At 48.2% G+C, this 72,089-nt stretch overlaps 2 long non-coding RNA genes across 2 annotated transcripts; one reads left to right on the forward strand and one right to left on the reverse strand.

The window, feature by feature from the left end:
- Window positions 1-7,318: 7,318 nt before the first annotated feature.
- On the reverse strand, window positions 7,319-55,306 carry LOC119392817 (uncharacterized). The gene is made up of 3 exons (XR_005183712.2): window positions 55,237-55,306; window positions 54,106-54,152; window positions 7,319-7,378 (listed from the first exon to the last, which is right to left on the reverse strand). It is a non-coding gene; the product is annotated as an uncharacterized LOC119392817 (long non-coding RNA).
- Window positions 40,394-58,309, forward strand: LOC119392816 (uncharacterized). The gene is made up of 3 exons (XR_005183711.2): window positions 40,394-40,767; window positions 46,867-46,930; window positions 57,813-58,309. It is a non-coding gene; the product is annotated as an uncharacterized LOC119392816 (long non-coding RNA).
- Window positions 58,310-72,089: the final 13,780 nt, after the last annotated feature.

Raw genomic sequence — 72,089 nt, forward strand, 5'->3', positions numbered from 1 at the left:
GATGGATTTGCATCAGAGCTCGTGACACTGTATCACATGCGAACGTGCATCATTTGTTAGTTTCTCGCCTCTCCATCCGCAAGGAGTAGGCAGACGTTATGCTAGGTGGCAGTTGTCAGCCTGTTCTCTCCATATTCCCTCGGTGTCCTTGTGTAATTGCGTATGCATATCAAACACCAACAACAACAACAACGACAACGACGACAACAACAACAACAACAACAACAACAACAACAACAACAACAACAACAACAACAACAATAATAATAATAATAATAATAATAATAATAATAATAATAATAATATAATAATAATAATAATAATAATAATAATAATAATAATACCTTTGGAAGTGCACGGCACTGAAATGATTGATTCACAGCCTTATTCATCCTCCTTCTAGCTTTGAATTTCCGTAAGACAAAATAATTTTGACCCCGAAGAGTCGCTGGGATGAGTGATGGAAAGAATTCAATTGAGCAACATCAATATGAAGCAGTAATACCGTGTAAAAGTGTGAACAAATACCGACACGAATAATGAACAATATACGAACACTGCAGCTTCGGTTCGACTCGGAACTCAAGAACGTCTGTGAAACACTTCAATGATCGATCGCATCGCGCGGTGGCCAAGTTGGATGCTTGTCTCGACCGCGCCACTGCCGCCGCCGCGAGCGCGCAATTTTTACTTCTTACCACCGGTTTTTCCTTCTCGCGAAGCCCGAGCGTTGGGTCTCCCCGTGCAGCGAGCCTCCGGGTGCTGCCATCTAGTGGGAGAATCGCGAAACGCACGCCGGTGCTCTTCCCGAGGAAAACGAAAGAAGCGCGCGAAAAGATGCCACAATCACAGCGCTACAATGATGCGCGAAACAGCGACCAGTGTGGAAATTCAGTTCGCGGCTCAGGGAGTGAATATTTTCTTCTTTTCGCACGTCGTTATTCGTCCTTTTGCTCTCTAGTAGCTTTATTAAGCAAATTTGCTTGAGAGAGAGAGAGAGAGAGAGAGAGAGAGGGGGGGGGGGGACATCATTCAAGGGAGAAATGAAACGGGGATCTTGGAGCCGCTGTGAGTGGGGCACTTAGTCCAAGGCTCTACTGGCCTAGGCCACCCGCCGGACTTTGTTTTATGTTTAAAAGCCTAATCAAACAGTAGTTGCGAAGAGTCCACACGATCAATTACAGTTACCGATACGTTGCTACGGCTGAGCTCAATGTTACCCATTGCGTTTAAAGCTTCATGAGAAGTACATGGGACCAGGCGCATTGAACATCTCGCGTGTGAAATGCTACCATGGTGCCGTACGCTTCTTCAGATACACCGGCCCGTATGACCAGTGCTTCCGTATTTTCCTTGAAGTTGTACTGAAGACCAAATTATGGACGATGGACGCTCCTATGCGTGCGTGTGAGCGTTCAAATTGCCAGCTGATATCCTCCGCCTCATGCTTCAGACATTTTCACTTCGCTCAGAGCAGGGTAGTCAACCGGCCTAATCCTGCTCACCTTTCCTGCTTCTCCTTTGTGAGATCTTTCTCTTTCTTGCTCTGTCAAAAGCGTCCATCCAAACTACGGCTCCAGTGCTGCGTTTAGAGAGGTTTGCGCTCGGAAGCAGTCCGATGAAATGCCGTCGAAGCGCGCGTGACACTATCGTATCTGTCAAACTTATATATTGTTGCATGGAGGTTTATTTAAACGGATAGTTAAGCTATGTTTATTATTAATCGCGATAATACATAACGAAGCAATCACCCGGTAGCGGCAGCCTATTCATACCATGCAAAGCAACTAGGAGATGAAAACGATAATAAGAAACTAAAGAAGCATTTCGCATCGATAACCCTCGCATATATATAACATCGCGCGCGTGGGTCACAGGCTAGCTTGCACATTGTCGTTTATTAGTGCGACGCTTCAATACATCGTATGTCTTAAAAACGCGCAATTTCGAGCACAATACGACACGCTCTCGTACGCTCTACATAACCTGGTTTTTCTGTTATGTTTCCAAAGTAGAAAACTCCAGCTATAACATCGAAGTGGGATGTAGAAATCGCAAGCCTCGACACGGGGAAGCAAAAAGCTCTCATGCACCTGTTACGACGAGCGGCACGGAAGCGCTGAGCTATGAGCCCCGACCACAACGTACGCATTACCCATATAGTTTATCCAATTATCCATCCCCTAAGAAATGACTGAACGAGTGACTGAGCTGGTCTGCAAGGTTGGAATACCAACATGCTCAAACTTTTGCTGTAACGAAGTTTCTTGCTTTATTACTGCAACACCTCAGAATGCACAAAGAGAACGGACGAGGGAACCACTGACGGTTGGTCTTAACAAAACTGCGGTTCAAAGCACAATCACGTAACAAGACCACCGATGAACAACGAGAAAACATGTGTGATGCTTGTACGGCGTTCCCTACGGATGCCCCATTCGTAGCGGTGAGCGATGATAGATACTACAAGAGACAACCGAATAAACTAAACTAAATAGTGTCTTCAAGAACGTTACGCTTGACTTATATCGCAACGGCTAGGGCGTCAACACGCGGACCACGCAATCACGATCGAGCCAAGGTTGATAGTAGGGCTCACGCCGCTTTAATCCAGTAAAATGAGAGCGGCTGAACTCAGCGATTAGTTAGTTTGCTAATAAATGTCGCAAAGGCAGGAAGGGGCGAGAAGGCGCTTGAAGAAGAGAAATGGGCACGAGGGACCGCTGCGCGGCATGTCAGCCTGGAGATAGAGAGCGCCTACGCAAAGAGAAGAGAGAACACACGCGGGAAGAAGCGAGCAGGTGAACGCGACGGAATGACAAAACAAGCGAAGGAGTGCGCGCCCAAAGCGCGTATACCGAGGCAATCCTTTCACTTCGAGCAATCCAATTGCGCGCTACAGTCTATGAGCGCGCTCTTTACGACCCCATCAAACTGCGGGGGCGAGCGGAGACGGGCCTCTTCTTTCCTCCTCACTCATAAAAGTCTGATCTTTCCGTCTCGGTAGGTTATACCACTGCGCTCGAGCGGAATGCAAGGGAGGGTGTACTCGCAACCAAAGGAAACAAAATGCCGCGCACGAAGCCACAGAAACAATGCCAACGGCCGCTGAGCAGAACAAACTCTGAAAGAAGAAAAAAAGAAAGAAAATTACCCTTAAGAGAACCAAGAAGAAAAAGAGATGAAGAGATAAAGAGAGAAGTATTTACTGTACAATACGAAAAAAAAAAAGGAAACTCGTAATTAATCACGTCCACAAAAGAAGCACCGTTGTAGGCGAAAGCCCGGCCGGGAGGTGGGGGGGAGGGTCTGGGAGAATCGAAGCACAAACAGCCGATAAGACGACTTCAGTCTCGTCCCAGAAATATAGGAGAAAGAGAGAATGGGAGAGAGGCAACAGACACGGGAGGACGGCAACGAGAAGAAGCCAACGGCAGAAACCTGTTCCACGGAACCTCTCGCAAATGGAGTCGGCGTAGCGCATTAACACCCACCGAGGTGGACTTTTAGAGGCCTGCTCGCACACCAGGGCACATTGCACTGCATGGTGAGCGGAGAAGACGACGAGCGCGCCGCGTTCGCGCCACGAAGGCAGCCGGGCGGCTTGGCTTTCAGCGCTGAGCGTTTTCGGTACTTTATCACGGCCCCATAAACGTCAGGACAGGCTGTTCGCGCGCGCTTGACCCCGTGTCTCTGAACAGGCCCCGCCGTATCGAGAGCGCGTGAGAAAGCGAAGCCACATCAGAATGACAGCGAGGTCCCAGCGACACAGAGTAGTCCCACATAGTACACCACAGTGCCGCACGAGCACCAGAAAAACGGGCCAGGGTGAGGAAGGTGACAGAGAAGCCGCCAGGATGCTTTATTTCCAGGCTCTTATCCGAGCCACCTAGTAAGGGGCTGTCCGAGTCATCGTCATAGACATTAGCACCAACGAGGAAAGCCGCACGGTGGCGCGCATTAGGACGAAGGGAGAGGGCAAGGAAACAATAACAAGAAAGAAACAATGGCTCCAAGGGCGACCAGCGTAGGAAGGAAAGACCGATGAATGAATCTTCTCCACAAACCAGCCAACGACCGGGCGAACAAAAGGAGCGCCACTCCGCATGCAAGCAGCAGCGAGTGCGGCCCTCCCCGTGTGCGCCGGGTCTGTGCATATACATAACATGCAAGTGACGTAAGTTCCTGTCTTCCGTCCGCCATCACAGAGCACACACGTCTCAGTGACCGCGCCGTGTTTACGTTAGTGCGCGGACCGTTCGGCGTAGTGCGCGTGTTTTGGTCGTTTGCCTTGCGCTTATGACGAACGGGAACAGTTCAGGACATTATGGAGCCTGCAGTGTCGTAGTGCTGTCGCACGTAATGGTTGAAACAACTTCGCACGAGTGACCTACAGCGGCGCTCTTCGCCGCTTGCATTTTGCGGAGCTGAAACTGCACAGATTTCGTCGCTGATTGCTGCATAAAAACCATGGCCAAATAACATGTTTGGCGCCCAGTCGGGGTTCTTTTCACCGAAGAGCTAAGAGGGCCTCCCGAAAACCAAGGAGCGATCACTGTGTTCAATTTGGTGCTTCACGTTTCGACAAAAAGTGACCTCGCCCATAACTCTGTGGTGATAGACTCGGCGAAAAGGTGAGGAGATTCGGAAGCATAACTTGCCTGTTATAAGAGACACCCGTACACACAAACGTTGTGCAACGACTGAGGTCCTTCCTGTTTACGCGCGCATAAGCCATGTGCTCCGTTTCTCGGACAGCTCTTTCGTGCGGTTGCACGGGTTTGTGATGACGTTTGGCAAACAGTACGTCACCGCGTCTGGTCTTTTTTTTTTTGTTGTTATTGTTCATTTACACTTCTCGCGCAATAGCCAAATATCGCACATATCGCCGTTGCGATGTGCAGCGTTGACGGAAAATACGAGAGCCGCACAGCTTGAGTCGGTGTCGTCTGCTGCCATGTGCTCGGTAATAGCGGCGCATGCCGCGAAATCGTATCCCAGAGTTCAGCGGTGTGACGTATTGCAAGTTATGTGGACGTACCCACGCTGAGTGCATCCAAGAACAACACCATTTTTTCGGCGAAGTTCCTCGAAGTCCGGCTGTTTCACAGAGGCGATCCGTTTCTGGACTTTGTGAAGGTCGATCGCAGAAAAAACAGGTTCATCATCACGTGTCCAAAGATAGCACGTAATGTTGAGCGCCGCATGTGAAGTATCGAGTCCAGCACGCGATATTTCGTCGTTATAAACATGTGCAACGAAGGAAGGAACAAAATTAGCCCTAGCCGATTGCTGAACCGAAGTATGCTACCCACGAGCCGCACGATCCGTAGAAACAGTTCCCGTCAATGCAGTAACAGCTGCAGGCGGCATGAGGACTGTCACAATGGTTATTGATTGATATAGCCAAGTCTACTCAGGAGAATGTCAAGCACGCATAGGAATGAAGGAAAGACGATGACTTTTAAGGGCTCGTTTCTTAGTTAGACACAATATTAATGAGAACTAACAGACAATAATGCCAACGAAAGTATAGGGGATGTTATTCATTGTAATTAAGATAAACTGTGCAGGAAGTAAAGTGGATGAAAAGATAACTTGCCGCCGGCAGGGACCGAACCTGCAACCTTCGAATAACGCGTCCGATGCTCTACCACTGAGCTACGGCGGCGGTCATCCTCCCGTCCACTTTATGGGTTATATATGTTCATTTAAACCTAGGAGTGTTAGTCAGCGCCAGTCGAAGCCATCGAGGCGAGTGTGGAAGTTTTTTTTTCTGCCTATTGGCGTCACGTAGAACGTGATCTTTTTACGAGCTGGCAGCTGACCAATAATCCCTCGCATACTACCTGCAGGCATCAAGTCTGCCAGAACGAGACCCTCGCTACGAATGAAGGAAAGGCGATGGATTTAAGGGCTCGTTTTTCTTTGTTAGACACAATATTAATGAGAACTAACACGCAATAATGCCAAAGAAAGTATAGGGGATGTTATTCGTTGTAATTAGGATAACGTGTGAAGAAAGTAAAGTGGATGAAAAAATAACTTGCCGCCGGCAGGGACCGAACCTCTGACCTTCGAATAACGCGTCCGATGCTCTACCATTGAGCTACGGCGGCGGTCATCCTCCCGTCCACTTTATGGGGTACATATGTGCATTTAAACCTAGGAGTGTTAGTCAGCGCCAGTCGCAGCCATGGCGGCGAGTGTGGAACACTCTTTTTTCTGCCTGTTGGCGTCACGTAGACGTTCTCTCTCTCTCTCTCTCTCTTTTTTTTTTGCGAGCTGGCAGCTGACCAATAATCCCTCGCATACTATCTGAAGATAGATAGATAGATAGATAGATAGATAGATAGATAGATAGATAGATAGATAGATAGATAGATAGATAGATAGATAGATAGATAGATAGATAGATAGATAGATAGATAGATAGATAGATAGATAGATAGATAGATAGATAGATAGATAGATAGATAGATAGATAGATAGATAGATAGATAGATAGATAGATAGATAGATAGATAGATAGATAGATAGATAGATAGATAGATAGATAGATAGATAGATAGATAGATAGATAGATAGATAGATAGATAGATAGATAGATAGATAGATAGATAGATAGATAGATAGATAGATAGATAGATAGATAGATAGATAGATAGATAGATAGATAGATAGATAGATAGATAGATAGATAGATAGATAGATAGATAGATAGATAGATAGATAGATAGATAGATAGATAGATAGATAGATAGATAGATAGATAGATAGATAGATAGATAGATAGATAGATAGATAGATAGATAGATAGATAGATAGATAGATAGATAGATAGATAGATAGATAGATAGATAGATAGATAGATAGATAGATAGATAGATAGATAGATAGATAGATAGATAGATAGATAGATAGATAGATAGATAGATAGATAGATAGATAGATAGATAGATAGATAGATAGACAGACAGACAGACAGACAGACAGACAGACAGACAGACAGACCGACAGACCGACAGATAGATAGATAGATAGATAGATAGATAGATAGATAGATAGATAGATAGATAGATAGATAGATAGATAGATAGATAGATAGAAACGCTCAAAGTGCCATAGGTTCGGTAAGAAATGCTTTGAATTTAAAGAATGTTATTTGTGGCATCTACTGATGCACGACCGTAACCATGGACAACAGATCGCGCGAGTAGCGATTATAAGGCGCTAGACAATATTTCACAGCAGGCGCCAGTGCACTTAAGGGTTTTCCCGCCAGGCTTACCGACAGGCTGCAAGCCTGACTAATGCGTATCCAGAAGGCCACAAGTCAAGGGCCCCAGACATATCCAAGCACGTCGACCGGGCTTACCTGCGATAAGGTAAGCAAGAAGAGACAAAAAGAAAGCATCAGTAAAGCCCGCATTCCATAAGTTTCCAACACATCCATCAAATAGCTACGCATATCCGAGGCAAGTGTACAGGTTAACGAACACAGTGGTTGCTGTTTCAAAATAACGCGTGTATCTTATGCGTATGGAGCCATTTCTTGCTATTTTTTTCTTTTAAATGAAGACTAGAGTAAAACAAAGACACGCATACGTCACACTCCATGTACGCATATAATATGCAGAAACGGCGACTACCGCACTCACATATGAGACGGATGCAGCCGGTCCTCAGCAGCGCAGCGTGTGAGCGACCCCGAACATGCGCTACGCAGATCGCCCACGCATTTGTGCCTACACGCACCGGGCACGTATTCAAGCAACAGCTGCTGCAACCCTGCTCGCGTCTGCATATAGAAATTCGTAGCACGATGTCTCAATGCGGCCTTCCAAGAAATCACAATGAGGCAGCGCTTTGCGAAAGGGAGAACAAGCTGTCAGAAGCGACCTTGTTACGCAAATACATTTCTTTTTATTCTTTGTGCGCACACGAACTGCATACCCCCACCTTATTGCTCTCTCAACGCGATCACAGGCTGCTTATCGCTGTTTCGCATAGTCACGAAGGCAACACATAGCAAAACTGAATACGTGTTTATATTTTCAATTACGGAGAACGACCATTATACCGAACGTTACTGTAAAGCCACTTTTGTAATGATCACCGCTGTATTTCCTTCAGGACACTTTTGTGTAGGCGCGTTACATAAAAAGCGAAATTATGTACGTATAAAAAAAAAAATCGGCAAATTCCACGCCTTGAGGGAATCGGTTTCATGCGAAGCAGTCAGCGAGTACTTCTATGCTGTGTTTTATGGCGTTGAGCCAAGCGCTACGCGGTGGGTCGACGTGTTTTTGTAAGTGTAGTAGCTGTGTGCACATCATGGGCTTACCAGGCACGTCAACAACACTGGCGTTTAAAGGGTAAATGCCCGAACACACGCACGCGTTGCAGCGCGTCAACGCGTGACTTTTTGACGCGGCGCCACGCCCTCTCCCTATGCGGATAGAGGGCGCGCGGGTATGCGAAGCTGCGCGCCCTCGCTCTCCATAGGGAGAGGGTGCGGCGCCGCGTCAAAAAGTCACGCGTTGACGCGCTGCAACGCGTACATGTGTTCGGGCCTTAACTTATGGTGCGACGTCACATCAGCCCTCACGGTAGAGTACATACGTCAGTATTATCTAAACTTTCATGATGCAATCATGTGAATATCATATGTAAATTTCGTTAATGTATTCCCCCGGGGTCGGCCAATGCTTCAATACAGCTTGCTGAATCATAGGAATACAAATGTATGGTTTATTAGACTGCTATAACAGCGGAGCCAACACTACAACCACCGACGTTTATCTGATATGACGCCTGCATTGTAGGAGTACACATGTAATGTTTATTGCTTTCTTGTAAAATTAGATAGCTAGCAACCCAACCACAATCGACGTTGCACCGACATTACGCCTGCATAGGCTGTTTTTCCAAACCTGTTTAGAGACGTGGCGTGGCTCTGTGGTAGAATGCCTGATTGCCACGCAGGATGCCTGGGTTCGATTCCTGCTGGAATACTAATTTTTATTCTTTCCATTCGTCGGGTCAACGCTGCCGAGATGTCGGTTTTGCCTAAAGCTCTCGCATTTAAATTACCAATGTCTGTTCTCGCCGTTCCTGGGTTGATATAAACTGTCAATGACCTGTGGCGCATATCCGTACACCGCCGCCCGTGTAAAACGGGTATGTGCCACGTGTCTGGAGGAAAGGATTTGACGACGTACTCGACTGGATTTTCACGTTATTCATGTCATGACCCGACAGTCATATTCGCCAAGTCCTCTTACCCTCCCATGCAAATTTTGGTATAGTACACCAAGTTAGGAAGTGATCATGAGGGCACCCAGACGTAGGCAGATAGATAGATAGATAGATAGAAACGGTCAAAGTACCAAAGGTTCACAAAGAAATGCTTCGTATTTAACAGAAAAACACGAAAATGCACAGCAAGGAAATAGACCGATGCAAATATGAATGCAAAACACGCAGGTGTTAGCTCTGGATATTCTACGCAAAAAGCACCAGCGGTGCTCAGTACAAGACTCTGATCAAATCCAATTATGTAATAAAAAAGCTCCTTCCGAATCTATGTGACGATCAAAAATGGAGCGCTTGAGACGCGGTCATTCCCCGCGAACTTCTGATAGGCAAACATTAGAGCCATTAAGATCCTCAATTAAAGGGACCGACAACTGCCCAGAACATGAAATGAGATGACTGCACTGATGGAAAGATTGTCCGTCGCAGTGACTCAAATCAACCCTGTTTTTTCGTGAGAGGTGGATTTATATTTTTATTTCTTAACTGAAAGTCGCGAAAAAGGACCTGTGGCGAATCTGGCGGCAAAAACATGAACGATCCGATGAACCCGGCCACGTGACCATTGATTGCTGTACGCGGTCGACGATTTTTTTTTTTTTTGTTCTGTGGATGAAAGAATGTCCACTGAGGCAACGGACTCTTTCGGACTACCGGCCGTCTGCTTGGTCACTTGGCTGGTCGGTGATGAACAGATTGAAGGCGACACTTGGGCGCTTGGCGAGAGCGGGCACCGCGACAAAGCGTCAGCATCTTGGTGTTGCCGACCCGATCTATATGTGACACTGTAGTCATACTCTTGCAAACGCAGTACCCAACGGCCAAGGCGTCCCGACAAATTCTTGAGAGACGATAACCAACAGAGAGCATGATGGTCAGTGACGATTGTGAAATGCCGGCCTGTATAAATAAGGGCGAAACTTTTGTACGGACCACACGACGGCGAGGCATTCTTGTTCGGTGATGCTGTAATTTCGCTCAGCAGGAGAAAGAGTGCGGCTCGCGTAGGCCACGACTTGTTCTTCGGAAGCGTGGTTCCGCTGCAGCAGGACGGCACCGATGCCATGTCCACTTGCGTCAGTGTGTAGGACAGTAGACGCTGCAGGGTCGAAATGCCGAAGCACTGGCCGCGATGTGAGGCATCGCTTGAGAGTGTGAAAAGCGGCTGCGCATTCATCCGACCAGACAAAAGTTGCGCTCGCGGTCAAAAGCTTGTGCAAAGGAGCTGCAATAGTGGCGAAATCACGCACAAAGCGGCGGAAGTACGACGCTAAGCCGAGGAAGCTGCGCAGGTCTTTAGGTGTGGTCGGTGTAGGAAAGTGCAGTACTGCAGCAACCTTGTCGGGATCGGGCTCAATGCCGTGTCTGCTGACAACGTGACCTAATACCTTGATGCTGCGGCTGGCAAACCGACACTTCTTAGTGTTTAGCTGGAGACCGGCCTTAGCTAGACAGGTCAGAACTTCGTCTAGCCGTTCCAGTATTGAGATATTGTTCGTTTCTTTATATTAAAAAGTATTACTCTACAAAAATATACATATAGGCCTGCGTTAGTGGTAGGCATCAGAGTGGCGCTGCTTTCGAGTGACGTAATGATGCCATGCTCGTCAGCACATCTTGAGCAACTTTTTAGCGTGCTTATGCAACCGTGCACGCAGTTTCCAGGTCGCTAAGATTTCGGAGCGACATAGTTTTGCTGCCTACACTTGGGTCTCAGAAATGACGCGCAGTGCTACTCGGCACGGCTTCGCATACGCGTTGTGGCGTTTTCGGTTACTTGGCTTGGCTCCTGCATCGAGAGAGTAACGACGCCGGGACAAGCCACCCATGACACAGGCGCAGGCAACCTTGGACGCATGCGCACACAACGCGGTAGAGATACAGGGAAGGTGCGTAATGGCACATCATCTCATTGTACCAGCTTGTTATTTTCAAAAATAGTTGAAAAGCTATAATTAAAGGTGGTTAAGCATAGTTACAGGAACTCCTGCGAAAGCAGAGCAACGACAGCTTTCACAAATCGCGAGGGCTGGCGGCATCGCTATCAATTCGCAGCGTTGCTGGAGGAAAGATGCGTCCGTGTTTAGAGCCTTTCAGATTGAAAAAATACTGCTTGCAAAATAACTACGTGGTTTTGGGATTAACTACTGCAGCTACAAACACTGCGAAGGGTGTGTTTTCTGTCGTGCCGTAAAAAAATGGATCGAGAAAAATCAGTTGTCGGTCCCTTTAAGAAGGGTGCGAAATTCAACCAAACATTAGCAAAACTCACGACATCAGTAAAGCACCAATTTGGATTATAGTTAGTGGGAGTTCATGTTGATATGGTGGTTTTAGTGCGCTAGAAACGCGGACAACGGAAGACGAGAAGGCGGCACGTGCACAGTTCTCGTCTTTTGTTGTCTGCATTTATAGCGCAGTTAAAATGGAATCAAGATCATAACACTTGGGAGAGAAGGAAAGGAAAGGCAGACAGGCCAATCAGAAGCTCGACCGGTTTGCTACCCTGCGCTGGAGGGAAGGGACTAAGAAGGTTAAAAGAGAGGTAAGATGGAAGAGAGAGCCCTAACAGCACGTGCACTTAACAGCACGTGCACTTAAAGCAAAAAAGTTTAATCGACACTATATATATAGTCCTAATGATACGCAAGACTCTGTATAGTCGGTATATGAATAGTCTCATCAAGACTATCTAGTCTTGATGAGACTATATATAGACTTCCGCATTTACGCCGGGTAAACATAAATACGAATGTTAAATGTATTTCCACCGAAAGCACTGGACAATGATCTTCTAGAACTAATTACAGATGCTCTAACCGCCACACCACAGCCGCATGTTTCATCAGGCGGAATAGAATCTCCAACATGTTCAAGCAATCTCGACGCGTTTTGCAGAACGCAATGGTTTCCCCAATAATTACATTCGTGCAAGCCAGCGTGCGTTGAGATGCTTGACACTATTTCACAGCGCTAACGGAGAGTCGTCGTTATACTATCAGTACCGGAACTGACACCAGTCAATTTCTGCTGCCTCCCCCCCCCCCTCACCTTTCACCAGTCTACTGGCCGCTTGTAGTTGGTTGATTAAATAATTCTTATAACCTGAGCAAACCTCCAACCTTTCCGCTGTGCATTTTGAGTCTAAGGTTGCCACGGTGAATTCTCATTTGGAAAAGCCAGAGTGCGTGAATGAGAGAGAAACGCTTCCATTCTACTTTTCTTTGCGAATGCTGGGTTTGGTGAACTCGAGAACTGACACGCACACGCACACACACACACATACACGACTAAGCGCCCACCAACTGTCTTTCCTCTTTCTGAATGAACGACGCTGTGTTTTACATATACAAAAGGCATTATTCACGACACGCTCATATGCATATGCCGTAGTACAGGAACAATGAGGGTGTGTGTGTCCTTCCTGAATGTTCCGTCTTTTTTTTTTGCGCTGGTAAAACAATCTTAGCAATTAGGGTGTACACAGTTGGCCGCGAGATCGAATAGAGTCGGCGCCTAGCGGCGAACGGACGAAACCCCGAAGTGTGGATGCCGGTTAGCCGTGGCCGCTTCAGCAGCACTGTGTGCGGTGTTTGTACTTCGCCAACCTACAACGGAAGCTGACGATGACGGTTTGGTCGACGGTGAGTAATCTGTCAAAGTCTCATTCTTTGCTTGTTGCAACAGAAATTCGTAACGTGAATCGCCATATTTCGTAACTGCATCGACGCGAAAAGCATTTGCTTGATGCGACCGTACAATACGCTCTTGTTGCCTTTTAACGTGTTGCGAGTTTTTCGTTTCCAGTGCCCTTGCCTTTGAGCATCATTCGTAACCATGTTGGGGACAGTATCAGGTGTCTCGTTGACGGCAACGAGGTCTTTGCAGCAGGCCACATTATTCAGTGTAGTGCCATCGCGTCCACGTGATGCTCTGACGGTCCAGTACACATTATTGCATTCGTGCGGCAATCGTCCGGGCATATGAAGGATCCACATGGAGTCGACCTGAAGTTGGCCGGCGACGCGATAGCAGAATTGAACTGCACATGCCCTGCAGGCAAAGTAGTGCCAGTGTAACACGGCCACATTTATCGCGATAAGGGCCGATGCGGATCAGGTTCTGCTACACGTCACTCTTAACAGTGATCAAGCCCAAGAGAAATTCCGACGTTCACCGCCTACGTATCTCGGTCTGGCTGACGTATGTGCCAAACTTGATCCGGATAACTTTGGACCTTCCATCAGCGACCATTGTTGATCTATATCGAGAAATCCTATCCGTATCGGCCTGATCGCAATCAAAAAGTGCCCGTATAGTCCTCGAGTTGTTCGGATGTATTTGGTCGCGGCACGTATCGCGATTTGTTTACATCATGCTAAGATGGCTTTCGATAAGGGCTCTGCTAACCCTTTACTTCACATTGTTAAGGTGAAAGCCTTACCCCCGTATTCTCAAACGAGCCTCGACTTGAAGTTCGTCATTCACTCGACCGAGTTGATCACAGAGCCACCGCCCGACTAACAATGATGTCGCGATATTCAAGACTTGCTGCCGATTCTCGCTCATATGCAGCGACCGTTTCCACTTAGGGGCGGCGCTGCCCTGGTCATTTTCGAGTCAAGGTGGAGCGTTGAATGGAGGGACGTTCTAGAATACGGGGTATAGATGCCTCATCTAACTCGAAAATTGGCCGCCGGCGGCGTACGTGAACACGAGTGATGCAAAAAATCATCATTACATGATGACGTCACTACATGACGCCACAGATAGCCAACTTTTGTGACGTCATAGTGACGCCATCGTACAACATCGCCCCTAGGCACTGCCTTCGTGATCGGCGACCGATCGCGGAGGCAGTGCAAAACCAGGTGAGCTGCAGAAAACTTGCAATCACATGACGTCACACAGTGCCGAATTTTGTGACGTCAGACGATGACGCCATCACGACATCGCAGCTTTGCACTGCCTCCGTGATCGGCGGCAGTGCATAGGGGCGATATTGTATGATGGTGTCACTATGACGTCACGAAAGTTGGCTATCTGTGGCGCCATGTGGTGACGTCATCACGTAATGATGATTTTTTCCATCACTCGTGTTCACGTACGCCGGCGGCAGTCAGTTTTCGAGTTCGATGAGGCACCTAACCCCGGCATTCTGGTGAGGCGCGGAAAGCTTTCACGGGGTGAGGCGCGATGGTGGGTACGCGGGGTCGGATCCCGCCTCGCCAAGAAAATTTTCTCGCTAAGAATTCTTTCTGCTTCTCTTTCTTTCTATCTCCTTCTTTCTTTTTCTCTCACTGTACTTGTTGTCTCATTCTTTCGTCCATCAGGATTATTGCATCCCACGCTGGACGAATCAGCGCACGTGCTCTGGGAGCGAAGCAGAGGACGAAGAAGAGGACGAAGACAGCGCGTGCCGGTTCAAGATGATGATGGTCATTTCTCTTCACCCGTCACGGACCAATGCTCGGCTTAAACATCTCCGCTGCTGAAACAAAGCAAAGCGAATTAGCCATTAAATGTCCTTCGGCAGACCGTTCCCGGGCAAAACATTCTGTAGCGTTCGACCATGCAATGGTCTCCAAAGGACCGTAACAATAAACGGTAGCATAAATATTCCGCACGCTGCGTCGCGTGCGTTGTTTCAGTACGTTGCGGTGTCCCTACCTACAGCCACATTTTGTGAAGAGAGCCGTAAAAAAATCCAAGCTCACGAGAGAGAGAGAGAGAGAGAAGGAATGAAGGGAAAGAGTACAACACCAACGCCGGACGACTGACAGAGTTCCGCACGCGGGAACCACTTCCAAGTGGGTCGGAACACATGCGAAAAAGCGATCGCGCACTGAGCAGAGATTCACGGGCTGCTTCACAACGCGTTGCGTGCGAGCAGTCGTTCACGGCAATTCGTTTCCCGAACCTGGGCTATGTGCGCTATAGCACGGTCATGAACTATATACCGCTGAAACCGAGAGCTATAATCATGCCAGGGAAGTGAGCACCTTGCAGGTGCTTATTAAATCAGACCACGGCCCGACCATGCACGCGGAACAGGGGGCGCGTTGCCGAACTACAGCGACGCCTTTTGATAACGACACGGTGACACGCGAACCGCGGTTGCATTGGAAACTGTCCGCCGCTTTCACAACGCTCGCACCTGCGTTGACTGAGGAGGCGGAGCGGCGACCGCTGCACGCGTGTTAAGCAGTGATTGCCACTCAGAAAAAGAGCTGAGATATGGATTAACGGTAACTTGCAAAAAAAAGATGGAGTCACTTGATGCATCACTTGAGACTAAGGCAGTCAATACGGCTCTTATGGAATATGTGGTTAGTTCGTTCTCGCAAGTACACCATAAATTGAGAGGGCCGAAAGGGGGGTTCCAGCTATGCCAGGCCCGTAGCCAGGAATTTTTTTTTTCGGGTGGGGGGGGGGGGGGGGGGCACTTGTTGAAAACGTTGACTTTTCGGGAAAAACATCTATTTTTATTATTTATTTTCGTAAAAACACCTACTTCGGCCCTAGTCCCCCCCCCCCCCTGGCTACGTGCCTGAACTATGCACAAATAAAACGGCTTTTCTGTCTATGTTTGTGACTAAGCATTTCTTTAATGAAGTTTAAAGTATTTGATTTCAATCACAAACGACAAATGTACGGCCTAGTACAGGCCACAGAGATAGGTCACCTAAACTAGGGTCATACTAATTTAAGTTCCACACAAAAAAAGGCAGAAGTTAGGGGAAGATCGAAGCTTGGAGAGAGAAAAAATTCGTGAAACCGGGTTGTTGCTGAAGCCGACGTTTCGACACGCGAGCTTAGTCTTCTTGAAGCGGAGTTTCAGCCTTGAAGAAGACAAGTCAACTTGTCGAAACGTCGGCTCCCGCGACAAAGCGTGTTCACGAATTTTTCATAATTGAAGTTCCGGCGTTTTACGCCCCAGAATAGCCTGGTCAATCATTTATCGGCAACAGAAAGGCAGGAAAATCGGACTTTTCTTTTTTTTCACAAAACAAACGCAATCTTGAGGCAGGACCTTTTCAATACCACGAAAACGACGCCCTAAACCTCCACGTTAGGAACCGCAAGAAAATAGAAAGGAAGCAAGCAGCGTAGACGACTGGGCGCTACGCCACAGCGAACAGTGTCGGCGCATAGCGAGCGATACGCGCAGACCGAGCCGTTATAGCAGTGGCGGGGTTTCAGAGACCAAAGAAGGCATCACACGGGACTAAAAGAGGAGAAAGAAAGGAACGAAAACAGGTGCTACAGCTTGATTTCCTCGCGGACGAAAAATAGGGGAAAAAACCGGCAAAGCAGCGTCGGTCGTATATTACACAGAAGGCAGGGCGGAAGAGACTGGGAAAAAGAGAGCAAGATTTTCAATTGACGGCGCGGTATACTGCCCGGTCCTCGCGGCATACATAAACTTGGCAATATGCTGGCCGCCTCGGGAGCCGTTTCCCGAGCGCGCGCGTGTAGGTAACGAGCGCGCAACACACGAGGTGCGCGAAAAAGGAGGAGGGAGGCTGATTTTGGGGCACAAATACGGCCGCTCGAGCGGCGCGAGCGATATTGCTCGCGCCTCGGCTCGCTGCTGCCTGCGTCTAGAGACTCGACCTCACCTACCCCCCCCCCCCCCTCTTTTTTTTTTTTTTTGTCGGTTATGTCCCGTTTCGCGAAGCTCCTGTACACAGCGGTTCCGCCCCCCCCCCCCCCCCCCCCGTACCCGTAGAAAGGCACCACAAAAGGCCGCCAGGCTGCGCTCGCGTCATAAACTCTCGAGGCAGTGTATATTTCCCTGACAGGGGCGGCTGAGGCTTCGCGTTATGATACGTTATACGATGGCGCGGCGTGCGCTCTCTCTCTCCATAGCGTTGAGCAACGGCTGGATGCACGCACCGGTGGGTCTACAAGCAATGTGCATGCGGCGACAAGAGCAACGTTTCCACGCTTCAAATCATTTGCCGACTCGAATAAAATAAAGCAGAATAAAAATGCGTATATCGAAATGAGAAACGGCCGACCAGTGACATTTGCGGTTTTTCAGTCCCAGGATCCGGCGCCAGATGGCCCCCCTCGGTGGGACATTTCGACATTTTGAATGTCGCAACTGAAACGGGACACAGGAAAATACAATAGCAAAAGTGTAAATGTTAGTTGAAAAAGAAAAAGAGAGCAAGAAAAAAAAAGTGCGATGCAGGTTCTTGCCGAACTGACCGACACGGCCGAGAACACGGTGAATAAAGCAACTTAGAAGAACAGACTGTTGGGCGAGCTGCTAATACATGACAAAGCAATTAAGCTATAAAGCAAGCAAGTCTTAATCACCTGAGAAGCCAGAATGCTCGGTGCAGACCCATTCAGTTTCCTTTGTAATAACTTAAGACTACTTTAGAAAACAAATGACGAATACATGAAGCTTAATACAATGTATGCCGACGTCTTAGCCCCTTGATCCGCAAATAACGCTAATTTAGCTCTTAGGAAAGAAGAATACGAAAGAAATGGGCAAGAATGTGAAATACAGCACACAACATTAGACGAAAAGATAGGAAGAAAATCAAGAAAAGCTCGGAAACGCAAAAAAAGATTAACCAGACCCAAGTTCTAGAGAGAGAGAATAATAATAGAAGAAAGGCAGGGAGGTTAACCAAGGCTACCAAACTTCTAGATTGCCACAATACAGGAGGGGGTGAATGAATGAGCCAGAAGGATAAGCAGGAACGAGAAATAAAAACAGACCTGCAATGGTGGTGATACAACAATATAAAAAAGAGAAAAAAATATTGTCTATATGAACTTTCCTGAAAACTCAAGCGACTGGCACTCTCCGAGACCACTGGAATTACAGTAATTATCTTGTTTCTACATAGCTTGTGTCTCACAGCAGATTCTCGAGACAGACCTAGCACAGTGGCCGACAAGCCTAGCGGTATATAAATATAGTGAAAGACGGAAATATAGTGAAATATAGGAAAATATGGAAAAAGACGCTATTTTCTGCCTCCCGTTCAGGGGGAGAGCCTCAGCGCCTTAGCGATATAAGCGTCGCTGGCGTGCAGTTCTCTGCTCCTGCGGCAGAGCACCCTCTCAACGAGGAGGGGGGAATCGTCCGTGACATTATCTGTGCCAAGTTCAGCATTCTCTTATGACCTATTTTCCTCGCTTCCACTTCCTCGCTATTACGCCATGTGTAAGTCACTGAACTGACGCCACTCACCGTTCACAAATCACGGGAAGGGGAGAGGAAGAAAGAGGGAAAGGAGGTAGTACGCTAAGATATGTGATCGCATAAAAATACGCTCGAATAAAGGCCTCGTACCTTCGCACATACTTCCATCCCCCCCCCCGCGTAAATAAAATGCAGAACGCTCAATCGTCGTCGCATGCACAAAGCAGGCTCGATGTGAGACGGCGCGCAAAAAAGGAAGCGGCCGCATACCGACGCTTAGCACAGAAAAGCCAGGCTGCAGGCAAGCACCGCACGAGCCCAGTTGCAGATTTTTATTTGTTAATTTTTTTTAACTTTTCGCCGGGACACGAAGCGCGTTGTGTGTATGTAACTCAATCAAAACCGGGATGATGCACGGTGCCGAGAGACCCCCCCCCCCGATGCTAAAGCAGGCAGCAGCATCGAAGAAAAAAAGGATGGGGGCGCAATAAATAAATAAAAAAAAAACGCGAAGAAGAGGAGGAGATGGAAGTGGTAGAGGCACGCGGTGACGAACCTGACGCCCTCGGACTGCCAAGCAAGTGCTCGCAAGCGAGCGTTTTTAAAACCATTTTTCATCGCTCCCCGCACGCTCACGTCCACGCGACGCTGGAGAGGGAAGTCACGTTGTCGGGCGGGAGAAAACGAAGCAAAAGAAAAAAAAAAGGTCTATATTATTAAGATGACAGCAGGGAAAAAGAGGGTATAAGGGGGCCGGGTAGTCAGATCGTATCAATAACACCGTATCAATAACTCCACAGCTCCGGTCAACGGCGACAAACAAGCGAGCAGTTCCACCTCGTCTATTTGTCACTTCTTTTTTCTTTTTTGTTCATTCATTCTGAAGCTCTAGGAGAAGCAGATCTAAACGAGCCCTACAAAAAACAAAAAAAAATCCGTTATCGCCTGCGCTTTTTTTTCCCTTTAACTATTTTTTCAACCATTCGTGTCGACACCGACGGTCACTTTTCGCGCTTGATGAGGCACCTAAAGCTTTCGCCTTAGTAACGATACAAAACAAGGTACGAAATTACACCATTTCCCGCTAAAGGGGACCATGAGGCGATGCGAAGCCGGAGCACTTGCACGATCGCGTTCCGTTGGCGTTCTTTGGGCATGCTACCGACCTCGCGTCGTGGAACCCGAAAAGGAACGCTACGCGCATCTTGTCTTCCCTCTAGCCTGACCGTTAATTCTCACAGGGCGAGCGGGGAACGCGGTCGGCAGGCGTGGGAGAGGGGGCAGCGTAGGAGAGGAGAGAGAGGGGGAGGGGACGCGCATGCGCTGGTGCTCATCGCGGCGTTGAGCAGGAGAGAATTTCGGCATGTCTAGCCCGCGTTTCAGAGGAAGAGTGGAAAGGTGAGAGGAGAGGGGAAGTGGAGAGGGAGATGGCAGAGAGAAAGTGGAGGGGGAGGGGAGAGGGAAAGTGAAGAGGGTATGCGCAGTAAGGGTGGTCACGCCGCACACCAACACCACCAACCGGATTGAAATCCGCCATAAGATACTTCGCATGTAAAAAAGGGTGCCTGTTTCACAAGGATCGAGAAAGAGAAAATTATAGACAGGCCCATTAAGCTGTTTCGTTAAGCGGACCGAGATAAAGAGGCAGCTCGACGCGCTTGAGGTGCCTCGCTTTTGCATAAGGACATGTACAGTGCGGTCCACTGTTAAAGGGAACACTGCAAAGAGCACCTTTCACTTTGCTGATCTAACAGCAAGTGGACAGGGAAACGTTGTTCACGCACTGAACGATTCTGTCAAAAAAAGGCAGAACTGTAAACTATCAGTAGTCTTATGCAGATCTAAACCACTATGTTTTCGCAAGAGAGCAAAATTCAATCATGTCCTGCACGCAAGTATTCCCTTTAACAGTGTACCCGTCTGTACCTGTTCAATATTAGGGTAAACGCAACGGCTCTGTAAAGCTCGGTTACGGTAACAAGAAGTCGCTATAATACATCAGTGACGATTATACAGGCAATACCGACGTGTAGCTCGAACTTGATGTTAGGGACAAAGCTTGAAAGACAGACGAGTCTCCTTGTCGAAATGTTGGCTGCTGTCCAAGATATGCCTTGTTAAACAACTGCTGATAGAACTCCGTGTTGAACACTTAACGCCATGGTTGCATACCGCCTGCATGCAGGCTGGTTTCGATACATTACCTGATATCTCTACGCATAGTGCCGACCTAATTAACACTTCTTAAGGCAGCAAGGCGTGTCGAACATCAAGCATTAAAAACTACAAAACTTAGTCAACTTAGTAGTTTCATTATGCGAGAAGCTGCCTCTGAGGCACTCATCACCATAAGAATGATCCTGAAGATAAACAAACGAATTTTTAAAAACACATCATAAGCTGTATAAGGTCAGGAGGCTGGACTCGTAACCTACGGTATTCCCGAGAAAAATTAAAACTAAAAAAGTCATTTGTAACTTTCTCGCAAATGCTTCCATTTGCGCTATGGTTGCTATGGCAAAGAGCAGCATGGCTAGAGGGAAAACTAAAATGCACAAATTCAACGATTCAAACGAACTCCTTGTTAATTTAATTTTTTTTCAGACTTTCTCGGACATAGTTATAGGGTCATATTGCAGTTACAGCACGTACCAATTTCGCTTTGTCCACAGTGTTTGCATACAACTACTAAACTACTTACACTATTTAATTCCATTATTACATTACATTATTGAAGGTTATAATAGTAAACATAAAATTCGATTTATATAGTCATTTTGATATTCACGGGCATTCCACACACAACGAGTGCGTGTAAAAGGACTATCGTAACGACACTAATAAGAGAAGACCTGACACAATACTTCTATTTATTCATTAAAGCTCGCAAGGCGACGTTATTCCTCGAGAATACTCAGAAACTTTACTCAACGATCGGAAACACCGACAGAACTTCGCAACACATAAAAAATTTACATTTCCAGAGGTGAACTTACTCTCTGAGAGAAGGACGTTTTGCAATTCCAGCCTATCGCACTACGCCAACAAAAGAGCACCAGCGCCATCTTATAGCGCTACGCTGAGCCGTGCGTTGGTTTATAAATAGGTTCGTCAGCAGGCACAGGCCGTGCCTCATCAAACACTGCTCCGCGAGCAAAGGAAATAGGGAGACAGTGTTGGGGGTGAAAAAAAAAAGAAAAAGAGGAAGAGTCCCGTTTCGCTTCTTTCATACCTCATTCTCGCCGACTTTGCGGGAATGAGAAGCGCGTTAACACGCTCAATTGCATTCTCGTCAGCATCCCAATTCTGCCCCCTTGGCGGTGAGGCCCGGCCGTATCCCGCGCCACCTTTCTTTCCCCTTCGTCCCATCGCGCAGCACACACGTGCGCGCGCGCTCGCGCCAGCGCGAGCCCATCTTCCCGTTTTTGAGAGCGCCCTTTCCCCAGAAACGACGACGTCGGGAGAAAAAGCTCGGTCCGCATAGGCGCGCCACGGACGGATTCCGACCAATCGGAAGGCAGATCCGCCGACGCGTTTCCTTCTTTTTTTCACGTCTCGAACCAGCGTCGGACGAATCACAATGGATCCGCTGAACGCATGCAGAAAGAAAGAGGCGCCCCTCCAGCGGAGAAGAAGGATGGGGAAGATAAAAAAAAAATTGAAAGGGAAGCAAATGCGAAAAAAAAAAAAAAAACGGAGAGAAGTCGACGTTCCGAGCGCGCTTCGATCGTTTCCGTTGCTGTTTCCCTTTTGGATAACTCGGATGAAATAAGGGACCTCGAGAAAAAAGGGCAAACAAAAGGACGGCGAGAACGGAAATAAAAAGGAAACAGGCTGCGGAGGTTCGTGGCGATCGAGTGCATAAATATAGATATAAATCGAACCAGCGTCGAAGTGGCACAGTGGACGGAGCGAGACAGGAAACAGCGGGGTAGCGAGAAATGTTTTTAACACTTTTTTTTTTTGCGCGGTGAAATATGAATCGAAATGCGGCGCCATCCACCTCCTTGCTCGCCGACTGAGGCACGCCGTTTCCAACATACGCAACCATAAGCTGTTCAATACTTGATCACCTACATGTTCACATACGTACCACGCACACACGCCAACGCAGGAGAAACAATGCGAAGCCTCATACATCCAAATGCCTTCGATAGCGTACAGGGGCGTCGACATCGCGTATTCCGCGACGCCTCAACGGACGCCACGCAACAAAGATGCCGTTGTTGCAATTTGCGCTGAAAAAAAAAAAAAAGAAGAAGCTCGAAGATGGCTGCAACGCGAGCCGGCCAGCACCAAGCGCTCTCGCCCACCAACTTTCCACTGCCCTCATAGCCTTCTCCCATTTTTTTCTACGTGTTCCAGGCGGCGAACCCACTTGCGCGCTGGAACGCTATCTGGCTTCAATTCGCGAGCCAAGCAACAAAGGTTATTCGATTCGAACAAGTCGGGAAAGGGCCCCACTCGCGTTCGAGGAGCCCGCCAATATAAATACAGCAGCCACGGGGCCGGCATATATGGTTGCAAGGGAACTGCAGGAGAAGATCCCGGGCGTCGGTTTCCCTGAAAGTATACTAAAATTAGGGAGAGAAAAAGATGGAAGGTCTTAGACATCCACGACATTTCTCCGTTTCCCCTTCGTCGACTCAGTTTCCTTGTTTCTTTCTCGCAGCGAAGCAAGCGGAAGCCAGAGGCCAAGGCGCCAAGAAAGAAACCTTCCTGTGCCCAGCGCGCTGCTGCTGCCCGACGCCGTCATAGGACGCAGCGCAGGCGGCACTGCGAGCTTGCTGCTGCCGCTTTCCAGCCCTCCCCCTTCCTGTCTCACGCGTGCTTTCCTCTCAGACCAGAGTGTTTTTGTCTAGTGCGCGCCGAGGCGCGCTATATGGGCTGCCGGGGGCTCCCGGGAACGAATCTGATATATATTTGAAAGAAAGAGGCGAGTTTTCATTTCAGAGACGACGAGGCCGCTTCCGCTGCCCTGAGCGAGAAACGCGCCCTTTTTTTTTCTTATTTTCTTACGTTTCACTAAAAAGGCACCGTAGCTGGCTAGGCCAGCTCCTCACTCGGCTACAGCAGAGTCTGCAGCTTCTCTCGAGAAACGCGACGGCCGCTGTTTTCATTTGGCTCCTGGCCCCGGCGGCTTCCGCAAAAACAAACTTTAATGTTGCAGTCGCTACCGCAACACTCAAGGGGCTGCGCTGCGCACCTTTCATAGTTGTGTGTTTGTGCGCATATTATATATATATATATATATATATATATATATATATATATATATATATATATATATATATATATATATATATATATATCCTTATTGTCTTCACACTCAATTAATAAAGTTCGTTCATCCTCCACCTAGCACTTCGCCTGAAACACTCTCCCAACGATTCTTAAAGGGACCGACAACCAATTTTTTGTGGCACCAATTTTTTCTAGCGCAGCGGAAAGCTTACCGGCCAAAGCGTCTAATCACGGAATAGTAACGTGGAAGACGCCGTAATACCCTTGCAACCAGAATTGTTCTATCTGCGGCGAACATGATGTCGTATACACTCGTGACAACACATGCTGGAAACAGTGAGCACGAGAGCACTTCGGGTTCGAGCGCGGCGGTTTACTGCGCATGCGTGCACACCGCGCGCATGCGCCGCAGCTCGACATGTCCCACTGGCCGCTGCGGAGGCAGCGCCGCTTCTCACCGTATAGCTCCTTTCACCTCGTAAGCAGCACTGTACAGCGCAGGGATAGATAATAATATAAGTACTATAATTTTTCAGGACTAATTATGGCGCGCGCGACAGCGTCAGTCTACATGACTACGTACAGCGAAGTTATCGACTCTATAAGCCAGCTTCAGGGCTCTTCCGCTAGGCAGCGCAGCATACTGTTTTTTTGTTAACTTTTGAACAAGATTTAAAGTATAAATCTTAGTCACAACGCGTGAAGGATGCTGGTATATGTCGCTATATTTCACGATCTTTTCATTTCTACGAGGATCTAATCACATGTTCTGGTCAGTTGTCGGTCCCTTTAACATAGAAGCCATACTCTTTGCAAAACAGTACTACGATTGCAAGGTCCACATTTACAGATATACAGTATTCGACATATTCAAGCATAATAGTAACTTAATAAACGCAGGAGAGCAGGTAACACCGCTCCGTTTTCGTAAGAATTGAAAGTGTGCGCTATCAATAAGCCGCCTCAGTTGATACCTCTTCAATAACGATTCGGCGAGGCTTATTATTTAGTAAACGTTTCATCGCAGTACTTCACCAATGATTGCTGGCAGGCTGGTTAATGATGCATTGTTCACACGGATGACCGCGGACACAAATGCAGGGAAAAACCAAGAAAATTACTGTGCGCTGTCTTTCGCTTTTTCCCCATGCGTATAAGTGCTGTAAACGGTATATAAGCAAATCTATAGTCACTACATCGACAAGAAAGCATACGTAAATTTGAAAGCATAGTGCTTACATGCTTAATGTGTTCCTGATCGATGCGTTGATCGATGATTGAGCCAAACAACTGTGCACTATAGTTATCAGACACGTTTTGTTTGACTTCAGTGCCTTTCAATATCCTCAGTTTCTTGGACTCTCAAACGTGAAACACCATCGAGCTGGGGAGTTCGAGCGATGACCGAGTATCACATGCAGTACGATGAAGTCGAAAGGTCAAGGGCGGCGCCAGGATTTAATTTTCGTGGGGAGGGGAAAGGGTGCATGTATGAATTTCACTATAAAGGGGGCGGGTGGTGGAGGGCTTGGACAGCGGCGACCCTGTATCGCTCGTACCACATCGTAACAGAGCTATCGATCCTGCTACAACAAACCACGCTGCCTCTTCAACCTAAGGCTCCCAAACAAGGCACGCACATCGCTGAGGTGGACAGCACACACCGGCCGGACAGACACAGTCCCGTCTTCGTGGGCGTGCTTACGTCGACGCAACGGAGCCGACCGAGGCAAACCGCCACGGGCACAGCTTCCACGACAAGTGTGCTGGCAAGCCGGCCGACCGACACGTCCGAACTGCAAGCCGGCGGTTTCTCTTACCCCACGGAGAGTACGAAGCCCCAAAGCGCGCGCTTTCCGCACGTATATGCAATGCCGCCCCGCCGCAGCCACACAGATACCGGCCGGTAGAAGGGAAGAGGGCGGGCAACCGATGTGACAGCGCGCTGTCGCGAGGGGCGACAACCCGTCTTGGCTTAATTAAGTGGAGCGGGCACCTGCGACGGTTAGGACCCGGACTGGACCCCGCGCCCGTCCGCACACATCTCTCTCCGGCCCCCTTCGGAGCCCCGTCACGCCCGCGACGCGCAATTAAAAGCCAATTCATTAGGCTGCCAAGCGAAGCGCTGATTCTGCATTCTCGGCGGCTCGGTCCCCGGGGATGGAAAGACGCGACGGTTTGAGTGCGGTGGCGGGAAAGGCGGGGGAGAATGCCAGGCGAAACGATAGACAGCGTGTGGCCATGCGAGTGCGGTGCAGCCGGGAGGCCGACAGAGGGCCTGAAACAGGTGTCACCCAACGCTGGCGCCAAATAAAAGGGAAACACGCGCATCCACGGAACACTGCCATCGATAATGCAGCGCGTATTCGTCGAATGCGACAGAAAGTGAGCGGAAGCTGCAGTGTTCAGATACGTTGAACAAGAAATGACAGACTGACATCAACACGTCTAAAAACGGACGCTCAATAAGATGTTTCAAGTCAAGCGCGAAAGAAATAAATGTGACTAAGGAGAATGGTCACCCGGGCTCTTTACCGATGGGAACACAAAGGTTATAGCTGAGCACAAGACACCTCAAAGGGAACAAAGTATACCTCCTGTTTAATAGGTGCTTATTACACGTGATGTACCTCTTTCTACATCTGATTAGTATTGGCCTCGAGGAGTTACGGAGTCGCCCTCTATCGGACGCGCCTCGATTGCGTGCTAGGCAGGATACCGCCGGCGCGCTCCCCATAGGTTTTGCTGTCGGCGCTCTACAAAAACGCCTCGCGGAAGCCCTCCAGGGCATTTCTGTGAGTACTTTCGAAATGAGCTGTGTTCTGTACTGTCAAAATAATCATTTTCGACGAACTCAAAGCACAAGATAGTCTACAGTCGCTGTCTCTTTGCAGAAAACCGAGCACCCGCTTCACGCTATCACCGCGTTGGAGACCCCTGAACCGGCTTCTTGCGTGAAAGGTAGTCACTCGCTGAGTGCAGACTATGTGAAATATCTCGTTAGAGTAGACTGCCTGTATAACCAAACGGAGCATAACAGAAAGAAGCCTCAAGCCAGCGATCGCACGGGTTCGCGACGACTGATGGTGCCTCTGCATGTATGAGCGTCTGGCATGTATGTTCGTACTGATGGTTTCGCTTTTGCTACGATCGCGTTTTGGCACCGCGCTGTGAACTTTACGCCGCAAAATATGAGAATTTGTGAGTAAACAAACAACTAGTGTTGCGCGGACGCTATCAGAGCAGTTCAAAAACAATTTCCTTACAACTGCGGCTTCGGTGCGCATGGCAACTTTGTGATCTGCCGTCCCGACGATTCAGTGTTTTTTTTTTTTCTTTTTCGGTCTAAATTCGGGTACGTTTCAATGTCATTTGACAAGTTGTCTCGCACTGCGTATTGATCGGTCTTCTCAGCGGGCAAATGCCGCTGCTTCTGTTTCTTTATTCAGCGCATTCGTTTCGTTTGGTGCTCACAGAAAACGTGAGCAAATGCGACGCCTCTTTTCAATGCTCCTTAATTATCGTTCCGTTTGCATTCCAGTGAACTTGCCGCTCTCTGTCATCAAAAAATTCATAGACCAAAGCTTCACTACTTCGAGATTGCTGGTGGAAGAAGAACCAGTCTATACGAGACCGAGCATGTAGCAGCATGCGACGCCTAGAAAAAGAAAGAAAATACAGTAACGTTTGCCGGATTTGTTCTGCAAACGTCGGCTGTGAACTAGGACCCACATGAACTTGAAATAGCGGTGAATAAAATAGAACTTATTGCAGCAACCAGCAGCCGCAAAGCAGGATAGTAATTATTTGGCGTGTACCCCAGCAATTTTGGCAGCAGTGTCGTGTCTAACGCCAACAGGGTGGGATCTTTTCCACGTAAATAAATAAGGCTCCAAGAAAATACATGGGGTTGGCCGGTGGGCCGATCATCGGTGGGCCGCTCACGGAGGCAATGCAAAATTTATGTAGCTTATGAAGCAATGCATGCCTCATCAAATGGGAAGGTTGCCCGTCGGCGTCCCGCGTCGGCGGCGCCAACACGAGCGATGCAAAAAATAATCGTCACGTGATGGTGTCACCATATGACGTCACAGATCGCCAAAATATGTAGCGTCATTATGACGTCACATAATGTTACGTCACATGATGACGTATTCACACGTCATGGTCGCTTTGCATTGCCTCCGGGATCGGTCACGGAGGCCGTGCAAAACCGCGTTAGGTGCAGAACGCTTTTGGAGGGGGGCGCGGGAGAATCGACTGACAAGAAGAAGATGGCTTTCGCCTTCTAGTCATCTTTAACGAATGCATAAGGGACCCTGTGGGGTTTTTTAAATTTAACGTATCTAAACAATGACTTGCGCATCTGCAGCCGATTTTGTGGACGCTGAGCACGGGGCCGACGATCAAGAGGTCGCATTGGAGGGTTCTGAGATGGCATCGCACGTGGTAAAAGGTAGCGCTTTTACCATCCTGTGGCAGATAAGCATCATTTGCCGGCGGGAAGCGCGCGCGAGCCATCGTCTCAGTGCGCGCTGTCTGCTACTCACCGAACATCGCAGGCCCGACGCAGTAACAAAAGTCTTCGTCGCGGAAGTGCTTGTTGCACACAAGACTCGCAGGGGATGGCTACTTGCCGGTTCTTAGCTTTACAACCCATGCTTCACGCTGTTTCTTGTCCCACGGTTACCAGTGCAGGCTGACACTGGGCTCCTTTGCGTAAGCGCGGCACTGCGGCACCGAGCGGTAGAGCCCCATGTTCGTCGCCTTCGGAGGCAGCCACTCTATTACAATGGCTTCAATTGAGCAGAAAATGAGAGAAAACTTCCGAATTTGAACACACCGCAGCGCATGTGGGACTTGAAACTCGTTTTCAAAGCACGCGGCAGTGCGCCACAAGCAGCCGACGCGGCCGCTCAGACCACGTGATCCTGCCAAGCACGTCACGCCGACGGTGGCGCCGGCGTTTCCAGTGGTGGGCCTCGAGGCCAATATTGCTAGCATAGTTTCTGAAGCAATTTGTGCGAATCGACATCACATTATCGCCGCACAATAAATGAAAGTTACGTCGCTTGCGAAGGTCAAACAATAATTTGCAAGATTAAAGCAGAAATTTCTATCAACAGCAAAGCACACTCCTATCTTAGCATCGGAGAGCTCCACAGCGTAGCTTAATTGAGTTGCCATGCTTACTATACTTTTCGTTATACAGCTTCGGAGAACTTATACAAATGGAGTAACCGAGGGGATATAAACCGCAACCTCTCCACAGCAAGCAAGAACAGAACGGAACAGAACGGAACGGAACAGAACGGAACGGATCAGAACAGAACAGAACAGAACAGAACAGAACAGAACAGAACAGAACAGAACAGAACAGAACAGAACAGAACAGAACAGAGCAGAACAGAACACAACGGAACAGAACAGAACAGAGCAATCGAGCAGCCCACACCTTGGACCGAAAACCAGTTGAGAATGCATATGAACGTTCGTCGTATTACGGTACACATGCTCCTAGACTACGCCTATCTACATAAACCAGCAATGGCGATAGAAATGCCGAGAAAAAAAAAGTGAGAAAGAATAAAGTAAGGAAGCCACCGTTGACAACCACCAACTGACAGTGTTGTTTGCAGAAAAATGCCGAGCATGTTTGAGGCCCCAGCTGCTTTCGATCCATCGCCGAGAGCTCGACGCCAACGGGATGACATAATGAGAAGTGTGTATAGAAGTTCTGGAAATCAAAAACACACAGTCCTGTCAGAGAAGCGAGACAGGCAGGAGGCGATGCGTCTTGAGCGCGCTATGCTGCGGAAGAGCAGGTGAGACGGAGCGAAACGGTTCAACGACCTGTTACATTGTGAGCCATTACGGAGGCAAATTCTCTGCACGTGCATACAGCAAAAAAACACTCCGAACTGTCGAGCGCCGAGAATCCATGGAGAGGTATGAGCGTCTCTGCTGCGGAGCGGAAGCCCTGCGTTATATATGCGTGTTATGCGTGCTTCGCCAAGACATGTTTCTGAGTTGTGTCTACACCCGATGACGGGAATGTGTTGATCGCAAAGTTGTTACATGCCGTTCTTAAGAACGAGCGCCAGCACATCGCAATGTGAAATATACTATCAGCGAAGGCGACAGGCAAACGGCGAGCAGCTCTAATGAGCGAAGACCTTTGCAATTACTCCACGCGTCAAGACAAACGTGTGTAGCCGTAATGCTGTCTTGGTTATTTCAAGTCGGCTGTACGAGGTAGAAAAATTGAGCTCTGGCGAATTTCCGTTTTCATGTATAAACAGGCTAGATGAATGAATGTTCAAAGGGCGTAGGCAATACCCGTTGTTCCAGAGATGCCGTTTTAGGCATTGCGGAAGATGATGACAGCGCAAAAAATAAACGAAAGACGAAGCGAGGGTACACAGACAAGCGCTGACGTCCAACTAAAAATTTATTTCGGAAAACACGCTTCTAGGTACAGACACAAAAGTGAACCTTCGCTACTGCGCAGTGGCGCAGTTTTGCTTATCTGCCTGCACTTATAATCGTGTTTTCCGAATTAAATTTTTAGTTGGATGTCAAGGCTTGTCTGTGTCCCGTCGCTTCGTCCTTCGTTTATTTTTCGCGCTTTCAATATCTTGTGCAATGGAGCACCACTAAGTTTTAAGCATTACGAACGTAAAGTGTAGACCTGATACGTCCTCTGGAATTCCTGTGTACATTGAGCGAACAAAGCAGACAGGGCACCAGTGCACGTTTTCAGCGCCTGCCCATAGCTGTAAATCGTTGGCGACCGGTCACTGGTTCGCAAAAGAACATGATCATACTAAAATATAGGCCCGAAACAATGCTCTCAACAATATCGCAGGTTGAATTAACCATAGAAGGCGTGAGTTTAGATAAGGAAACTAATAAACGAAAACACTGACTAAAGACACAGGCGCCAAGCATTCGTGCGTCTTTTAACACCGTCACCCACTGAAGAAATCCTCGTGAGGTGAACTATGTGAACACGTTGTAACTTTACTAGATGTTTCTAGAGCGCGCCGTAATCGCCTTCATGATTCCTTGATGGTAACGATGAAGGGCCAAGCGTTTGATGTCATGATTACTCATCCAAGCTGTACCACGTTTCGCTGCGTTGCTTCGTGCGCAAAGGGAGGGCACTAATGAGCATGGTCGCGCTTTCCCATTCGACTTCACGACACTGCCAACCAAAGACGTTTACACCCAAAGCTGGAGGCATCCCCTCCGTACGTCTACATGCATCTGTCACCAAAGCACTAGAGTACAACCCTTGCCAAAGCGTTTGTTTATTCAGAAAACCGCGGCTGCGGCGCAAACGGCGACAGAGCGGGGGTGCCCCGGTGATCCGTCAATGGCACGCGGTGGCGCAGCCAGCGCGTCTCAGCGTGATACACACAGCACTGACAGTTCCATTTGCCCAGCTAGCGTTTCGCAACGCCGCAAACGGATCGGCGCTCGTATCCGACAGCTGTGCCTGCGAGTACGTGCTCGTATGCATACATGCACGTATGCATTCAACTCGGCGCGCATACATTCGCGATCAAGTTGCCATCTCTACTCCTCTCCCTTATGTCCCTCCTCGCCTCGTCCACGCTTAACTCTCACACACTGAAGCGATGCAAAACGAATCTGTCCTCGTGGAAATGTTGCCTGACTGACGGGTATAGCAATCATCTACATTGATTCGCTTGCTGAGAACGATGTGAGGAAGCTGCACGCACCCGGCACGAAAATAAGATGAGACCCTAACGAAGTCGCTATCGATATGCGAAGACAACGTGGGGCCTCGCAGTAGCCAAGATAATTAACCAAATCCAACCGGTCGTTCGCCGAGAAATGCGAGAATGCCTCTCCGACCGGGGAAATGTTATTACTCCCTGATTTGCCGAGAGCTGCGGCCTCTGCTCAACGGATGACGGGTCGTCAACGTTTAAAGAAATGGCGAACACGGTATATCCAAATGTTTTCAGTTGTTCACTTTGTGAGTGAAACAAGGAACCTTGTAGTAGCGTAAATGAGGGGAAATAATGGAGGACTCGACCTCGAGCTGAATGAAAGGGTTGTTGCTTGGTTGAACGAGAGCAATCATCGGTCACACTGGCAGTATTGGAATGAAGAGGATGTAGACGGCTGGACTAACGCACTTTGATTTGAAAACACACACACACATCATATATATATATATATATATATATATATATATATATATATATATATATATATATATATATATATATATATTCGGCGAAGCTGTTTGCTGCGTCAGTACAACACAGATCGCTTATCGATGTGGTGTACGCATAGAACAAATGAACTCGCTGCTGCCGCGACAGCGAGATCGAGCGGAGTCGCCGCCTAGCGGCTTCTGGCTGAACCGCGCCTAGTGTGGATTGCTCCAAGCGTCGTCAGCTAGCCCCGTTGTGTTTGCATGTGCGCGTACGTTATGCAGATCCTAAAAAGGCAGTTTCTTCCGTTGCGTTAGTGCAACTTTAACCGCTCGTACGTATGCCTAACACGATGTAAAGAAGCATTTGGCCTTCATCGGCTGTATATGTACTGTAATAAGATCAGAGAGTGCACTTGTCAAGAGTACTGTGTGTGGTCGTCGTACCCTCCGTTCACGAGAGCCATATGAGTGTAGGTGCCGCTCTGTGGTTCAAGCGCTTTGCAAAGTGCACTTGGCGTTGCCCTAAAGATGAGAAGTAATAAATCTCATATGAATATAGCCTTTTAGCGGCGCGGTGGTAAAAAAAAAAAAAAAGGCTCGCATGTACTTGAGCGTTGTGGTTAGGTGTTGTTTATACGTTACGCGACGAGCTTTAGTTGTGTACGGTCCCGGTCTCACTAGAGTGAAATATTTCTGTCAAGTTAGGTCTGACACTTCGGTACTTAAATTGTCCCCTAAAAAGAACACAAAATGAAATGATACGGAAATCGCAAAACTGGGTTGCCTTGCGCAATTTTAACTTGTGGCGAAATTTATACAAAAACACCCGTGCACTTAGATTAAGGTGCGCGTTAAAGAGCACTGATGGCCAAAATTAATCCAAACGGCGCAGCTTACACTTATGTCGTAGTAATTTCACGCGAAACCACATCTTTCTTTTTCTTTACATTATCTTGAGCGTTTGTGTTGCGTTGTTTAGATTGACGAAAGGCAGCTTACATTATTCGTATGAAAAAACGTACTTTGGTCCCGTACAATAACCGGACCTTTGTTCCATTACTGTCGTGCAAGTAATCAATAGAAGAAATTTCCGTGCTCTACAGTTACCTTTGTGTACTGTTACTGGAATAAAAGAAGCGTGTGAGTGTTAAACGTCTCCGTAGCGCTAAAGCGCTGTCAGCCACGTAGCTTTCCTCAGTGAACCTATTAACTGTCCTACATTTCATTTCATGGAGAGCTGAATAAGAAATGCGAATGAATATTTGAGCACGCAGTGCACAAAGTGCTATTTCAACTTTCGGGCTTTCTTTTTGTTGAGTGGCATCCAAATGAACAGGAAGTAAAGAGTTAATTCAGTCGCGCTATACAGCAGTGCGTAGTAGGTGGAACACAAGCTAAACATGTACAAATAAAACAACAAGAAAATGTCACCCATTGCGAAAACGCCGACTGCCGCCAAAGGCGAGCAACCCGTTCGTTGGCAGAATGCGCTTCTCTCACAAGTAATCGTAACGTTCGGCGCGCTTCGTGCATTAATTCGGGAATGAAGAGCGCACATATTACCAAAAAGCTGCAGTCAACGCGTTTTGTTTGCCGGAAATCGGGTCACATCGCTCACAACGAAGGGCTGTTGCGCACGTTTGTATACGCGCCGACAACCGCCTGCCCACACTAGCGCTCCGACGGTGCTGCCACCTGTAGCCCGATCTCGCGGCGAATATATTTTCGGGTCAGCGGCCTGCGGTTTCGCTTGGAGCGTGGCGTCCTGTTGGCTTGCAGCTTCGCCGAGGGTGCCCGCTTTTGTAGCGTTAGCTACACATAGCCGAGCCAGTTTCGCGTGGCTCCTAAAGAGCCCTACTGCGCATGCGCGAGGATCAGTGATGTCACGCACTGGAGCCGGCAACCTCTCACGCACTCCGCCGCTGCCGCGCGCGACTCGCCGCCGCCGGTCTGCGCTTTCCAGAGGAGTGACGTCGTAGCCGTGGCCGACGTATTGGCGCCGGCGCGCGCGAAGCTACTCGCCTTCGCTGTGCAGTCGCCGTCTGATACTGCGCTGGAGCCGCTTGATAGCGCCTCTGACTGGCGTTTGCCAGTGTGGTACAGCAATGGACAAGGAGAGCGGAAATGCTACTCAACGGAGCAGAAGAGCGGAGAAGCTTAACTCATCGGATCCCGAAGTAGTGGCCTGGCAAAATAAATATACATGTGCCAAATAATACGCATACCGTATGTGTGCCATTGGAGCAGCAGTAAGCATGATAATCAAGCTAATCCTAGACAATCAGGAAAGCTAAGAATAACTAGCTGAACATTTGCTAACGCTACGTTACCCTGGCATAACCGAGTTAAGCCACTGCAACATTTTTTTTTTTTTGGTTCAGCTCTAAAGTGCCTGTGGCAGCTCGGTGACTTAAGACGCGTTCTGCTTTACAAATGCGAGAGCCACAGTTCGCAGGGTGTGCCCGTGCGTCGTCCTTCCAGCTGGCGTGTCTCTCAGCGGTTACACGCGGTCATTTCCAAGCCAGTCGCCCGTCCACGTCGCTGCCTTTCTGCGGCACTCAACGTAGAAGCATCGTTATCTGGCGCGTGCTGGAACCGAAACACTAAGCAGCGTGTTAACACTACCGCTACACGTTTAAACCGCGCTGCTGAGGCAAGCCGGCATTATAGGCCAACCTAATGCGGAAGAGAATCTCTGGTGAAACCGCGCCGCTACTGTGGGCCATCAGAACAAAGAGCGCGGAGAATCGCAAAATTGTGCCACATCGCGGGAGCGCTTGAAAACTGGAGTGCTGTTTTCGTGGAGTTCGTACACGCGAGAATGGTGAATGCCAGCATGTGAGAATGGTGAAGGCCAGCAAGGCAGCAAGGTGAAGCCCAGCATAGAACATGCGCCAGTGTCACCATCTCCAGGGGATATGAAGAAACTATTACGCCCTATTAGATATAGTAACGACAATTTGGTGACTTGTGTACAGGCGAGAATTAAACAATATAGCAAAATATGCGTACCAGGCTAGTTGATGTGACTGCTTTATGTCAGATAAGGAAAGAAGATAAGTTTTAAGGGCTCGTTTTTCTTTGTTAGACACAATATTAATGAGAACTAACAGACGATAATGCCAGACAATAATTCCTGGCATTGTTCACATTAATAATTCCTTGGCATGTTAGTTCTCATTAATATTATGTCAGATAAATAACTCTTGGTAGATACAGGCATAAGCCACCTTCAAGCTAAAAGTGTAGAATACTTTTAAATGCATTCGCATTTCTCTGCCGACTCAACGAGAAAACTGTGTCCATCCGTCCGTCCATCCCTCTGCAATATGATCGCAATAGTGAAATAAACGTATGGAATGTACAAAAAAAAGATCACCGACGATTACGATACTGCTTAATGCGAATTCTGAGCACAGCTTCGTGTTTAGGCAAGGCCAACGGTGTTTGAAGTTTTTGCTTTCCGCAAAATATCGACTACGCCATAAATCATAAATTTTGTGAAGTAGGACAGGACCCACTATGCCATTATTGTTCTTTCTGCGGATAAGCCAGGTACCCGCTACGCATGTTGATGCTGCGTGTGGCTGGTGACGGTGGAGAATTAGGGCTGAGCACCTTCCAGTGGATGGGAAGCATTAAACCACACACTCGTTGCGCAATTAGCATTGTGTGATGACTATTTGTTATTTCACTCTTCTGCCACGCTATATCACATAGGTTAACGCGATTCCTTGCCCGAGATGACGCGTGCATAGGGTCTTTTTGCAAACGAGTTTCAAGCGCCAGCGTGGCTCTGTGGTAGAATACTCGTCTGCCACGGGGTCAAATGCGATCCGATCCTAAATTTTTTTTCGCACTTTCTCATATTATTTCATGTCTGTCGATTACGCCACCGGCGGCGACGCCGCTCAACGCCGGAACGGGCGCCTAAGAGCTGCGCTCTAAAACATCGTTGATCCCTCCGTGATAGGAATCAGTACAACACGAAAGTGAACCGTGTCTTCCCAGGAGTATAGTTGATTGTTTACTGTACATTGATGTATGAGAGCTTGCACAATGTCTATTGGTGTTTCGCAGCTATACAGCAATAGCACCGTTTGACGCGGGTGCACCCACGTTGACGCCCAGTGGTACATCTCCGTCCCGACGACTAACGCCAAAGGTCATGATTTAACCCTTGTGGTAGCTGAAATAGTTAAAGTACACCTGGACACAGCATATGCTGAGTAGCGTACAAAGATGACATCAGCAAGCACATAACACTAGTACTCGATATGCACTCATTCAAGGCGTCGTCATTTGAGAGAAAAGCCTAGATGTGCGCTCCCCAGTAATAGGGTAACCTACGCCTGTACTCATGCATATAATATACAGCGCTGCAGGAACCCGAGAGACAGGGTTTGTGGCTTGAGCTGCGAACGCACAGGGAAAGTGTAATCAGATAAAGCGTTGTGACAGCCAGAAGAGTGTTGCTAACTGGGCACTGGGCTTGGGCTGACGTCGCCATCCCACGGAATGTTAAAGTGTAACAAAAAGACCACACCCCGACCGGGCTAGAAACGCGAAGGGAAACGCGACGCGCGTCGTGTCGAACGGCGCGTTGCTGGAGCTAATATCGGTGGCCACGGTCATGATGCCGTACTTCACTTCGCCGATCGGCGACACCACTCCCCGCCAAACAAGGTATCAGTGAAAGGGAGAAGGTGTGAGAGATATAAGGCGCCTTTGTGAAGCCTCGTGCACTGAACGACGGCAGCGCAGTGGGTAAAGCGCCCGGAACTTATCGTCGCGGACCGAGAGGTCGTTGGTTCGACTCCCAGATCAACCACATCAACGAAGCTTTTTCTCCTGATTTTCCTTTGTCATTTGTTCTTTTTGTTCAATTTGACATTCTTAACATATTTAACTTCTACCACTACAGACTACTCCGCAGGTATAAATCAGAGTTAAAAAAACGCCAGGACAGCTTATGCAGTCTTGCCTCGTTAAGGTTGTTTGAGTCTCATTACCCACACCGTCACAAAACACACTGGATTTTACCGGCTACCCGCACCAACTATGGCCGGCATATGCTCCACTACCAGTTACCATTCATATTAAATCAGCTAATTGACGCGCATATTATATGCCGGAAATCGATAATGCAGGAATACGGAAATTTCTCGCGCAGAGTAATGAATAACGACCCATACTCACTTACATCCTCGTACAGAAGATGACATTTCATTCTATTTTTCCCTTTATTAGAATGACTGAACTGATATGTACGCGATTATGTATATTGGGTATTTTGTATGTAACTGCATGTTTATGTGTGTAGACATGTATATCTATGTGTATATATGTATATATATATAAGTGTATGTATAATTTTCCTTTTCTAGGAGCAAATGGTAGTGCTCTGTGTATGTCTTTTTTTCTTTTTTTTTTTTTCTTTCTGCGCTTGTTTAAATGCTGACCAGTATTATTGAATACATACATAGAACTGTATTTTTTTTATGTGCCTCGCTGCTGTTACCTGTGCGGGAGTGGGAACTTCGTCAAGCGGATTGTCGCTTTTATTCCCGCCCCCTCCATCATTATTTTTGTACTGATGGCAAATAAACATTATTATTATTATTACTTATCTGAATTTTACTGACGTATTTCCGCCACCGTGGCGGAAATACGTCAGTGAAGTATTGGTGTACCCTGGCATAAAACACTTTCGGGTTAAAATGATTCTCGATTAGGAATCGTTCGTAACACGGAAGTTAAATGTGCCTCCATAAAAGTTTTGACGGCTCCGTTGGGCCTTGAGAAATACAACTTAAGCAGTGCGTATTGCTATTGGAGTGGAATCAAAGCCTTCTGCGTGGTTGTATCTATGTTGACATCCACTGCCACATCTCCGCCGAGCGTTTTGGTCCGACTCTGCAGTGTCTTCGGCAAGCTGGTAAGTTGCCAAGTTTGCACGCGTAAGTTTGTGTGTTTACACCCAGAGTACCATCACCGCACCAGGCACTGCATAAAACAAAGCATGCATCTCAAGGCAGAAATGCAGGGGAACGTGGAAGCTTGACGAGGTGGGTAATCCTTCAACACGGGGTGTCGCTAGAGCCAACATTTCGACACAAGTGGTACTGACCTCTCTTCCTCTATTGTTTTGTTTGTGAGAGAGTGTTCCAAGCACACACTTACATGCGCTAAGCTAGGCGGATGCTACCTTGAAGAAAGAAGGCCACTTGTCGAAACGTTGGCCACAGCCAAACATTGTGTTCAAGAATATTTCGTCTCTTCAAGCATGCATCTATCTTTCCATCTACCAAAGCATCGTTACGCGTGTTCCCCTCTTCGACAGAAAAGCCCTTAGCTCTGGCGCTAGGACAGCTTGCCGCACGGCTAAAGCGTCACAGCGACGACGGGGCGCCGCACAACAGCTATTGAATTTTCGGTTCCCTTCCCAGTCAGTGCGTGCCGCGAAGGGCCGGAGCGCTGTGTGCGGGGCGGGGCTTTGCATAACAGAGGCGGTCCCGTCACGGGCCCGGGGTCTGCGGCGAGCCCAATAACGGGGCCGAACGCCACCGGCTCCATCGCAGCGTCATCCATCTCGTCGTGTCAAGCAGGTGTCGCCGCAGCTCCACGGCGCGCAACGCCGGCTGTCCGCCGACGCCGCACGCACCTTCTCCGAATTCTTATTTCTTGTCTCTATCTCCCCCTCTTTCTCGTTGAACAGTTTAGGAAACAGCACACCACTAACGTACTGAACATACAATAATTTCTCGTAAATGCTCCGCCGTGGAATCACCTGGACATAACGGTGACACTCAGCTTATTTACGCTGCAGAGCACACTCGGAAACACAAAGAAAATGTTACAACTGTGGTCATAACGGAGGTATAAGCAAAATATAGGTGTATGTCCTGTTCCCATGTTCTTTACCTGCCACAGTGCATGGTCTAGTGGTTACGGCGCTCGACTGCTGACCTGAAAAGTCGCAGGATCGAATCCCGGCCGCGGCGGCCACATTTCGATGGAGGCAAAGTGCTAGGGGCCCGTGTGCTTAGATTTAGGCGCCTGTTAGAAGACCCCAGGTGGTCGAAATTTCCGGAGCCCTCTACGATGGCGTCATTCATAATCATATCGCGGTTTTTGGACGTAAATCCCAACAATTAGTATTGTGTTCGCATGCTCTGTGTACGGCATGAGGGGTAAACTGCGACAATGACATATACGCAGACTCAGTATTTTGTGGAGTAATTACCGCTTCCAAACTCATTCTTCTCCTTGCCTGTCGCTGACGTCATTTGCCTCTGCTTCCCTTAAGCAACACCATCGACATCTTTGGCACGGACCGACCTATATGATCGCTCGTGAATAACGTTTCTTTGTGTACGTGCGCCAATGTGGAGAGCGAACTCTACTCCTCACGAGTATCTGTTAGTCCACCTTCCTCCTCCCCAGTGGAGGGTAGTAAAGCAGGCTAAAGCCAGTGCCCTGTTATTATGGTCTTTACTTATTATCTATATCTCTTTCGTAACGAATCAAGATCAGTCCGGGAAACAATGTCACTTTCTAAAATGATATTACGTTTCAACCAAGATACATATTGAACAGCCTTCCTGCACGCGTGATCGAGTATGAATCGGTGCGGTGACGTCTGAAACGGTGCTATAGCTTCTCTGACGACAATTTGGTAATGAACGAATCAAACTTTACTTCCCACTTGGCAATAGTGAAAGGTGAGAAAAAAAAAGCCGTAGAAAGACAGCTTGAGAACATCCCCCCCCCCCCTTCCCCCCTGCCCCGCCGATATGGCATGAAAGCAAAGCAAGGCAGGTAAGCAAACACGCAAAAAAATAGTAAAAAGACAATTAAGTTAATTAATGCGCCGTTATGAATCCCAATGTGAAATAACGAAGGAATATAAACACAATTGCAATCGGACAAACGCGAAGTATCTTGACAGTAAACGAACGGCTGGGAATGGCCACCGCTTGACCTGTCGGTGCTGCTGCCGTTCTGGCAACCAGCGAACCCGTTCGCCTCGCAGAGGCGGCGGAAACGGTGCAGCTGTAAACGCCTCCCGCACCAGTGCGCGCTGAAGTCGTTGCCCCGCTGTTTTGATTTGAACGTGGGCGTTTCTTACAATCATGACGAGAGCCGAGTAACACCTGGACAGCATAGGTCAGGCACAAAGAAACGAGCAGTATAAACAAAAGAAAGAGAAGAAGTTCAACTTGCTGTCATTCTCTTTACAGTGCAGCATAAAGAGTGATGAGGAAGGAGGGACCCAGCCCGACGGAAGACACCTTCGAGAGCTCGCCAATTATAGGCGACTTTGACGTACGAGAAAACAACTGCCACACGGAAGACCGATGCTTGTCTCCCCTCTTTTCTCTCTCTCTCGAAGATACCGCCTTCCTGTTTTCACGTTACACGATGTATACGCTGCAGGCCTTACACGCGCCGCAAATGAAACCACAAAGGGGAAGTCCCCCAACAAAGCAAAAAAGAACGCGACTACCGAGAGCTATAAGGAAGTTTCTTCCACTCGAATGCGGAGGAGCAATAGCCGTGTGCACTTATAAACATGCGCAGCGCTGTCGTATGTTACGCTCCTCGTGTCGAGCTATACACAAACGATGGTGTCACCGTGCACGCGGCTTGTTGACACGCGACTGTGGTGTTCTAAAGCTCGATCGTCGCATCTGTGGCATTAGTGGATAGGAAGGACCACGCGCGTCGCCAGCAGGCCAGACGTAATGTAAACAGCGACTGCTTGTGCGGCGAGCGTGTAGCGACGACAGTAATGCTCGACATCGGCTGACGCCCGAGGACCCAGCGACGACAACACGTAAGTTGAAGCTATCTTGAACTCTAAATTCGGCGAATCACGGCATGCGCGCGAAGTCGACGCGGCCTTGATGTTGCACGAATGCTGCCTTTCAAAGACAAACTTGAATGTTAGCGGAGAAAATACGGCGTATTCATGGCTTTTGCCCAGCGCTTGTGTTGCGTCATTCTTACGCGCACGTGATTGCGTCCTTTATCCTCTACTTCCCCGAGTATGATGGCTCACCAACAGCCCATCAGTACAGCCGTAAGCCCGGTTAACTCGAACACTCCGCCACATGGCCTAGACCGGCTGGATGGATGGATGCTATGAGCGTCCCCTTTATAACGGGGCGGTGACAAGTGTGCCACCAGGCTCGAAAAAAAAAAAAAAAAAAAACTTTACTCTTTCTTTTTTTAGCGTTGGCCTAGTGTCTTTACTTCAATTAAAACTACTTTACTATAGGCTTCGACTGACGACAGCACGGCCAAGCGTTGGACACGGTATGTATGGTTTGCAGCAACGATATATGGAGCGCGGGTCGATCTCACTGGCAAATTTCTGTTTCTCTTCTGCCTGACCGGCGGGTCGAATACACTCGCTTGGCAGGTCCATTTTCGCAACGTTTCGCTCGTGGCTGCGTTCTCATGCGCGCCCATGAAATTCGTTGCCGTATGCCCATCTATAGGCGCGAGAGCTGTCGCACGCGATGGTTCATTGCCGAGGTAAGCATACGGCAACGAATTTCATGGGCGCGCGTGAGAACGCAGTCACAAGCGAAGCGTGGCGAAAATGGACCTGCCAAGCGAGTGTATCCGACCCGCCGGTCAGGCAGAAGAGAAATACAGAAATTTACCAGTGAGATCGACCCGCGCTCCATATATCGTTGCTGCAAACCATACATACCGTGTCCAACGCTTGGCGGCGCTGGCGTCAGTCGAAGCCAGTCGAGGACTCTCGGCAAGGCGTTCGAGGTAACCGTGCTGACGGCTATACAACAGTATACATGGCTTTCGCATTGATGTTGCTTATGTATACACATTGCTCCCTTTTTCATCGTGCGTCTCATTCGTGTTTTGCAGCTCGTTGTTTCCGTTTAGTCAAAGTACCAATTTAACTATCGGTCAGAGATAACCACGCTAAACGGTAGTCGCAGGCGGCGTAAGACAACGTGGCATAACAGCGCGAAAAACGGTACAATGAACTTCAGGACGCACTGTTCATAAACCGCGATGTTGATGCCGCAATGTTCATGAACCAACTAGCCCACCTCAGAACCCTCCGGCGTATGACACTAACTCGGATGTTGAACGCACGTTCGCGCCACGCTACACGTCACAGGTGCGAGAGGACTACTAACCGAAAAATTCGGTAATTTGGCAAAAATGACCTTTCGAAACATTTGTTAGTCACCCCAAAGCTGAATAATAATAATAATAATAATAATAATAATAATAATAATAATAATAATAATAATAATAATAATAATAATAATAATAATAATAATAATAATAATAATAATTAGTAATAATAACAACAAGTGTAACTAAACGCAGGCCGACTCTGAGAAATACATTAGAACTGAACCTGAAACGAAAAAGAAAAACACGCGAAAAAGCGATCTCTCGTGTAATAACTCCTTCGGGCTAATATATATTTAAAGATGTCATTTCCTGTCTACCTCGATCGATTCTATGAAACCGCTCTACGTGCAGAAATGGAGGGGTTGGCTTACTTTAGAAAGTTATACCTATACGAGAAACGTATTAGGAAGAGTTTAGCGCGGTGTAATAACCGCATGCACACTTCTTGGATGTAAAAGAAAACTTAACAACCAACTTGATCGACCACGGGAGAATGACGCAAGCGCTTGGATGGCTGAGAACTTACCTTAACAACATACGCAGTTTCGACAGCTAGCCGCTTCCAAGTTTTCCGCGTGGAGAAGGACGCAGCTTTATAAAGTAACTTGAATATCCCGTCGCTCATTTTTCATCATTAACGGTCAGATAAAAGATATGCAATGCGCACCATTAAGCTAACAACTTTAGATCTGTGTGTAATGTTCTTGAACCTAACGACGGCAGGACATCTAAGTGATATATCCGAAGTGAAGTTTTTTTCATGCGATTGGGCGTATTGTTCTGCATGGATTAAGGATACAATAATTTACGTGCGCAAGTGCGCGCGCGACTAGCGCTTAGCAACAAGAACCATGTGATCGTGTTCAGAACAACTGTTACGGGGTTCCGAAGCGCGTCCTCCTTTGCAGCAATGAAAAGGAAATACATCTCGAAAAATGTATTGCGCCTGACGCGTACGAAACAGCGCTTCCATTCTTTCATGCTATTATTCTATAGGCTGAGCAATTAAATGCTCGAACGACAACCTTTTTATACAGCTGATAAATATAATTCGGAGAATATAGATTGCACCACGTTGTTCCTGGAAAGCTATAATAGCTGCTAAAATCTTAGTATTTACGCAATAAACTACACGGTAAAAATAAAGGACACAAAGAGCAGCGGCGATCTGTCCGTCCTTCATCCTTTCCGTGTAGTTCTTTGCGCCAGTACGACGTTTCAAGCGTCAACCAACTATAGCCCAACATCGCATTCTGCTGAGTCACTGCTAAGTGTTCACGCAACACGCATTTAAAGACAACTGTGTCTATCGCATTTCCCAGTTTTCGATGCTCACCACTGGATTATACAGACGATCTTAGGTAAGACATGTGGGCGCCGCCACCTGGGCTGTCAAACGAATGTCTTTTTAACTTTTGCATCTCGTGACCTCAAATTGATAAGGTCAAGAAACGTGGCATGGACCAACACAACCGTCTTACAGCGGGGCCGTTATGCTCGAGGTTGGCCCTGCTGTACAGGTAGCGGAGCTGTTATAGGTCGGCCCGTGTGTCGTAGACAGAAAATTATCATCGCCATGAACCGGCACGCGCGCTCTGTTCTTCAATGTCGTCTTCTGCTTCGCTCCCAGGACACGGGCGCCCATTTCTCCGGCGTGGCCTGTAATAACCCGGCCTTTCGGGGTTTGCATGGGTTATAATATAGTTCATTTCTGTCCAACGTTAACTGAGAACGATGAAAATACGGGCGAAAGGCGACGAGTGTCAGTCCCTGGTACATGCATGCTGCGCAAAACATCAAAGAGGCGTGTACTGAACCAAGCAAATCCGCACGGCCTTCCGCGCTTAGCTCCCTGAGATTGCTTACGTTGCCTCGGACCTCATCACTTGCATACCGGTGAATCTCCGCTAAACTTATTTCTGAAGCACTGAACTTATCCAGGAAGCGAGTCGCATTCGTAATTCTAGAGCAGTTGGCCTAGCGTAAAGCCTACGCGCGAATGAGTTTCAGAAGTATCGAAGCTCATTTTGGAACATTCCGAGCAAACTCGGCAATGACTTTATCGACAATTCGAAAACAGTAGAGGAAATGTGTGCGCATCACTATGATCGTGAAACTGCACAGTAGTTCCTGACTGAGACGAAAGAAAGGAGGGACCCAGAAAAGGGTCCTCTGGTTTCCTGCTCATGGCACTCCGAGAGGACTCGAGCAAACCAAAGCCGGGAAGGCACCTTCCTGGTCTTTCTAAGCATGTAAGCGCAGTAACTATGTATAGCCGGCGCAATCACGCTATCTAGTTATTCTAATACGTTCGACGGATCACACAGCTTTTTGTCTCCTCTTCTACAAATTAGAAGGAATTCAATTAATATGACTGCAAAGGTTACTAAAGGCATTCTAAAGACACGAATCCGGACTGTCCACGACTCAATTCTACCGAACACCGAACGAATTCCTTTGAGGGTGGCATGAAAACACGGGCCGCGACACCGAGACTCAGCACTATACAACGATAGAAATCGGTCGAGTACGTGAAAACGGCCAGCCGGGCCACGCAAATGCCAGCACGGTACGAGGAGTGCGGGACAGCCAGAGAGAACCCCGCAGCTCCATCATTACCGTTTCGGCGGCAGGGCACCGGCGCTGATAAATGCGCCGAAAGGCGAAGCAGCCGGCCGGCAAAAGGAGAAAGCACGAGGAGGAGAGGAGGTGGTCGCCGCGCTCGGACACCGGGACCGATGCGGGGTTCCGGCAAACAAACAGCCATACGGGGGGACGCGTGCGCGACTTGGGCCGCTGGCACTGCGGACGTCCATGAAGGTGGCGTTATAGCGCTCGGTACCCACGTATCGCGGGGGGAAGGGGGTGCTGTCCTCCCCACAAACAAGCGCAAGCGCGCAGCCCCGTCGTCTTTATCGCAAAACGGAATGACGACGGCGTCTGCGAGAAATAACAAGAAGGCTCGGCTTCGGCCCAAGGCGCGCGACCGGTGCCGCCGTAGTTGCGAGGCGGCGGCGCGCTCCCCGGCAGAACGACTGCGCCTGACAGGCCGGGCCGGACGCGGACGTATAACTAATGACGGCATATCGGTCTGCGCCGCGTGTCGCACCGCTGCAGCTGCGCAACGCAGCGCGCGGCCGCGACCCCTTCGGACCGCATCAGCGCCCGGTTTCCCACCCCTGGACCTCGATCCCCTAATAACCTCCGGTATCGCGGCCCACGCAAAGCGCGCCAGAGGTGGGGGTGGTTCCTAGGGAAATGGCTCGGCTCAAAATTGCCCCACCAAGGAGAGAGGTTTTTTCCTCCCCACGATGTCCTTTATTTTTCCTTGTCGCCAACGCGGTCGCCTCTATTTGGGCGCGCCGGACCGAACAGCTCTGTGCGGTGCCACCCTCCTCTCCCAAGACGCAGAGAGCCACGGCTTCGCAACTGCGGCCGGCTATCAGAGAAAAACTCGGCTGACGGCCACAGTGGCAGACAGTGCCAAGTGTGTATGCCTGTGCCGTGTGTCTGGAAGCTGTATACACAACGCCAAGCCGCGAAACACAGCGCCGATATGGCATCGCTTTCTCAGCAGCTCGCCTTTTACTATCGCGCTGACCGCACCATTTGAAGACACGCGCGCTGCCAGAAGCTCGATAGACTACGACGTGGGCGAAGGCAAAAAACGCGCGATTTGATGATGTTCGTGCCATTTACAGAAGGGCGAAACAAAGACTGCCAAAAGAACAACAACGAGCAACTTAGGTGGTAACTCGCTGAAACCGTCGAATCTCACGCATATATTTAATCTTACGCGATATTTAAGTTTTGTGACTCGTACGTTTCGGTATATAGTTCCTAACCTGTTATATAGCATTGTGGCTCATTAAGCCAGTTGATGAAAAAAAAAAAAAAACAAGAAGCGTTTTCTGCAGAATTCCATTTCCCATAGAAAAAAAAAAGATCCCGGTAACAGTGAAAACATCAGACGCAATGCTGATACTAAATTATTTTAAAAAGGAAAGAGATAATCATACTGATTATGTGACAAAACCGACTTTGCCAGCGCTGGTACATTGTACTTGAACGCATTGTTCATAAGCTGGACATAGCTGTAACTGCAGATGTTGTCAGCTAAAGCAATAATACAGAACTCCCCTCAATAAAGTGTAAATAAGATCTTCTTGGAAGACTGCTTTCTTCTATGAAAGTGTGAGAACCAGTTTATTCAACGGAATCCTTTTCTCTTTGTGTGGTAGATTAGCCCTTTTTTGTTTTAGAGAATGAATGCGGTCCTGCGTTTCTGTCATCAAGAGAGTGCTGTTTCACAAGCGAGCCAGAAACCTGAGGTGTTGGTGCTAATTTAATGTCGCCAAGTAAGGCAGTCGACACATCTAGCTATTCCAAATTTTCCACTAAAGGTGAGTAAAGAACGACGCGGACACAGCGCTGTGTCCGCGTCGTTCTTCGTCCTTGCTCTTTTGTGCGCTCAAAAAGCGAAACGTGATAGGCAGTCGCGTGCAGCTGTACGAAGTGACATGTTATGCGCTGAACTGTGAACGTGCGCAATTTGAACAGAGCTGCGTGTTTCTTATTTTTCGTTGAAGAGCGAGTTCTCGTCAGTGAACTCTCTTTGGAATTCTGTTTTCTTCTCTTCTTTCGTCTTGCTATTTTAGTCATTCATTCATTCATTCATTCATTCATTCATTCATTCATTCATTCATTCATTCATTCATTCATTCATTCATTCATTCATTGCTTTTTTCCCCTGCAGAACACAGATAAACGGAGTAGCCTATCGAGGTGCTCTTTACTTCAATCTCTCCACGACAATCGAGGTAAAACAGAACAGAGTGAATATCCGAAACACCGAACAACTCAGAAGTACCGATAAGCTATCGCGACGACATCGCGGAACGAGCAGCGTAAATTCTGCGCCTGTGCTCGTGACGCGTGCAAACTAGGCACATTCGTTCGGTAGCAGAAACGTGAGCTAGAGCCGTGCTGTTGGCGTTCGAAAGAGAGCGCCGAAGACGAGACGAAAGTGAGGTCGGCGATGAAGGAGGCAAGGGCGGCCGTTCGCTGTTCAAAAGACGCTCACAGCGCGGAAGGCCAGCGCGGGTCGGAGTGCAAGCATGTGCGTCGAGCAAGGGAAACAGAAGAGGGAGGGTTGAGAAAGTTAAATATTGACCCTTGGGTCCTGGCGACGACGCGCTAAAGGACCCAGGACACGTCTCTTGGAAATTTGGAAGCGGCCCCACAGCGTGTGTCCCGGCGAGGCGGCGGTAGCGAGAGCCCGAGTTTGTTTACGAGATAGAACTGGCTGAATAAAACATGGCGGCCCGGCCCGCTGGGGCCGAATCGAGAAGGGCCACTCGGTCGTTGCTGGATGCCGTGTCGTGTACTCTTCTGCTGCACACGTCCCCAGCGTCCGCTCGAGGGTCGCCGGCTGCTTTCCTTGTCCCCGACAGCATCGTCCGAGTCGACCGGGCTTGTGTTTTTCTTGGGTCACTCCCTCTCTCTTTTCGATCCTTCAGGTTCGGCGCACGCGCAGTGCCGAGCGGGCGTGCGAGTTTTTCAACGCCCGCGAGAGCGCCATGCTCTGCCTTCCGGGAGTGCAACCTCTCCTGAAGATCCCCGAGAGCATGTTATATTCACCAATCAGTGTTTATTATTGCTCGAAAGACATTTTTCCGCCTCCGTTATTTCCTCGCCAAATCTGACAGTTGGTTCTCCATCATCCTCGTATGCTCTGCATTACTAAATGAACACACAACAATCCCGACCGCGAGTATTTTCTTTTTGTACAATTCAAACTGAGTTTTTCAGGGGAGGAGGTAATGACCAGCTAATAAAGCCTTAACTGCAGACATAACTGATTAGCGCTAGCCCAACAAGCCCAACTCACGCCTGTAATAAAGCCTTAACTTCGTAAGAGGGGCATGGTCTAAATAAAGCACGCGCCGCGCCGTTGTACGTATTGCTCACCTATCGAACAAAGGCTACATACATGGACACATTCCAGACAGAGGAAAATGTTCAGATGCGCGGAAAAGCAAGCTTCTGTGAAAGCGGCCGCACTGCAAGCACCTCTGCAACTATAATGCGGCGACAGCTGGAAGAAGTATTTCATGCAAATTTATTAGCGGCTTGTTTTTTGGCCATTATGCTTTCCATTTTCACTATTCACGCAATGCGTTGAAAAGTGTAACAGTAGCACGTTTATAGAAGATGCGAAAAAATGATGTCAGAAACACGGAATTAATAAATAAAAGATACCGTTCAAAACATATCCCATTATACTTGGAAAACAACGATGACGATTCCGAGTAGAGCAGGCCCTACATAAATATAAAAAAAGAAACAGAGACAAGCGAATAACAAGAAGAAGGAGAGAGAAGAAAAAGACAACTGGACCAGCGTATCCTTGGTATGGCCGTGAACCAGGGTCCGTGTTCTCGAAGCTTTCCTTACGTAAGTCTCACTTGGCATTGGCCGGTCGCCTTCGGTAATGGTACATGAACCGTTTGAACTTGCTAAAATATTATCTTACGCGTATTTGTAGCGCAATAAATATTTATGAATATTGGCCCAGAGGGTGAATTCGCAAAGTTTTCCCTGTCTATGCGCTCTTTTCCATTCACTGTCTTTCTTCGCTAACGATATGCTGAGCGAGAGCATTGATTGAAATGTGCTCTTATGTCTAGCAAAAGAAAAATTATTTGGAAGTCAAAATTATACACATTAGGACGCATGAAATAAAAAAAAAACAAAACGCCAATCAAATACAGACAGCTATGCGAAGCCATAAGATCCCTCAGACATCAACCGTACGAACGAGGTGAACGAACAGTAACTTATTTCAACGTAATTTAGAAACTCTGTACGAAGAATAAAAGAAGAGAAAGACAACCAATCCAAGTGAAGACAAGACAACACAAGAAGGGGCACCCGAAGCCGCCAATACAGCCGGTTGAGTGTCAGCCTACTTCTATTAACCGTCGTTGCTTTACGCGAAATGATGCACGCAGAAGCCAGGCCTAAGTCCACATCCGAAATTCAACTCTAGAGACAACGACAGCAAGTGACGAACACGACAAAACGGCATGCCAAGAAAACACTGCAAGGCGCGCCCTGACGTCAACGCAGAGCCATGCAGGAGAAACTCCACGTCAGCCGAAAAACACAGAAAGCGCCGAGCACACTACATGGTATAAACGTCACCACGCAAGAGAACAACAAAGTAAAGATGCAAGGAAAGGGGAGGGCGGAGCGAATATCGCGAAGAAAATGGCCGAGCGGGGGAGGATCCTGGAACAGTCGTTCATTTCGCGTTTCCATATCCGGCGCGCGACATACGGCCGGCGGCGAGTGCGGCACGCCGATGCCAGCAGCCGGTGCGGATTGTGGAGATCGCCGAGGGCTGCTGCCGCTGTAGGGACGCGCAGCTCGCGCACTGGACGCTATGCGAAGAAGGGGGAAGGAGGACTACGCTTTTACGACGTGCCGGCGAAATTTATCGCGCCGTCAGCTTGACCGGCGCGGCTGGAGAGCGGGCCCGGCCCTTCCCGGCGCGAGGATCAAGCGGCACGACGGACGTCCCATCTCGTTGAGTGTCCGCGCCCAGACTGGAGAGGCGAGTAATTCCACGATGGAAGAAGAATAACGGCGAAAGAAAGAAATCACAGGGTTATACACTATAGCGCCACAACGGCTGAAGTCTTTTTGGACAAGCCCTGTTTTTTACATTGTTCCTCGCCTTTTGTCAGGGAGCAGGCAAAGGGACACGTACGCATGGCTGGTTCACCCGGTTCTGCGTCACCGAGGCCTTTTAAACGAGTACTGCAATGAAAAGTCCTATAGGCGAATTCCGCTGAATCCCTACAGCGATTTACAGATGTCTTTTTCTTCCTGTCTAGAATACTCTAGAAGACAGAAAAACCAAGAACACTGCCAAGCAATCGACTGCCATGTAGAAGGCCTGGGTTCGATTCCTGCTAGAACAGTGAGATTTTTTTCGTCTTTTTTTTGTTGTTTTGCTTCCATCGGGATATTTCACCCATCGACAACGCTGCCGACGACGGCATCGCAATTCTCCGACACGGGCACCTTCACGTCCGTTGCAGTTGATATTTCTAAAGCACTGGGCTGATAACATGGGAGGGAATCACCTGTGGCGCAGACCCGAATACCATGGGCCGGGACATGATGCGGGTATATGTCACACGTGGCATGGCGGAAAGGGTTTCATGACCTGTGTGACAGGGAAGTCGAGTTATTCATTATGCGAATTATGTTCGTCGTACACTCACGTCCTCCTATGCCAGTTTGGCAATATACCAAGGAGACGACCACGAAAGCGCCAAGACATAGGCGGCTAGATAGGTAGATAGAAGCGGTCAAAGTGCTCTTGGTTGGCTAAGAAATGCTTCGCATTTAAAACAACTCTCGCAAAACTCAGATATAGGGACAGCCATGCCGAAACCTAAAAGTTCCTTATAGTATTGGTCTCCACGTCAAGGTACGAGGAAGAAAAATTAGAAGACGGCAAAAAGGTTAGGCGAGATCTAATTCATTGATCTTCTCCGAAGCGCAGCTGCGCATATATGTTTTTTTTTCTTATTATTATTATTATATTCACGTAAGATGCGAATGTGCGCATGACGTTAAAATAATATACATCCCCGCCTTCTTCTGTATACGGCACCACAAAATCAAAATAGAGGGTTGCATCATCTTTATCTAATCCATTTTTTTTTATCAATTACATTTTTGCGTACGTACCGCGATACTCAAGTGTGTGCAGAACGAGGCAAGAACCGTAAGGTTCACTACAATATTCGCAGCACTGCGAAGTCAAATCCCTCTGGATTTGTGTCATTCACCTTACCGTGAAGCAACGCTCCGCAATTCGCATACTCCATAACATATTACTAAACAGCATCAGAACATATCGGAACAATTATGATGGACCCGTATTAACTTCTCAGACCCAACTGGCGGTATCCATATGCGAATACACGTCAAAGACAACAGAAGCCTCATCAGACACTCGCTCAATCCAACCTGCATGAAATCTGATAAGTATCAAGAAAACGATTCCACGGACCGCTTTGAAAGCACTATACTCGCGGACAACATTTCTTGGAAATGAAGGGAAGGCTAGAACGCGTGTGCTACCGCTGAAGATTATAGTTCCACAATTGCATCGGTGTTTTCAGCGTGAGAATAAAAACAACAACATTACTTTATTTTCTAAGGGGTACTGTTGGAAAAGAGGGTCAGCGCGCACAAAGGAGATATTTATACTTGTTTTGCTTGATGCCATGTCATTTTGCGTTTTTGCACCTGCGAAAACGTCGCACCTTTTACGTGAACCTCACAGTCAAAATGGCGCCTTCGTCTTCAGGTGAGTGCGTGTCACCCTCCAGCTTTTCCGACGATTCAACGAGGGATCTTGTGACGAATTTCACTAACAAATGGCTGTATAAGCCTGCGACGGCGCTCGAATAATCAAATGGCCGTCATAGGAAATACGGAAGGTTCACAAACCAAACCTAGATTCGAAACGCGCGCCTAACCGGACTACTTCGCGGAGCAGAACATGTGCAGTAGCTCCTCCCCCGTAGCGTTTCCTTCATTGCCAAGAAAAGTTGTCCGCGAGATATATATATATATATATATATATATATATATATATATATATATATATATATATATATATATATATATATATATATATATGACTCCGACTATATTTTCCTAAAGTAGCGGTTCTGTTAACTCTTTAATAAACAGGCAATTACATTTTTGAAGCAGAAGGAGCTTGGCGTGAGCAAGTTGGTTTAACATACTAGATGAAAAAAAAAAAAACGCCGCGCAAAAAACACGAGGACTAGAAGAAAACACAAGAGATGAGCGCGAACTATCAACTGAACTTTATTTTAGGAAACACGAATACTTATACACGAAAAAAAAATACAATATCGCCATCATGACGTACTAAGGCTCTTTTCTTCAAGTGCCACTGACGCGCAGCTAATGCACGTGTCTCCGGCGCGCGCAGTGTAAAAGGCTTCGAGGACATCCTCCTCTCTAATCTGTTCTAAGCGTTTTCTTCTAGTCCTCGTGCCTTCTGCACAGCGTTTTTTTTTATTGCGATGGCAATTATATGGACAGTCTCAACTGGATTTTGCCGTCGCCGCCGTCATGCACTGTATATGTATAAGCACATATATATATATATATATATATATATATATATATATATATATATATATATATATATATATATATATATATATATATATATATAAAAGCCCCCAAAAATAGTTCAGAAAAATGCTTCCGAAGCGCGAAATCGAACCAGGGACCTCTTGTTCCGCAGCGAGTGGCGCAAACCACTACGCTACGAAACGCAGATCCTCCACGTAGCTAACGGCGAGCGTTATATACACACCCTTTACCGCTGGATGGACTCAGAGACGATTTGCCCTTCCGCTGTCTGCTCGCGCGGTTTTCTCGTGGTGAGGGGAAGAGGGATGTTTCAAGCTTTCACCGTATGTCCGCGCTCATGTTACGGAGCGTACGAAAGTCACTCGAGCTCAAGGGACGCCGCTAAACGAACAGAAGATGAGCGCGAACTATCAAGTGTCACAGCTCGACACTTGAAGCACGCTAGTTTCCTTCGCTGCTTCGGCCGCCTTTGCAACAGGAGCGCTGTTCAAACTGAGAGTATCCATTGGCGAGCCTCACTTCGTATAGCATTAGTTTCTTGCTATCGCATTCATTGCTTCGCCCTTGCGGCGAAACTGTGACTTTTTTCATTCAGTAATTACATTTGTTTCTGCTTTGCTTTATTAACAAATATGATGGATTACACTTTACAAGTGAACATAGCAACAATGAAATTGCCAATTTAGGCATGGACGCAAGCACCGGGTCGACAACATTTAGGAAATACACCTCATTAGTATTCGAGCCAGTAGGACAACCACATTTTTATTCCACGAAAGAATGCGCCTCATAAAATGCCGACACGATGACGTCCATAAGCGAAATAATGGTGTTCTGTGTTTTGTATTAAGTGTGAGCTGATATGAAATGTGAAGTACCAATGAAGTGCTCCTCCTGAATTATCCGAATCCGACCCGTAACCTCAGAACATCGCCTTACACATATTAATCGAAGTACTCATTGTTAATATTCCTACCAAGGCTTAATCGAGAAGAATCGCGGCCTCTGCAGTACGAGTACCACGTCGAGCGCTCTCAGCGAAATGGTATTTCAGGATTGCAGTTGGAAAGTGCACCTCAAAGGCAGTCCCCGTTTAGCATCAGAGGTCTGAGGATATTTAAAAGCTGAAACAGACAAGAAACTAGTGGTGGCAAAGAGTAGGCACAAGGAGTGACGAAAACCTTCTCGTTTCCGAAATAGACGAGCCACGAATGAAGGTACGTTATCTGCCAGGAACGAAATTTGCTCCCAAGCAATCGACCAAATATAAATTTCTCTTTAATTTGAAGAAAGGGCCTATTCAAGGTTCGCTTATCGGATACTCAGAAAATTAATCTTAGAGTTGCGTTTTGCAGAAACCACAAATGCCCAGGTAAGGCCTACCAGCACCGCGCGCCAAAAATAAATTTAATAATAATTTAGTAACAATACTTCACTGATCTATAGCAGCTGCTGCCGATGCCGGGGGAAAAGTTACCATTCACTTAAGACGCCGCGCGCTGGGCCCCAGACAAGACTACAAATTTTAGTTTTCATTGAAGCCAGCACAGTTCTCCGTCAAGCGCTTACAAACACTAATCAAGAGCCACGGCGACTTCACCTGCGTTCGCTAACCGTCAACATGACTTCTAACTCGGCACGCCAGAAAAAGAGATGCAGGAAAAGGAGCGATTAATTTCGCTAGATAAAATGACAAAGCTCTCACTCATGTGGCGTGGAGACAAAATAACAGCGTCCGAGAGCTTCAGCTTTAGTCGAGGTTCACGTACACACTTACTTTTATGGTGACGTCACCACAACAATGAGGAAGCACTGTAAACCCACCTGCAAAGAAGAAAAAAGAAAACAAATCAAACTTGCCATTCAGAAAAAGAACGGGTGCACACTAACTAAGAGACTTAACTATCTAGCGGCGTATGCCACTGCAAACCGGAAGTTTTAATAAGTACTCGGCGCTACGCTGCCGTAGAGAGCAAGAGCGTAAACGCTCAACAAGCTACATCGCGCAAAGGTCACATCAAAATGCACAAGACGCCGACGAGGGTTGTTGTAGCGAGAAGCGAGCCTTATATTCGGGGAACTGCAAATGCGTTCCTTATGAGCTTCCTGCCATGACGACAAGCCTTCACGTTGTGCACATACATACATACATACATACATACATACATACATACATACATACATACATACATACATACATACATACATACATACACACGTACGTACGTACGTACGTACATGCGTTTTGTTTCAATACATTGTTCTTCAAACGGGAGATTGCTTCTTTTACGTGGAGAGACATCGGCGACGTGTTCTGCGCACGTTTAATAGCTTACCTACGATTTGCTTAACATTGTTGAACAGCCAGGTCACATGCACTCAGAAAATTATATTTATGGAAGGAGAGAAATTGTCATCCGGCCATTTGAAGCTTCGCGGTACGAATGCATGGGTGAGAATTTCGCCCTTTCAAGAACCTTTCTGCACCTAGCGGCCATCATCAACGCCGATTTGCCAAACGACATTTACTATGAACGCGCTCCACACGGCACTCTACCAAGAATATTCTACGCTGATACAACAGCCAAAAGTGCACACCCAAATAATAAGGTAGGATCGCTCACTACAGTCTGACAAACCAACAAGAGACATGAATAAGCTAATGCGCGCCGTACATTGCATAGTTGTGTCTATGACACTCTAGTTATCTACAGAAGAATTCGGAAATGTCATCGAGGCTGTTCACACGATCAACAAATACATTCAAATTTATAACATAAGGGAAGCAGAGCCACGCGCACGTTCAGGGCATCGCAAGCACAACAAGACTACAGGAGACATTCAAGAAAGCGTTACAAGTGGGCGATGCATAGCACGCGTCGAAATGTCGCGAGTCAGTCGTACTCACGGGCATGCAGCGGTCGGCTTCCACCGCGAATGACGACCGCGAGGAACGTACGAAACGATTAACTTCCCAGTCTCTCACCCCCTACAAGCCGCAGAACACCAGAGAACTGCCTCACGAGGCACAGCCGGGCGCTGGAAAATGCCTCGCTCGAACAAAGTACAGAACGGTGGCGTCACGCTGACTATACGATATCCCATGACATCATAATCATATGCAGCCGTGTCAACGAACCAAGAAATCACGAAAAGAAACGAACAAAAAGTCCACCACGCATAAGTGCTCAGTTTCAAAGTCATTGTTCGTAGAGGCTTCGGCAACTGGTGAACGTCCGCGAAAGATCTAAGAATAATGATAACAAATACCCCGCAGCGTGTATGCATGCATAAACAGCGCAAACATTGACGAATTGGGTTCCCCGCGAACGGCATTGTTGCACGCTCCACTGCGCTCACGGTGAAAAATAAAAAATTAAGATAAAGTGGAAGCGAAGCTAGCTTCTGCTGAATAAACTAAACGGCTGTCACACGACCATGACAGAGACAGAACGGACACGTTATTAATTCACTATTTATTCAGCTAAAGCTCCACCATATGTACGCCAGACCGAGTAGACCCTGCTTGGAAACGATTTCAACGTTGACGTTCGGTCACACTGGTTAGCAGACATCGCTAGGACTCGTTCTTTTTTATTTGCATTGAATATTATTATATTCTGTTGGCCCCGCGACACCTCTCGACGAAGCAGGAGCACCTCTCCTTTCCCTTTCCTCTATTCACAGCTACCGCGTAAAGCCGAACCCCCTCGACTGGAGAAGACCTGTGCGGCTTGACCAGAGAAGTCAAGCAAAGGTGCGGATGTCAAAACCTCACACATTCGATAGCTGACACCAGCAAGCACTAGAGCATTCGTCTCCCTCCAAGGCTGACGGAAGTATCGATAAGAAATGCACGAAGTATTCGCATATTGGCCGGGGAAAAAAAAAGAAAACAAGAAAACATGGAAGAAATATGGCCGCAAAGCCAGAGATAACATTTCAAGATAGAGCTGATATAGTCGTGAAGGTGCTAAACTTCAATTACAAATATACAATTTTATTAGCTCACTCAAGATGGTTGTATGACTATTTTTAGACACGCCTTCATTAAATGCAGAATGGAGTAGCAATAACCTAAGTCAAACGTAGCATGAAATGGAAACGTAAGCTGACTTATCATACCACATCACATGACGTCAGTAAGAGGCCTGAAAACTGCCTGAATATGTAAATAAAGCAAAATTTTGAACACTGTTAGGCTTGCCGTTGAACGCGAAAGGTGGGACAGCAGAAAAAAAAAATATAAGCTCTATACCGAGTTTGTTTTATCTTTCACGTTGTAATTATTAAGGAAAAAATGCAATATAACTAGTAATATTGTTAACTAACAACAACAACAACAAAAATTGTAAGGCTAGGTGTAAGAAATGGCACGTAACGCGAAGGTTATATCATCACCCAATGTTTACGAGAACGTGACGATATCTTCGACAAATCACACAGCTAGGTGAGCGCCGGGAGCCCCTGGTGCACCGTTACATCCAATTATTCTCGCACGCAGGCGTCCCATTGTGATTTCCCTAAGATAGTACAAATAAACACATTCATGACTTGACCGTACGTGCAAAGCAGTGCTTAGACAAACGCACTAGCAGCATTTCCGCATTAGCAACAAGAAAAAAAGACGATAATGGACGTCGGTACCTCGTACACACACAAAATTTTAAAAGGAAAAGACGGAGGGATACGTCGCTAAAAGAAAAAAAAGACTTGGACTGGGCAGTGCGAAGAAACCATTGTTAAACTAAAGCGAGCGCCTCCATTTTTTTTTCTTCTTTCTTTCTCCTCCACTCGCTGCTCATTAAGGCACACTTGCAGACCGCCCGCCTGTGCGCGCCGCAGCGAACAAGAGCGGAAGGAAAAGAAGGGGCCGAACTCCGGTCACCGCCGCGGAGCCTAACGATCCGCGGACGCTGTACGTGTTGATGCTTTTCCACGGACCGGCGCCTTGTCCGGGCGCTCATTATAATGGCACGCTGCCAGCGTGAAGCTTCCAGGCACTGAGTCCTTCCATCCCTCTCCAGCTCCTTCGAACGTCTTTCTCCGCGGTTCCAAGCGCTGCCGAAGCCCTTTGTTCGGTCCTACAGCCTGCAGCCGCCGCGCACTCGAATTACATGCCAGCGATCTTCGGCGGACAGATTGCGGCCAATCGATGCAACGCTGGTTAAGTGAGCGCCCTCCGCCTCGCCATTCTCGGAGAAGAAACGGACGCTGTTAATCAATGGATATTTCGTTCACCCCTCAATAACTCTCCAAATGGTAACCGTCCATAAGGGGGCGCGTTAAAGCCTACAGCCAAAGTGGGAGAATACAGAAAAAAAAAAGAAAGAAAAGAAAAGGAATGAATGAACGCAAGCGAACGTTGAAACGCGTACGAGCGAGCGACATTTTGGCGATATGTGTGCGTTTATTGCTTCACACTACACAATGCCATAATTCTCTTACGCCACGTTTGATTTACCTTTTGATATTTTTTTACAGGCGCGCGAAATGACTGGAGGGACCGAAATCACCACTGGCCTCGACATTTCGACTCTGAGCAGCAGCGGTTACAGACAGACTACGCACACACAGATCACGCGAGCGGAATGCCGCGAAGTACAGTGCGTTCGAAGCACCCGCGACTTGGCGCGCCTAGTAATCATGCCGTGATCGAGTGCTCCCAAGACCACGGGCGGATGACGAGGCACAGAGGAGGCTAAGCGCAGGAAGACTTGCTATCGGGTTCTTCCCATCGCTTCACGCAAAGAACAGCGGTGTCAAATGCCACCAATGGAACAGGACACTTTCCGCGTGTCCGCACAGTCTGATTTTTGTGTGTGTGTGTGCTTTTATTTCGTAAAAATTCTTGCTCCCGTATCGTGCTTTCCCCCATAATGAACAAGTGCTAGGCATTGAAATATAAGTGAACTCTCAGCGGCATTAGTTATTAATATGTTTCATCATTTTCTTTTTGATAACGAGAGCATTAGATCAAAATTCGTGGTGATCAGAAATGCAACATCACAATAAAGGTTTCGAATACAGACGTGAGGCTTGTAGCAATGCGCGTATTGAAACCAATACTAAGTAGCGGTCGTGTTTGATTTGGAAGCGTAAAGTGTGGCAACAGGTAGGAAGAAAAACGAAATCGCCAAACGCACGCACGAAAATGGACACTGACACATTAGGACGCTTTGAGATGGTGATTTGGCGAGACCTTCAACAAACTTTAGGAATGACATAATAACTGGGCGACGACAGTGAATACCTTATCCTAATTAAAAAAAAAATTGCAGTGGCTTAGCTCGGCTATGCCTGGATATACGTAGCGTTAGCCAAAGGTTCAGCTGATTATTCTTAGCTTTCCAGATTGTCTAGGATTATTAGCCTTCTTCTGTTCATTCTTCGTACGCTGAACCGCTAATTGCCAGGCAACTACTTCGGGATCCGATTAGATAAGCTTCTCGGCTCTTCTACGCTGTTGAGCAGCATTTGCGCTCTCCTTCTCCATGGTGTTACCTACCTGCAAACGCCAGTCAGCGGCGCTATCAAGCGGCTCCAGCACAGTGCCAGACGGCGACTGCACAACGAAGGCGAATAGCTGCGCGCGCGCTGGCGCCAATACGTCTGCCAAGGCTACGACGTCACTCTGGAAAGCACAGACCGGCGGCGGCGAGTCGCGCGCGGCGGTGGCGGAGTCTGTGCGCGCGCTGGCGCCAGCGGCGCCAGTTTGTCTGCCGCGGCTACGACGCCACTCCTCCTGAACCCGCAGACAAGCAGCGGCGAGCCGCGCGTGGCGGTGTCGGAGAACGCGTGAGATGCCAGCTCCGGTGACCCAGCTGTGCGACATCCCTGATCCTCGCGCATGCGCAGCACGGCTCATGAGGATCCACGGGAAATCGGCTACGGCTATAGGAAAGTGTAGCGAACGCTACAAAAGCTAATCTAGTTCATTTTCAGTATTTTAAAGGCGCTACATCTCAGCGGGAAACACTGAATGCGGTATGTTGCAACAGTTCGCGAATCATCAATGAAAACACGCACCCGGCATATGTGCGGGAAAACGAATGCGACATGAATGCATAATATGATCTCATTTTGCGAGTCATAAGCTTGTTGAAGACATCTATGTCGTAATACTTGCCAGTCTCCACTTCACATGTAACACAAGGCCTTCCCCGTCTTTAGTTCTTAATATTTGACTTTTTTTCTGACATTTCGTGCTGTCTTCGTTTTCGCTTCCTGATACAAAGAAGCTATAACCACAGATCTACTCCGGTTAAGTTCAACGTTTACCTGTTACCTTTATCTGCTCGACCACCCGGAACAGCGGCATTAATGGTTTCAACAAAGAGACTACAAAATTCCGGAAATATTATTGGGCCAATGTCCAGTTCAAAAACGCGATGGTCACCTGTATTGTGACTAGGGGGCGCAGCTACCCCTGCCGACTAGCGGTCTTTATAGAGACCGACAGTTCAGTCAGCCGCTTCCAAAAACACTTATAAGTGTTGTTGGACGCAGAACTTAAGTACTATCTTAAGCGAGCTAGGTGTTCATCAACAAGTACACAAGCGCACAGTAGCTTGCAAATTTCTGTGACAGAAGCAGATCTTTTAAAAGCTCTTGCAAGAATATGCCCATATTACTTTTACCGTTATACCAAGGAGCATAAAACACTGTCAGTACCAAAAGAGGGCACAGGGTGCCACTTTCCCTATGGTCTGTATCCGCCAACAAAACACCACCACATCAAGTTCGCACAGAAAGAAAAGGTTGGTACCCGAAACAGGACGTAAGAAGCGTATACGTAAACCCTTCGGTCGATGCATGACCGCTGCAAAAGCTGCGCCCCAGCCAGCGATCAGCTCAGCACAGGGGTTCTCTAGCGCGGAACAAACAAGGCACACGAGCATCTAAGCAGCGCCGAGGTTGGCCGGGAGGAGTGCTGCCGGTCTCCACGAGTGCAGGGGACGCTAACCGCCGATTGCGCATCCCCGTCGGGAGGGATTAACGCGCCGCAAGCGGGAAGAGCGGTCGCATGAAAAGGAAGGGGGTAAGCCACTTGAGGTAACGGCACGCGCAACCGCAACGGTGCCGGGAGGGTAAGCGGCTCTTGCTCCGGGCCTCGCCGGTAGGGCGCGTTAGAGATCCTAATATCGGCATGCGTCTCCCTTAGCGTTACGCTAACGTTGGCGTATGGGAATTGCGGGTAGCGCCTATATGACAAGACTATCGGCAATGTCGCGGGCTAGTAAGCTGTGCTGTCTGACTGTGGAGAAGGCAAGGAATAAACATTTTATTTAAATGACAAACTAAGGTTCCCGTGGGTGGAGCCCCTATTCCAGGGCCCCACTGGCTCGCTTGGCCTTGTCCAAGGTTGCCTGCTGGCTTTCCAAGTCCTGAAACCATACATACGCTTGAAACATGAGTCCGAGTTTTAAAAACTGATCAGGCAAACAGGCACGAAACGAGAGCGCGAACGTGTCCTCGCTGGTACACACACACACACACACACACACACACACACACACACACACACACACACACACACACACACACACACACCAGGGGCGTAGCCAAGGGGGGGGGGGGTTGGGGGGGTTCATACCCCACCCGAAATTTTTCAGTTTTGCTTGCGTATATAGGCACGCACGCATACAAACGCACGCACGAACATACATAAAGTATGGTTGAACCCCCCCCCCCCCCCGAAAAAAATTTCTGGCTACGCCCCTGACACACACACACACACACACACACACACACACACACACACACACACACACACACACACACACACACACACACACACACACAGAGAGAGAGAGAGGGCATATACATGGTTTCTACAGGTATTCCACAGGTAAAACATTGGTAAGCGGGCGCCATGTACAGTCAGCGTTAAAGGTTTGAGACCACGAGACACAGGAAAAGCTGAATAAAACCCGCTGCTTCAACAGGCAGCCTTGAACTTTGCGGCCTTTTTTAAAGCGCGCTAACGTGTACGACCGAACACAGTCGCAAATTGCTGGAAAATTCGATGTTTTCCGTGACCTAGAGGTCTCTCAACTTTTGACGCCGACCGTAAATAGGCTCTTTAGGTAAACAGATGTAATGCTCCAATTCTCACGTTGATTATACAAAGGCATTCTAGCAAAGACAAATACTAAGTCATCGGTACAAAAACGAGGTACTAGTTATCAGATTTTGCATCGAGTTTGGGTTTGGCTACGCAGCGAGAAAGTCGAGCATGCTGCTGTAGTCGCGCGTTGAGGCCACGAGCCGCCGATAGTTCGCACGTTACGTGAGAGACCGAAGAGATAAGAAGATCTAGCACCCCAGACGTGGAGAGGCAGCACGACATCCCCGTATATGACTGCATATAAGAGCAATTGCAAAGGAATTCCTCGCAGCGTCATACCTCAGAGCGTACCACCGCCTAGAGAAGCTTCGGAAGGCACGGTTTGGGAAGCACGGAATATTCCTCATGCCATCGCGGTGGGCCTCATCTATTCGAAGTCGTGGCGGCGTCTGTGTGACCGCGGACACGCGGAAGAATGCGCGCCTACGAGCTAATGGCTCGCGGCTCGCAGGAAACCGAGAAACGGCCATGCATTCCGGCGAAAGTCGACATTCTCAGCGAGGAACGCGTGTCGTTGTGGCCGAAGAAGCCGCCTCTCGGAAGAAGGGGAGCAGCAACGCGACAGAGTAAGAGTATGCGCAAGAATAAAGTTTCTACGCGGGAAATGGGCGGCGAACGTTGACTATGCAATGGAACACAAGAAAAAAAAAATAGGTCAGTCAGGACGAAAGTTATTCCGCAGAACGCAGGATGCTGAAATAAATTCAGCGCTTAAAAAACTAGGGCCAGAATTCACAAAACTTACTTCCCTTTCGTAGGTGCGTTTTCCCATTGGTGAGCTGGCTTCACTAATGATATTTCCCGCATCATGATTGGCAGATATAATGTCTTAAGAAAAATTTTAACCCAAGACGTTCAGTGAATAGGGGCCCAAAATTGTACCAGCAATCGAAACAAAAAACTAAGTGAAAAAGAAATTGTTGCAAAAAAAAATAACAAATGAGCAGTCAGTCATTTTTTTTTTCCTTTCAACTACCGTTGTCAAGGGAAAGCATAAGTTCCAAGCGTCAATTTGATTTCGCCTGTCTTTTTTTTATTTTTTCCAATTTAACATGCAGTTATTTCATTCGTCAGTAAATATTTGATTCGGCTAGTGAGAGGGCAAAGAGAGGAAAATGCAGGGAGGTCGATAAGATGAGTGCCCGGTTTGCTACTCTACTGCTGGGTAAAGAACTGTGTTCTAGGAAGCGATAAAAAGGTGAGAAAGCGAGCACCGTACGCCAAGAGCTGGACTACAATCGGTCAGTGAGGCCAGTTTTTATCAAAAGCTCCACCAGGTTACCAACAGCTTTTCGCGCCATGAATTGCTGAAGTAAATTGTGAGGTCACACAATTTGTGCGCGACGTAATAGCCAGACACGTCATTTCCTGCAGCATAGAGAACATCCGTATTTCGTACTTCCTCACAGACCGCATGAAAACTAATTTAATCACGACTTCATCCGGCGCATTTCCGCAATGACCAAACAAGGATAATACTTGACGGCAACTCTTCATGCCGCGTTGAACGTTGAAGAAAACAGTAACTAGAAGGTATTATTCGTGGGAGGCGTAAATTAAAGGGGGAAAGAAAAAATGACCGCGCAAGTGTCCTGTACAGATGGTTAACCAGCCAGTCTAAAACGTACAGCCCCGCTGTTCATTGAAGCCTTTCTCAATTATTGGTTACGTGTATAGAAGTCTTAACTGGTGCGTCCTGCTCGTCTGTTCCATTCTCCATTTTTACTGGCCCAGTGGTGAGTACTGGAATTTGCCCAATTTCTCTGGCCCATATGTTTTTGCCCGCGCAAGACTTGGTAATTTTTACAGTACCAGCAGTGAGAGTGGGGCTACATATTGCTACATGTAGGCTGCCGGAATTCATATGGTCGACGCGCGTGTGTGCCCGACGAAGAGGACGAAGGTCGCTAGCTGCTCGAGCTCGTCGGAGCCGGTCTGGTCAGCGCTGCAGCCGCTCTTGCAAATATATCTTGTGAATAGCGACTTGTAAAAGCGACTCGTCACTCACGTAACATATTTGGTGGAGGTGGAACGTTCCCCGTCCTCACCACGCAGCTCCGCAGTGGCCGCGTCATTCAGCCTCTCGCCATGGCTTCCAATGACAACCCGTCCCCATCTCCATCTGCGGCTCCTACGACAACCTTTGTCGCGGTCCCCACCCCCCGCGATCCCGGGACATTCTCCGCGCAACCTGGCCTCGACGTCGACTACTGGCTTCGCCTGTATGAACGGGTCAGTCAAACTCATCGGTGGGACCCTACCATGATGCTCGCTAATGTTCTCTTCTACTTGGACGGAACCCCGCGCATCTGGTACGAAACACATGAGACCGAGCTCACCAGCTGGGACACATTCAAGGAGAAGCTACGTGACATCTTTGGGAACCCGACCGGTCGCCACGCAGCTGCACGACAAGAGCTCGCTACCCGTGTCCAGTCGCCTACTGAGTCGTATGTCTCCTACATACAAGAAGTGCTTGCCCTTTGCCGGAAAGTGGACGAGGCAATGCCCGAAGCTGACAAAGTGGGTCACGTTTTGAAAGGCATCGCGGACGACGCTTTTCATTTGCTGGTCTACACTAACGTCTCGACTATCGACCGCATCATTCAAGAATGCCGCCGTTTCGAAACGGCCAAAAGCCGTCGTGTGCACCCTCAATTTTCTCGGTTGCCAAACACGGCTGCCACGTCCACCTGCTCCGATTCCGCCGCTACACCGCCCTTTGAGCGGAGTGTAACGCGTATCGTTCGACGGGAACTTGAAGCGGCAAGTCCAGCGCCGTTCCAGCCCTCTCCATTCGACCATGCCACTATACAACCAACCCCCGCGGTCTCCGTTATTCAGGCGGTCGTACGACAAGAATTCGCCAACCTCGGGTTCCCTGTCGCCTGCCCGGTCTCTCGCCCCTCGTCCCGACCAATGCCCATGAATGCATCTCGAAGTGACCCATTCGTTCCTCCACGATCTCGCAACCCAGCGGAATGGCGAACTCCCGACGACAGACCCATCTGCTTCCGGTGCCACCGCGTTGGTCATGTCTCCCGCTACTGCCGCGCCACTTGGACGCCGCCCTATAGGACCCAACTTTTCTCGCCTTCCCGCCCATATGAAGATCTTCGCCGGTATCCTCCCAGCCGTACAGACCCTACTTGTGACACACCCAACAGCCGCCCTCCTGCTCGTTCACCGTCCCCTCAACGCCGTCGTTCCCCGTCGCCCCAACCACGCCGCCACCCCTCGCCGCCCAACTTTGCATCGTACCCGACGGAAAACTAGATCGTGCAGCTCCTGGAGGTAGTGCTGCATCATCTCCTTCTGAACCAAATCCTCCGTTGACGCTTCCTACGAACAAGAACCTCATCGATGTGCATGTGGACGGTATTTCTTTGACGGCTCTAGTCGATACTGGAGCTCACGTGTCCATAATCAGTGCTCGCCTTTGTCGCCGACTGAAAAAAGTCCTCACGCCTGCTACTACAAAAGCTGTACGCGTCGCCGATGGCGGAACTGTTCCTGTCACTGGAATGTGTACAGCTCGCATAAGCATCGCCGACCGTTACGTTCCTGTCCTATTCACGGTGCTCCATAATTGTCCTCATGACCTCATCCTAGGGATGGACTTCCTATCGACCCATTCTGCCCTGATAGACTGTTCCGCTGGTACTCTTTGCTTGGACCTTCCTCTTCAGCCAGATATTCACCCCGACCTTCCACACAGCCTCTGCACCACGGATTTCATCCGCCTACCGCCTAAAGCCCTAACATTCGCCGAATTCACAACGGGGTGATTCCACGAGAGATCGAACATGCCTGTCCGGTCGCATTTTTTGTTTTGCCTGGGTTTTTTATATGTTGTGTGGGCACATTCAAAGTGCGCGGAACTGAAAATTTTATTTCCAAGAAACGCTCCCAGCGCGCCAAAAAAATATTTGAAGGTGGCGGCGCATGCCTCCTGTTTTTGCTCACTGCATTGTTTTCGGATTTCACGGCCGAATTTAGCGCGAACTATAAATGATGTGTCGAAAATTTCTTTTGCTGGTTTTAATACGCATTACTGTGAATTACATCCATGCTTTTTTTATGCCGTCCTCAAAAAGAAGAAAATGTGAAAAAATGGCAAACACGGCAGAAATCAAAAAAAGGTCCTAAGTTTGAGGCGCCTTGGCGCCTTTACTATTTCAAACAGAAACTTGAAAACAGTGCCAAATATAGAAAAGAGCCTTTGCAACATTTATACGGAAGGTCATTTTCCTACGGTCGGCGCAAAAAAAGAAAAAAATTGTTAAAGAAGCGAGTTTTTTCAAAAAAGTACATTTTCAAAAAATAAAATAAAAAAAACTCCGGTCTCAATTTTGACGGCAATTTTTTATCGAAGAGAGCTTATGTCAATGAACACACGGTTTTAATATCATATGTCCTCATTTGCTTTGTTTACGAGATATAACTGGCCAAAGTGACCCTTGCTGTGAGTGCTCACTTCAGTGCGACTGATGGTTGTTAATAGCTTGCATTGTGCGTAAATCGCAGTTTTATTTATTCTGCTGCAGCAAAACCTTGCTCTAGTGGCTTTTCGTCAAGAAAAATGTGTTGTCAGATTTTATTTGTGTCTAGCGTGTGCAAAAGTGGGCTGCTGCCGCCCTCCAAATGGCTCACGTGTAAACAGTTTGCAGCCTACAACATCGCCTACAATCATCAGAGGAAAGATGGGCGCGCCTGTTCAAGATATCAACCGCTTCTTCTTCCTGAAGGAATGCCTGGTCTACCTCATCGCGGTTAGATGTAGACAGGTTTTCCTTGAGGAGCCTAAAGCAATGCAAGCAGACCTCGCAGGTGTCGCGAAGATCCTCAGCCTATGACAGTAGCTTCTGGAGGTAGGCAACAACAAAAAGAGCAAAGAAAAAAAATTTGCGCAACGAAAACGTTTTCCTCAGCAATCTTCTTTTTGTGAACGCGTAAATAATCGGCACAGAACAATCGGACGTAGCCATGGGCCGCGCGCATCGCGTGTAGTGAACAGCTAGACCTAGAGCAAGCCGAAACGTTTATACTGAACGGCGCCGCACAAATTATCTCACATCTGCGCAGCTGTCATGAATGCCTTTGCAGAACTGCTTACGGTTTAACATTTTATGACTAAGGGTGTCTAAGCGCTTTGGGCTGTAATATTTAATTTGTAGGCCGCACTCACTGTCAAAACTAAGGGTGGTGCCTCCGTCTGGTGCCACCAATGACCTTTGCTGTCCTCGACGTGGGAAAGCACTTAAGTAAAGTAGCAACAAAACATCATCAATTGGGAAGCTTCGGCCACTCATGGCTTAATCATGCCGCACCGCACGTTTTCTGGCTGCTGAAACGCTGAGGTAAAGGTCGAGATGATACAGGAAGACGTTATCTGCGACGCCGAAAACATGTGATTGCGGGAAGTGAAATAAACGGCTCGGAAATCATTGAGCTAACTTTTTTACAAATGTTGTTTAGGCACAATGTGCGTCGAATGGGGAAGATGGTTAGAGCGTACAATGCATGTAATGGAAGGGAAGCAAGCGGGCAGTGAGAAAACAACTGCATAACAGCGCGCCTGCTGATTGTGGCATTTAGTTACAGATTAAGTTAGCCTTCGCTGCACACAGATGCTTCATTCTGTGTGCAAGGAGAGTTTTGACAAAGTGACCTAAACCATGCGTTCGCGGTGTCTCGCGTGCTTCTGATTAACGAATACTGGCGGGTAAGTTGAGGTTGTAAGCTGCAAACTGCGTACGTGTTCGGCCTTTAGAGAGCGGCAGAAGCCCATCCCCACACACGCTAGACATAATTAAAGTTTGGGAATACATTTTTCTTGACGACAAGACACCAGAGCAAAGTTTTACTGCAGGAAAATAATTAAAACTAGATTTACGTGCTATGCAAGCTGATGACAACTATCGATCGCACTGAAGTGAGCACACACAGCAAGGGTAATTATGGCCCGTTAAATCTCGTGAACAAAGCAAATGAGAACATATATATTAACATGGTGTTTTCACTGACATAAGCGCTCTTCGACAAAAAAATGTCAAAATTGAGGCCTGAGTTGTTTTATTTTTCGAAAATGTACTTTTTTGAAAAAAAACTCGCTTCTTTAACTATTTTCTTCTTATTTCGCGCTGCCTGTAGGAAAACGATCTTCCGCATAAATGTTGCAAAGGCTCCTTGAAATACTTCGAAAAAAGCATGGATGTAATTCACAGTAATGCGTATTAAAACCAACAAGAAAATTTTCGACACATCGTTTATAGCTCGCGTTAAATTCGGCCGTGAAATACCAAAACATTGCAGTGAACAAAAATAGGAGGTCTGCGCCGCCACCTTCAAATACTTTTTTGGCACGCTGGGAGCATTTCTTGGAAATAAAATTTTGGTTTCCGTGCACTTTGAATGTGCCCACATAACATATAAAAAACCCAGGCAAAACAAAAATATCGACCGGACAGGCATGTTCGATCTCTCGTGGAATCACCCTTTAGAGGGCGGCAGCAGCCCACTTTCGCACACCGTAGAACCAAATAAACTCTGAGAACACATTTTTCTTGACGAAAATCCACCAGAGCAAGGTTTTGCTGCAGCAGAATAATTAAAACTGCGATTTACGCACAATGCAAGCTATTAACAACCATCAGTCGCCCTGAAGTGAGCACTCACAGCAAGGGTCACTTTGGCCAGTTATATCTCGTAAACAAAGCAAATGAGGACATATGATATTAAAACCGTATGTTCATTGACATAAGCGCTCTTCGATAAAAAATTGCCGCCAAAATTGAGACCGGAGTTTTTTTTATTTTATTTTTTGAAAATGTACTTTTTTGAAAAAACTCGCTTCTTTAACTATTTTTTTCTTTTTTTGCGTTGCCCGTAGGAAAATTATCTTCTGTATAAATGTTGCAAAGGCTCTTTTCTATAGTTGACACTGTTTTCAAGTTTCTGTTTGAAATAGTAAAGGCGCCAAGGCGCCTCAAACTTAGGACCCTTTTTTGATTTCGGCCGTGTTTGCCATTTTTTCACATTTTCTTCTTAATGAGGACGGCATAAAAAAAGCATGGATGTAATTCACAGTAGTGCGTATTAAAACCAGCAAAATAAATTTTCGACACATCATTTATAGTTCGCGCTAAATTCGGCCGTGAAATCCGAAAACAATGCAGTGAGCAAAAACAAGAGGCATGCGCCGCCACCTTCAAATATTTTTTGGGTGCGCTGGGAGCGTTTCTTGGAAATAAAATTTTCAGTTCCGTGCACTTTGAATGTGCCCACATAACATATAAAAAACCCAGGCAAAACAAAAATTGCGACCGGACAGGCATGTTCGATCTCTCGTGGAATCACCCAACGACTTCATCCGTGTTGGATGGGCACTACGTCGTCACGCCGATTACTGATGTACTTCTGGCACGTGACATCACTGTGCCTCACTGCGTCATTACTATAGCCGCTAACCGGGTACATCTCCCCGTCATAAATTTCGGCTTCACGAAGCAAGTCCTCCCTCAAGGCATCTTAATCGCCACGTTGCGGTCCTTAGCCGATGACCACGTCACCTCTTTTGCAGCAGACGTATGCTCCAATCTTCCTTGTCGCCCACCCGATGCCACAAGCCTCGACATGGCATTGCGCCCCATGATTGCCCCAGACCTCCCCCCAGCGCAATCAGCCGCCCTCATCCGCCTTTTGGCTTCTTACCGCGAGATCTTCGACCTTGACAATCGACCACTCGGCCAAACTTCTCTTGTGCAGCACCGTATCAACACAGGTGATGCTGTTCCCATTCACCGTCGACCGTATCGGGTGTCCGTATCGGAGCGCCAGATTATTCAAGAAGAAGTAAACAAGATGTTAGCTAAAGGCATTATTGAGCCCTCATCAAGCCCTTGGGCGTCACCCGTCGTCCTGGTTAAAAAGAAAGACAACACGTGGCGTTTCTGCATCGATTACCGGCATCTAAATCGAATTACGAAAAAGGACGTGTATCCTTTGCCCCGCATTGATGACGCTCTCGATTGTCTCCATGGCGCACGCTACTTTTCATCCATAGACCTTCGCTCCGGTTATTGGCAGATTGCCGTGGACGAGAAAGACCAAGAAAAGACCGCCTTCGTCACTCCCGATGGCCTGTACCAATTCAAGGTTATGCCCTTCGGGCTATGCAACGCCCCAGCCACGTTCGAGCGCATGATGGACTCTCTGCTACAAGGGTTCAAATGGTCAACATGCCTTTGTTACCTAGACGACGTCCTCGTATTTTCACCTACATTTGAGACCCACCTTGAGCGTCTGTCGGCTATTCTCGACGTCTTCCGCAATGCTGGCCTCCAGTTGAACTCGTCGAAGTGTCACTTCGGCCGCCAACAGATTACAGTGTTGGGCCACCTCGTTGATGCTTCTGGTGTGCGGCCGGACCCTGAGAAAATTCGTGCCGTCACCAGTTTCCCAGTACCCCAATCCGCCAAAGATGTTCGGAGTTTTGTGGGACTCTGTTCCTATTTCCGGCGGTTCGTGAAAGACTTTGCAGCGATCGCTCGACCACTTACTGATCTTCTGAAGAAAGACGTCCCATTTTCGTGGGGGTCCACTCAAGCTGCCGCCTTCTCTCGCCTCATCACAATTTTGACGACGCCACCTATATTGGCCCACTTTGACCCATCCGTCCCGACTGAGGTCCGAACTGATGCCAGTGGTCACGGGATCGGAGCCGTCCTCGCCCAACGTCAGCAGGGACACGACCGCGTTATCGCCTACGCTAGTCGCCTCCTTACACCTGCAGAGCGCAACTATTCGATCACCGAACGAGAATGCCTTGCTCTTGTGTGGGCGGTCTCCAAGTTCCGTCCATATTTATATGGCACTCACTTCTCCGTAGTCACCGACCACCACGCGCTCTGCTGGCTTTCATCATTAAGGGATCCCACAGGTCGACTTGGTCGCTGGGCTCTGCGACTGCAAGAGTACACTTTTGCAGTGACGTACAAGTCTGGACGCCTGCATCAGGACGCCGACTGCCTATCTCGCTATCCGGTTGGCGAGTCGCGCACCGTCCCTGACACGGACGCTTGCGTGTGCACCGTTTCCCAACGGACCCACATAGCCGACGAGCAACGCCGTGATGCATCCTTACGGGCTATCATCGAGTGCCTCGAAGCCTCACCTTCGGACCGATCTCATCGCTCGTTCGTACTCCAGAATGGTACACTATACCGCCACAACTTTCATCCAGACGGACCATTTCTGCTGCTTGTTGTACCCAAACACCTCCGCTCGGCTGTACTCCACGAACTTCACGACGTTCCAACTGCCGGTCACCTTGGTGTGTCCCGCACATACGACCGAATCCGCCGTCGCTTCTATTGGCCAGGTCTCGCACGCTCCGTCAGACGATACGTCGCGGCGTGTGAGAAATGTCAACGCCGCAAAACACCGTCGACGCTTCCGGCTGGGTGCCTTCAACCCCTCGACATTTCGTCTGAACCCTTCTTTCGCGTCGGCTTGGACCTACTCGGCCCTTTTCCCCTGTCTTCTGCTGGCAACAGGTGGATAGCTGTGGCCACAGACTACGCCACACGCTACGCCATCACACGAGCTCTTCCAACAAGTTGCGCCACAGATGTCGCCGATTTCCTTCTGCGCGACGTGATCTTGCAACACGGTGCTCCACGCCAGCTGCTCACGGACCGTGGCCGCACATTTCTATCGAGAGTCATAGCGGACATCCTGCGTTCATGTGAAACGCGGCACAAGCTCACTACGTCGTACCATCCGCAAACGAATGGCCTCACGGAGCGTCTGAATCGAACCCTAACCGACATGCTTTCAAAGTATGTCTCCTCAGACCACTCCGACTGGGACCTTGCTCTACCGTACGTGACATTTGCCTACAATTCCTCGCGCCATGACACGGCTGGTTACTCCCCATTTTTCCTGCTGTTCGGCCGCGAACCCACATTGCCCCTCGATACAGTCATTCCGTTGCCAGCAGCTCCGACCACTGAATACGCCCTGGACGCTATCAGCCGGGCCGCTCATGCACGCGAAGCCGCTCGTACTCGCCTTCTGACCTCCCAAGAGAACCAACGCCGTCGGTATGATCAACGACACCGCGACGTACACTTTTCACCCGGTTCTTTGGTTCTGCTGTGGTCTCCGACCCGGCACGTTGGCCTGTCCGACAAACTGCTCTCTCGGTACACAGGGCCATACCGAGTGCTTCGTGCGGTGACTCCCGTCACCTATGAAATCGCTCCTGCTGCCTCGTCGTCTTCATCCACCCCGCATGCCAGCGACATCGTACACGTCGCACGCCTGAAGCAGTACCACTCGCCCAATGACGTTGACGTCTAGATGCGCCAAGACGGCGCCTTTGCCGCCGGGGATTATGCTACATGTAGGCTGCCGGAATTCATATGGTCGACGCGCGTGTGTGCCCGACGAAGAGGACGAAGGTCGCTAGCTGCTCGAGCTCGTCGGAGCCGGTCTGGTCAACGCTGCAGCCGCTCTTGCAAATATATCTTGTGAATAGCGACTTGTAAAAGCGACTCGTCACTCACGTAACAATATGTACTACGAGTATTTGCGTACATGACGTACGAATTTTGCTATCGCCTTCC

The sequence above is a fragment of the Rhipicephalus sanguineus genome, chromosome 5 (genome assembly GCF_013339695.2).
Source record: "Rhipicephalus sanguineus isolate Rsan-2018 chromosome 5, BIME_Rsan_1.4, whole genome shotgun sequence".
Lineage (NCBI taxonomy): Eukaryota > Metazoa > Arthropoda > Arachnida > Ixodida > Ixodidae > Rhipicephalus > Rhipicephalus sanguineus.